The 69,598-nt window shown below is 44.3% G+C and overlaps 4 protein-coding genes across 4 annotated transcripts; all 4 read right to left on the bottom strand.

Moving 5' to 3' along the window:
- Window positions 1-19,954: 19,954 nt before the first annotated feature.
- LOC135885874 (putative methyltransferase DDB_G0268948) lies at window positions 19,955-24,348 on the bottom strand. The gene is made up of 6 exons (XM_065413785.1): window positions 24,238-24,348; window positions 23,828-23,988; window positions 23,132-23,345; window positions 21,740-21,840; window positions 21,193-21,330; window positions 19,955-20,111 (listed from the first exon to the last, which is right to left on the bottom strand). Exons 1-6 carry the CDS (start codon window positions 24,346-24,348, stop codon window positions 20,021-20,023), a joined length of 816 nt encoding a protein of 271 aa, XP_065269857.1. The 3' UTR covers window positions 19,955-20,020.
- Window positions 24,349-30,001: 5,653 nt separating this feature from the next.
- On the bottom strand, window positions 30,002-35,730 carry LOC135885910 (putative methyltransferase DDB_G0268948). Its single transcript, XM_065413839.1, has 6 exons — window positions 35,620-35,730; window positions 35,210-35,370; window positions 34,514-34,727; window positions 32,187-32,287; window positions 31,639-31,776; window positions 30,002-30,170 (listed from the first exon to the last, which is right to left on the bottom strand). The coding sequence occupies exons 1-6, from the start codon at window positions 35,728-35,730 to the stop codon at window positions 30,080-30,082; spliced, it is 816 nt and encodes a 271-aa protein (XP_065269911.1). The 3' UTR covers window positions 30,002-30,079.
- Window positions 35,731-41,494: 5,764 nt separating this feature from the next.
- LOC135885888 (putative methyltransferase DDB_G0268948) lies at window positions 41,495-50,225 on the bottom strand. Its single transcript, XM_065413811.1, has 7 exons — window positions 50,206-50,225; window positions 47,359-47,487; window positions 46,626-46,786; window positions 45,930-46,143; window positions 43,601-43,701; window positions 43,053-43,190; window positions 41,495-41,585 (listed from the first exon to the last, which is right to left on the bottom strand). The coding sequence occupies exons 2-7, from the start codon at window positions 47,467-47,469 to the stop codon at window positions 41,495-41,497; spliced, it is 816 nt and encodes a 271-aa protein (XP_065269883.1). The 5' UTR covers window positions 47,470-47,487; window positions 50,206-50,225.
- Window positions 50,226-53,225: 3,000 nt separating this feature from the next.
- Window positions 53,226-60,194, bottom strand: LOC135885639 (putative methyltransferase DDB_G0268948). The gene is made up of 7 exons (XM_065413470.1): window positions 60,073-60,194; window positions 57,505-57,633; window positions 57,095-57,255; window positions 56,399-56,612; window positions 55,007-55,107; window positions 54,459-54,596; window positions 53,226-53,666 (listed from the first exon to the last, which is right to left on the bottom strand). Exons 2-7 carry the CDS (start codon window positions 57,613-57,615, stop codon window positions 53,576-53,578), a joined length of 816 nt encoding a protein of 271 aa, XP_065269542.1. The 5' UTR covers window positions 57,616-57,633; window positions 60,073-60,194; the 3' UTR covers window positions 53,226-53,575.
- Between the last annotated feature and the right edge of the window lie 9,404 nt (window positions 60,195-69,598).

Below are 69,598 nucleotides of genomic sequence, written 5' to 3'. Positions count from 1 at the left end.
GCTGTCTCTCTGCACCCGGCCAATGTGGGCAACTGCACCCCCAAAGTCACACCCCTCTTGGCAGGGGGTTGGTGCAGCCCAAGACGGCCACTCCCGATGGCCGGGTTTATGGCAAGGGGGAAGGGGGGGACCCAGGCCCGCCCACTACTCTGGGTCCCAACCCAGGGACCCTCTAGTGGCAACCGTCCTGCCCTCCTTCTCTCCCTCCATCTGTCCACGTCCCTGGGTCGTTTCCCCTTCGGCCCCTCGCACCGGCTAGGCCCTTCCCCTCAGGGCCTACAGCCTGGCAGACACCGGGCTGGAGTGCCCTTCTGCTCCCCCAGGCCTGCCCAGCACTGCGCTGTCCCTGGTGCTAGTCTCTCCGCTCTGGAGACAGACCTTCCCTTCTCAAAGGCCTGGGACAGACTGACTCGCCTCTCCCTGAGCAGCCTTTTTATAGGGCTGAGCCTGGCCCTGATTGGCTGCCTCCAATCTGGGCCCTGATTGGCTGCCTCCAATCTGGGCCCTGATTGGCTCCCAATAAGTCCTTCTCTGATTGGCTGCCCGACTACGCAGGCGCACTGGCCTGTTTCAGCCTAAATTCTCCAGGAGGTGGAGGCCGCCTTGTCACCCGTTTCTCTCATCTTCCTGCAGCGGGCCCTGCGAGAGGGCGCTCCCCGCTCACCCCTCACCCTGGGCCCTCTGGACATTGTTATTCGGCCCCTGTTCCGCGAGGCCCCCCGGCCTCACCGTTCCCACACTCCGAGCCGGCTGCGTACCCTGCAGCCGGTCCGGTTCCGAACTGCGCCTAGAGACCAACTGTACACGCTCATGCTCCACACGCTGCATTTCCTCACCCTCGCGTCCTGCCCCGACACCAAATGGCGGGACTATCTTCTACCTAAAGAGGGTGAGGAGCCCCGGTGGGCCAGCCTCTATTCCACCTTGGTTCCACAGCCCACCGGGGACATCGGTTGGCAGCTCCTTCACGGAGCCGTGAGCACGGGTGTGTACCTGGCGCGGTTCACACCCATACCCAAGGCCTGCCCCTTTTGCGGCGTGAGGGAGAACCTGGCGCATGCCTATCTCGAATGCACCAGGTTGCAGCCCCTATTCCGGCTCCTCCAGATCCTCTTGTTGAGGTTCTGGCTGCACTTTTCCCCGCACCTGTTCCTTTTCGCACACCCTATCCGTGGCCCCACGGAGTCGTGAGACCTCCTCGTCAACCTCCTCCTGGCCCTGGCTAAGCTCTCCATCTACGCTACCAGGAGGAGGCTGCTGGAGAAGGGTGCTCTGCGACTGTGGGGCCTATTTCCGTTCCTCCCTAGTTTCACGTATCCGGGCAGAGTTTCACTGGGCAGCGTCCGCTGGCTCCCTGGACACCTTTGAGGAACAGTGGGCACTGTCCAGGGTTCTCTGCTCGGTGTCCCCATCCGGTACCCTCGTTTTAAACCTTCACCTCACTCCCTGGTTTTCTCATTTGTTGTCCCATGCGTTCATTTGGTCCCTGGGTCCAGTGGTCCCTCCTGCTAGGCTGGGGGAGGGGCCTTTAGAAGTGGGCGGTCTTGCGCCCGCCCACCTCCTGGCTTTCCAATAAGACTACAATCTGTCTCAGTGTGAGCTTCCTGTCATACCCCCGGACAAGAACTTTTATCTTCTGATCAAACAGATTGGCGAGCCTAAAACCCATACTATCCAAATTAATAGTATTAACACCCTAAATCAGGCAACAGTCATTTGGTCCAACTCCCTGCTCAAAGCAGGACCAATCCCCAACTAAATCATCCCAGTCAGGGCTTTGTCAAGCCTGACCTTAAAAACCTCTAAGGAAGGAGATTCCACCACCTCCCTAGGTAACCCATTCCAGTGCTTCACCACCCTCCTAGTGAAAAAGTTTTTCCTAATATCCAACCTAAACCTCCCCCACTGCAACTTGAGACCATTACTCCTTGTTCTGTCATCTGCCACCACTGAGAACAGTCTAGATCCATCCTCTTTGGAACCCCCCTTCAGGTATTTGAAAGCAGCTATCAAATCCCCCCTCATTCTTCTCTTCTGCAGATTAAATAATCCCAGTTCCCTCAGACTTGCCTCATAAATCATGTGCTCCAGCCCCCTAATAATTTTTGTTTCCCCCCGCTGGACTCTTTCCAATTTTTCCACATCCTTCTTGTAGTATGGGGCCCAAAACTGGACACAGTACTCCAGATGAGGCCTCACCAATGCCGAATAGAGGGGAATGATCACGTCCCTCGATCTGCTGGCAATGTTCCTACTTATACAGCCCAAAATGCTGTTAGCCTTCTTGGCAACAAGGGCACACTGTTGACTCATATCCAGCTTCTTGTCCACTGTAACCCCTAGGTCCTTTTCTGCAGAACTGCTGCCTAGCCACTCGGTCCCTAGTCTGTAGCTGTGCATAGGATTCTTCCTTCCTAAGTGCAGGACTCCACACTTGTCCTTTTTGAACCTCATCAGATTTATTTTTGCCGAATCCTTTAATTTATCTAGGTCCCTCTGTATCCTATCCCTACCCTCCAGCGTATCTACCACTCCTCCCAGTTTAGTGTCATCTGCAAATTTGTTGAGAGTGCAATCCACACCATCCTCCATTAATGACGATATTGAACAAAACTGGCCCCAGGACCGACCCTTGGGGCACCCCAATTGATATCGGCTGCCAACTAGACATGGAGCCATTGATCACTACCTGTTGAGCCAGATGATCTAGCCAGCTTTCTATCCACTTTATAGTCCAGTCATCTAGCCCATATTTCTTTAACTTGCTGGCAAGAATACTGTGGGAGACCGTATCAAAACTTTGCTAAAGTCAAGGAATAACACGTGCTTACATCAGCTCTGTTCCAACCAACACTGACATTTTGCTCTGGGAGCTGATTCTCAGTTCCATTCCAGCTGCTTTACCTACTTATGACAGCTTTGCAGCAAGCTTTGTGCTGCCAAACTGCTAACCTGGAATTTCCCAGCAGCTTTGGAGGGGGCGCAGATGTGGTAGTGGGTCTGTGCCTCCCTCCTACCCGTTTTGGCCCCTGGTGTAGGAGGTATGGCCAAGAGAGAAGAGGCTTTGGAACAGGACTCATGGGTCTTTGGGGTTTTTTTGGGGGAGTGGGGGGGCGGAAGGTGCTACTGACAAGGTTACATAGTGATGTCATTACTAGAAGAAATGTCTTCCAGCATAAAACAGTAAAAGCCCTTAATTATTTGCAATGATCTAACACATGGTGGGACAGATCCTGATTTTGGTTATGCCCATGTAAATGAGATCAGGATCCAGCCCAGTTACTGTGTTATCACAGATGCCTCCTCCTCTTCGAGGTGAAAAGTGAAAAGTGCAAGGTCATGCATTTAGGGATTAATAACAAGAATTTTGGTTATAAGCTGCGGATGCATCAGTTGGAAGTAACAGAGGAGGAAAAGGACCTCAGAGTATTGGTTGATCACAGGATTACTATGAGCCGCCAATGTGATATGGCTGTGAAAAAAGCTAATGCGGTCTTGGGATGCATCAGGCGAGGTATTTCCAGTAGAGATAAGGAGGTGTTAGTACCCTTATACAAGGCACTGGTGAGACCTCATCTGGAATATTGTGTGCAGTTCTGGTCTCCCATGTTTAAGAAGGATGAATTCAAACTGGAACAGGTACAGAGAAGGGCTACTAGGATGATCCGAGGAATGGAAAACCTGTCTTATGAAAGGAGACTCAAAGAGCTTGGCTTGTTTAGCCTAACCGAAAGAAGGCTGAGGGGAGATATGATTGCTCTCTATAAATATATCGGAGGGATAAATACCAGGGAGGGAGAGGAATTATTCAAGCTTAGTACCAATGTGGACACAAGAGCAAATGGATATAAACTGGCCATCAAGAAGTTTAGACTTGAAATTAGACGAAGGTTTCTAACCATCAGAGGAGTGAAGTTCTGGAACAGCCTTCCGAGGGGAGCAGTGGGGGCAAAAGACATATCTGGCTTCAAGACTAAGCTTGACAAGTTTGTGGAGGGGATGATATGATGGGATAGCCTAATTCTGGCAATTAATTGATCTTTGACTCTTAGCAGTAAATATGCCCAATGGCTTGTGATGGGATGTTAGATGGGGTGGGATCTGAGTTACTACAGAGAATTCTTTCCAGGGTGTCTGGCTGGTGAGTCTTGCCCACATGCTCAGGGTTTAGCTGATCGCCATATTTGGGGTTGGGAAGGAATTTTCCTCCAGGGCAGACTGGCAGAGGCCCTGGGTTTTTTTCGCCTTCCTCTGCAGCGTGGGGCATGGGTCACTTGCTGGAGGATTCTCTGCACCTTGAAGTCTTTAAACCACAATTTGAGGACTTCAATAGCGCAGACATAGGTTAGGGGTTTGATACAGGAGTGGGTTGGTGAGATTCTGTGGCCTGCATTGTGCAGGTTAGACTAGACAATCATAATGGTCCCTTCTGACCTTAAAGTCTACGAGTCTATGAGGAGCAGGGAAGAAGTGTGGGAATCTCAGATACTGCTGCTTCCACTGAGTCAGGGTGAGTTCACTGAGCCGTAATAATGGAGAGCATCTTTGGCTGGTTCTGGTGCAGTTAAAATCTTTGCTTAGTCTCTGAGCAGCCTGGGACTCAGAGAGCAGCAGGTTTGTCAGGCTTCTCTAAAGACTCTGGGCCAAATCTAGACCTGGGTCCAAATTCTGCTCCCGGTCATAGATATCCAACTCCATTGACTTCAGAAAGGCTGCCTGGGTGCAATGGAGCAGAATTTGGCTCTGAGGAGCTGTTGCATTGACTTACACCTTGTCTGCACGAGAAAGTTGCCCTGGCTTAATTTAGCCAGTGATTTTTAAACCCACGTAGTGCAGTCAGTGCAGAAGGCTGTGTAGACACACGTAGTTTGTTTAAACCAGGCCTAGTGCGGTTTAGTTTATGGCAATGGGCAAGGCCTTGGAGGAAACGGGCTTGCTCTGGGGAAGTCGGCAAGGTAAAGTGGTGGGGGGACCCGCAGCTGTGGAATGGCATCATTGCTGCTCTGACTACTGCCGCTGCAGCCAACCTCTGTGCCCCGGCCCTAGCACCCGTAGTCCAGCATCTTCCAAACGCTTGGGAGCTGAGCCCCTCTTCAGACAAATGAAACCTATTGATGCTCCTTTTAACCCCGTCACACGTTACTGAAGGGCCATCTTCACGTGTACACCTCCCAGGCCCCTCCACGTCGGGAAAGGCTGCACTAGTGGATCCCCCAGCCATTCCCCTGCTCTGCTCGGCCTCCAACCTTTCCGTGTGACCACCAGGCACAGCTGAGCAACCACCATTCCGATCCAAGAGGACTCTCTGAACCTGCGGAGGTGGGCAAAGTTATACCCCAAACCAGGCAATGAAGTTGTAAATTGGAGTCTGTATCTGTTTACTATCACCTGGCTTCAACATACAGCTGCTTCAGTCAGGCCCAAGCATCTAGAAGTGAACAGTCCTAGTAATACATCCAATACAATGCTGCAACATCATTTCCTTGCCAGCCGTAAAGAAATACACAAGCCCAATGAGCCATGTTTTATCTTTCACGAGTAGCCGGGTGTCAAAGTATTCACATAGCAGCGTCTGTACCAAAGAAGCATGGGAAAGCTACATAGATTGACAGAGTTTATCACATTGCATAAATCTGTCCTTTTCAAACACAAACTATTCAGTAGATCAGTAGGTCTGGCATCGTATTCTAAAAATCGATGGCCTGTGGCAATTTACAGGACAGATAAGCAATCAAACTGAATTGCCCTGGCCTTCCCACGCAATGGTGCTTTGCATCTCAAGGGGTTCAGAAGAGACACTTGGCTCACATCACTACTCCAGCTTATACACTCTATGCTATCCTGTCCACCAGCTCTGGGGAGCTGCACGTCTCCAGCAGTGGCAGAATTAGATCAAGCCGTGAGATAGTCCAATGATCATTTCTAATGCTGGCCTATGATGTTTTACATGCATATGTATTTAGCCAGTGACTATACAAAGGCAACAGAAAAAGCAGACATGTCAGACAGTGCTTTATTATCAGTGAGAAGCGGTTTCCTAGTCGTGTCTATTGAGCCCAGGAGCAATTCTGACACTGTCAGAGCTGTGCTGTTTGTCCTGATAAGTCCACCGGCTGTTCCAGCTCACACTTCCACCTTAAAGAGGCATCTCAAAGCCATGCATGGAGAGGGCTCTGAACCAGCCTGGCTAACACTGGCAGGGTGTGTGTGTGAAATTGCTCACACAGCCGGGGTGGGGGCTGAGCTGAGCTCGGGTAGCACTGGAGGAGCCAAGAAGTAAATAGCAACCAGGATCCTTTCAGCACTTCATATTTACCTGGAGAGTTCCCCCTGGGTCCCCACCTCTAACTTGCCCTGATGTCACCCAGGCCTGGCTCAGCATCTGAGGACAGGAAGAGGAGCTTCTGCAACCTGCAATGAGGCTCTCTCCTTCCCAGGTGCACCTGTGTGTGTGTAGCTGTCCTGAGCCATTCCAGACTGAATACGAACATGGCAGCCAAGCCTGGTACTTAAATTAATGGGAAAGAGTATGACTGACAGCACATCACCGAGTATTTCCAGTGACACGCTTTGTGTTGAAGTTGGTTCCTGGGGCTGCAGCCAGCCACATCTCCTCTCTCTAATGGATTCTACCTTCTAAGCTTACCATCCAGATTAGGGGCCATTGAAGTCAACAGAGCGAGCCTGCCTTGCACTCGCTGAGGATCTGACCCTACTTTCTTTAATTACATCCTCTTCCATAAGCTCACTAAGTGTCAAGAAAACATATCCTTTGTCCATTAGCCCACCTCCAAGACGGGATGCGTACTGCATGGCTCCGGGCCCAATTATGCTGACCAGGGTCAATGCTGGCACTTTTAAATTCAGGGCATGGCACATAAACGTGGCGTGTTTGACACTTACTTCCAATTAGTGTATTCAGTTCTAATTTATTATAGCGTAATCCAATCTATCCTTGTCAGATCAGTAAAGGGATAATTGAGCAATTTCCTCGGAACGGCAGACTCTTTCAAAGGAAACCAGCCAACTGTTCAAAAAACATTTTGATTTCGGCGCAGAGTGGTTTCTTCTTTGAAGAGTGGGAGGATTTAAAAATATAGTCTAATACGGGAGCCCGTGTGAGTGGGGGTGGGGAAGGCGTTGCAAAATCAGAAGTCTAGAGCTGTTCCAATAAGGATACCTCCCTCCCCAAGGGAGCGGGGATGGTCCCAAGCATTCAGTGGTGTAGGAACAGGGCATATGCATTCTCCCCATGTTCCTCCTTTAGCCAAACAGTAATTCCACGTGCTATATATGCTCTCTGGAGCAGGCACCGTATGTTAGTTCTGCGTTTGTACAACACGATGGGGTCCTGGTCCATGAATGAGGCTTATAGGTGCTCTGTAATACACATTTATAACCGTCAATGGAGCAAGTCCAGCCTGTTCCAGTTGAGCACCTGGCCCGTGATTTTCAGTCATAAACTTCATTAGATTCGATCATTTCCACGTGCTGCCATTGTGCAGCTGAGTAACTCGTCTAAAACCGGGGTCAGTGTGCTCAGAATCAAGCTCGGGGAGCTTGGCACCAAAGAATTCAAAGCTGAAATTCAAATTCAAAGCTGAAAATGTGATTTTCTTTTACAGATGTTTAGGCTCTTCTGCTTCCCATTCCAACGGAGCTCTTCCACTGTAATTATACAATGTTCTTGATATCTGATGGGGAGGCTAGGTTAATAGATAAATGCAGTAGAATATAGTGGAATATACCAGATCCTCAGAGGTATTTAAGCATCAGTATATTCAGGTGTATGTGAAAACAGTTCAGGGACAAACAAACTAATCTTAGCGCTATATAACTGAGTGATCCATAAGCTACTTTGTCTGTTATACACTAGACTTACCAGGGGAAAAAAAGAGAATTGTTGCTTTTTCCTTCATGTCTAGTGAAGCTTTCTAGACTCCAACAAAAAGAATACAGCTTTTCATCTTGGAAAAAAAAAAAGAGTCTCTGCATTAGTGCCTTTAAATCATAGAACATGAGTTGAACAGATCCATTTAGAGAAAAGCCTCTAAGGCTGAGAAAATGGAAGAATTAAAAGGGTCACTCCTGAAAACAGAACTCTCCCCCCTAGGGGACTGTCATGGTAAACGGGGCTTTGGCATCCTACCCCAGTTGTAAGTCTAACTATGGGGAAATAGATACAAGTTTTAAAGGTCACAATAATCTGAAACAATAAATATTGGTTGGAAACGGAGATAGAAAAGCTGCATTCATCCAAACAAAAAGGCTGACTGATAGGACTCAAGGCCTGTGTTAAGATCAGGCCTGGGAAACAAGAGAAGTGTAGGACTGGGAATCAGTGAACCAAAACTGGTGTCTCAGAAATTAGGCCTAATTGGTGGACACAATAATGAGAATACGGGCAATTCTACCCCGCACTCCCTTTTGGGGAGATGCTGGCTGAGTGAAAGATGGGAGAAAGGAAGGGGTAAGCTTCACCATCCTGGATGCCACCCCTACCATCTCCTGGGACCTCCAGGACCCACTGGGACACCGTTGTCCTTCACTGTCCTGATCCTGAGAGATGTCCTGACCAGACCAAAAGAGGGACCCAGCTGACATTGTCACCAATCCCAGCCCCACCTAAATCCCCCAAACCATCTGGGCTGTGAGACTTTGTCATCCCTACCCCGTTGGGTGTCCTTTTCTTCCCCATTTCTCTCTTTTTGTCGTCTGTTTAATAAGAGCCCGGCTTAGCCAGCCAAGACTGGCTATTTTACAACATACGTATAGCCTGATGCTGATACAGGGCTCAAAGTGGCTGATTAGATCATTGGCTGTGCTGGTGTTTCTCCAGCAGTAATCCTGCAAGTGAGAGTCAATACCAGAGACACCTTTTGTATGTTTGTTTTGTTTTGTCTTCAAGGCCGGCTCAACCTTAGTAGCTATAACAACGGCTCCAACTCATTTCAACTAAATTCTCTTCCCCCCCAAATTGGACAGTTGTTCCCATCTTTAATACTAGTGAAAAGACTGTCAAATTCAGGGGGGTGGAGGAGTCCTTCTAAAGACTCTCTCCAGGTAATGGGAAAAGGAACAAGGGATGTTGCAACAGTGAACGCCATATGTAATACTTTATATTTCAAATGCTTTCACTGTTTTTCCTTTTCTGTGTCTTTAATACAAGGTTAGCAAGGATGGTGTGTTTGCTAGGGTGCTAGGCAGGCTGAGGGCTCTGTATACACACCTTGAATGCTACACATGATTTTGGACAGTGACAGGGTCATGTTAACATCTTTGACTCTTTGGGCCCATTTGTTCTGTCGAAATTCATCCAACAGGCCTTGGCTTCCAATTGGTTCCAACAAGTGGAATGAGAACCCTTTCCCACCCCTGTTACTCACTATCACCAGCTGGGCACCACCACAAGGGGTTTGTTACATCAGATAGGGGTGCACTAAGAGCCCTGTGGGGTGGTAACGCTCCGAGGAGTGCCGCATGCCTGGCGGTATTGGGCCAAATTCCTCTCTGGTGTAACTCAGTTGGCTTGAATTGAACATACACTAGAGATGCATTTGGCCCAGAGAGTCTGCATAGAGCGGGGATCAGTGTAACACCTATTGGGACCCTGAGGACAGTGTGCTCACTGATGGCCATTACACCCTTTAGCGAGGTGTAGAATGCACTCCCCTCCACCGCAGCCAGTCCCCCCGGCCCAGAAACACCCCATCGCAGTGTAAATACCCTCTGGCTTCCCCTCCCTTTTGCACGCAGGCAGCACATGCCGCCCAATCACAGTCGCCAGCTGTGTGGAAGGGCTATGGGGAGGTGGGACATGGCTCCCGTCACCTAACTGGAGCAGCCACAATACAGCTGTGTGAATGAACATTAGAGTAATAAGGACCAGGTTCTCTTAGCCAGGCCTAAGACACTACCGGTGGGTGCCTGTGGATATCTTTATAGTTTCCAGCATCCTCCAATATAGTGTTAGACAGCCAGTAGGGGAGCATTTGCTACAATGAAGATAGAAACCCCTCCCCAGGATGGCATATAAGTGGTTGGACTCTCTGCCTCAGTGCCCCCTAGTGCCAAAGCTTCTCATTGCAAGGGTTCTTGCCCCATCACCCCTTGTGGAACGTCCAGTTCAGATCCCTTTCGGGGTAACAAAAGTTCAGACTAACATCCAAAGTTTCTCAACAACTCAGCTTCCTCTGTGCTCCATCTTCATTCCCCTTCACAGGTGCTGACTCCGTGGGTGCTCTAGCCCTGGAGCACCCATGGGAAAAAATTAGTGGGTGCTTCGCATCCACAGGCAGCCAGCTCCTCCGCTCTCCCCCAGCGCCTCCTGTCCGCTGGCAGCCCTGCTGATCAACTCCTCCCACCCGCTGCGATCAGCTGTTCTGCAGCGTGCAGGAGGCGCTGGGGGGAGGGAGGGAAGGAGGAGCGGGGACAGGGCACGCGCGGGGGAAGGAGGTGGAACTGAGCGGGAAGAGGTGGGGCAGGGGCAGGAAGAGGTGGGGCAGGGGTTTGGGGGAAGGGGTCAAGTGAGGGGTGGAACAGGGGGTTGAGCACGCCAGGGGCCCGGAGGAAGCCAGCACCCGTGTTTCCCTTTCTGGGCTACTCTCTCAGCCTTTTTTGAGGCCCAGCTGCAGGGCGAGCTTTAGGCCAATTTCCCCGAATCGGGCACCGCGCCTAAAGTTATCACCCGACACCTCAGTCTCACTCCTGCTGGCTGAGAAGCAACTAATTTCTTCCAGCACATCTGTGGTAACTGTGACTAATGTGCTTTTAACTCTTTTAGACCAGTTTCACCCCACCACACTGCATCCTTCCGTTCTTCCTCCCTGTGGCGTGACAGGCTGCAAACACACTCATGGTGAAGTCTGGAGACTCACTAATCCACACATCGTACAACTCACCATCTCTCCCTACTGCGCCGCAAAGAATTCACTGCAGAAGGCTGGCGCGAGCTCGCATCCTACGCTTACTAGCTACACAGCCGTGCATTTACTTGTAACTTGTGAAGCATTATAAATAATTCAAACGAAATGCCAGTGGTGGAAATAAATGAGCCAACTCCATTATGTGATGCATTAACCTGGCTTGTTAAAACTGGGTTTATTCATTTACAGTGAGATTCACCCCTGGACAGAAGAGTAGCACGTGGCCTGCGTATCACTTATATCCCACTAAATGCTAGTTTCCAGGTCACAAATGGTGCATAAGCCTTGAGCTGTCTATCTGTACAGGGCTGAATTTCACCCTTAATGAGCTGAAGTAGTTCTCTCTGCTCAGCCAAATTATGTTCAAGTAATTTTGGCACAAATAACCATATTAGCAACAGAATTCTCTTTGAGATGTTAGTTTTGTGCCCCTGGAATGTTGTCTGGAGACAATTTGTGGTTATCTCCCCACCTAAAGGCTTGTTTACACAGAAACTCAGGAAAACTAATCCAAATTAGTTGAAGGTGTGAATTTAAATTGGATTAATTAAATTGCATTAAAACACTGTATGGATGCTCTCATTAAGTGGCTTTAGTTTGGTTTAATTTAATTCATTCCCAAAATGCAGATTTAATGCAGTTTTGCTAATCCACTTCAAAAATTAATTCCAATTAATTTTCCGTGTAGACAAGAGCTAATGGTCAAATCCATCATCCTACTGGGCTACTATTAATAAAAGCAATTTGGATTTCAATTGTCAATGACTCTGTGCCATGTTCCTGTTGCACCAGACCCTGATTTTAATGTGAGTGCACCTTTCCAAGGAAGATGGGGTGGGGTTGATAACACAAGTTCTTTCTCTTGGCCTTGTCTTTTAATCTCTGATTTGCTTTTATGGACTTTTTACTTCAAGATGTTCAAGGAAAAGGGACTATGCAAAAGCAGGCTATGAACGATTTAGTAACTGTTTCAGAGTCCTGTGCACTCAATCCCCGGGGAGGGATCTGCTAGAACACACAGTTATTTGTATGTCACCTCGTTCGTTGAAAGAATGACACTGAATGGGAAAAGAGGTATTTGTAAGGGGTTCATTCACTGCAGGAGCACTTCCTCCTGGCCAGCTGTGGGGTAGTGGCTCTCTGCCCATATGACACCCCCTAACAACAGTTGCTCCATCACTGTGGTGGTCTCTCTTTCTGCAACTTGGCCCTCCGGCAGATCACGCTTTAGTCCATCCCTTTCGGGGTAACATAGTCCAATGACTTTACAGCAGGTCTTCCATTGGTTTCTGGAGTTTGTGGTCCTTGCACCCTTTACCTCAGGGGTTTTCATCCCTCCTTCCTTGGTGGCTGATAGGGGAATCCTGGGACTCCCTCTAGTCTGGGCTCCAGCTCAGGGACCCTGTAGGCAGAAGCCAAGGTCTAAACTCTCAGACTCCTTATGGCCTCCCTGTACTGTTTCCTACCTTTTCTGTTCCCCAGAGAATGACTACAGATGCTCTCCCTGCAGCCCCCTTTCTTCTTTTTCCTCTTCTTGGGTTTTGTGGCATAGCAGACTTGATTCCTGAGTCTATCTGACTGCCATGCACTGTACTTTACATCTCATTCAGGACTTAGAGTCTTGTACCTTTCCTGGTTTTCTTGACAAATTACAGAGAAGGTTTTTTCCCTGGGCCCCATCTTCCTTGTATTCTTGATAGATGTTGCAAGGAAAATAGATACTTTAAGGCCTCTGCGTTTTCTGTATAATCCCCTCCTTTCACTGGTAGTCTTTACAATCCCAAAGGATCAGATCTATTTTTTCCTGAACCTTACATGCTATGCATAATCCCTCTTTATGACTGTTAATTAGAAATAAATTACTTTTTAATCCAAAGTGTCCTAGTAGAATTCTAAATTGAGCCACTTTGCTCTTCCTCTCGGGGCCTTGGATTATATCAGCATTTTCAACTGCTGGGCATACTTCTCCGAATTTTTTCCCTTCATTTAATTTGCCCACAATTCTTGTCATTCCTTCCTTAGCTCATTTTTGATTAGGTGTTTAAATTCCTGTTTGCGTAAGGGGATCCCTAGGTAGTCTTGTTTGTGATTAACAGCACTTTTTGCCAGTTTATCCACCAGTTTGCTGGATGCTATCCCTACATGCACCGGGATCCATGCTATTTCTATTGTTATGTCCAGTTGCGCCAGTTCAGTTAGCAGTAATATTTCATTACGAATATCATTTATGCTGTTAGACTTACCATTGTAAATTGCCTACAGCTCTGATAAGAAGTCAGACAAGATGGCCACAGCAGCTGGCTGTACATCTAAAGCCTAATTTAGTGCTAACATAATCCCCGTTAGCTCCGTTGTAAAGATGGATACAAAGTTAGTTAGCCTCATGACTTTCTTGAGCCCGAGGGAGGGCAAGCAGAAAGCTATTCTCATTCTCTGTTCCTTCCTATTTGGAGCCATCTGCACATATTTGGCAATTATGTCCCTATTATCACACATGTATTGATTTGCGACATCCTGTATCAGTCTTCTCCTTTTATTTAATTCATTTTATAATTCCATGTCTATCTTGAGGGGGATGGTTTTCCAGTGATAGAGTTTTTTCCCATAGCTGTAGATTTTGGTCTTTTTCAATCCTTTCTTTTCATTAAGATCCTTTATCCACTTCTGTACCTTATTTACAGGGGGAATTTTGATTTTTTTGTCCTATCTGGCCTCCACGTAATTCCCAACAATCACTATATGTTAGCTTTGTGTTGTCATCTTCATTATTACCTAGTACTCTGGCCTAAAAAGTTAAGTCTAGGTGTTTCATCCTAAGAGTGAGAGGCATTTCGCTGGCTGCTATCTGTAGTACACACAGAGGTACAGGCATCACATCCGATATCCAATGCCTGTGCTTGGATATAGTCTAGTTTTCTCAGAGTGGTGTTCATTGCTGACCCAAAGGCTTGGCGTCCATACTCAACAATTGGTGTAATTGGCGCTCTATGTAGGATTGCCACAGTTTTCTTATCTGCTCCCTAGGATGTTCCTGAGGTACTTTTAAATAAATTAATTCTACCTTTGCACTTATCTTTAATATTTTCCCTCCAAATGAGTTGTGTCTGTGGAGAATTTGAAGTCCCACCTGTTCACCCTTCTGCGTTTCTTTTAAGTGCATCACTGATTCTCTTGGCGGTGCTTCCAAGGTTTCTGCGTTTGGTCCACATGACAGTCGTCAGCACATAATGTGATCCCTATTCCTTTATTCATCTCTTTAGGGAGGACATTTATCATGCTAATGAGAGCTGGGCTAATTACACTCCCCTGTGGAGTTCCATTTGCAATTGAATATACACTGGAACAAGCTTCCCCTAGTGGGACTTGTATCATTCTTTTCCTTAACAAGTCCCTTATCCATCTGTACATCTTTCCTGTAATACCCATGGAGGCCACTTCATGACATAGTCCCTCTCTCTCTAACACATCATAGGCTTTTCCTATGTCCTAGGTTACGATCACGAATTCTTTGCTTCTCATGTGTTTCTTTTTGTGCTTCTGTCTCTACCGACAATGTGGTCAATCGCACGTCTACCTCTGCTGACCCACTTTGCATTCCATCTAAGAACCTATTTCTTTCCAAGTGTGCTACTAATCTCTCCATTACTAGTCTTTCTGTTGTTCTTGTGACACTGGCACACCAAGTGCCAGTTCATGCCAAGGCCTCGGGCCTCACAGGAAATTGACAAATGCACGGCTGGAAGCCAATCTGGTTCACTTGGGTTAGTATTTTTAGAATAGATGTTAAGTTGATAAGATGTTTGATGAAATACTTGCAGGATGCTGCAGGTATTGATCTCCTTTACAACCTGTATAGCCCATACTATAACATTATATTGAGTGTTTGCATTATAAATCTCTCTAATTGTGAAACTCACCAAACAGGACAGAAGCATTAATTGACGCATGTGAGGCATCATTGGAAAAGTTATGATTTGCCAAATATGATTATCCGATTTGTGTGCATGTATCATTTTTTGAATCTGAAGTTATAAATATTGACGATGTACCTGTATTTCAAATGTGCTTACTCTGGGTTACACCCACAACCAGCCTTTCAGGAACAACCATGAAGAAACAAAGACAATGGACCATGAAAGAGTTTAGCTTTCCTGGGAACATTTCAGCCAGTCTATGAGTAATGGCTGCTAGGGCTCAGCAAGGGCATGTGACCAGACCACATGACACTGCACTCCATTTTGGTACCTGTATTTTTCCACAAACTGGGCTGGGAACTTTGGGGGGGAACCCTTGTTTCCAGCTATGAAGAGACTATACAAGGCAGGGAGTGACATCGTGATTGGTCTTCACTCCCCCACAACCCAACACGTGAAAGAAGCGCTGAAAGACAAAGGACTTGGGATGGGAGAGGTGAGGCCAAGCTGCAAAGCAAGTGCAGCTTGTGCCTTAAGAATCTGCAAGCCTGCTTGTAATATCAGTCAGGGTAAGAGGATTTGAATCAGTAATCTAGCTAGTACGTTAGGCTTAGTTTGCGGTTTTGTTTATTTATTAGGTAATCTGCTTTGATCTGTTTGCTATCACTTAAAATCTATCTTTCTGTAGATAATAAACTTGTTTTATGCTTTCTCTTAACCAGTGTGTTTTGAGTGAAGTGTCTGGGAAAATCTCAGCTCTGTGAACAGAGGCTGTTGCATCTCTTTCCCACATCGAGAGGGGAGCAAATATATTAATGAGCTGACATTATACAGATCCCTGGGAAGTGCAAGACAGTATAATTCTGGGTTTATACTCCAGCAAGAGAGCAAGGCTGGGAATTTGGCTGTTGTATTCTGTCTGCCCTTGAGTGGCTTAGGTAATGCACTCAGGTAACTCAGTTAGTGTGGCGTCACCTGCTGTAATGTTGGGTGATAACAGGCTCTGAAGACACTGGCTGAATCTCCCGCAAAGCGGTGTGAGAGAGGCCTGCCCAGCTAGAGGGTTAGAGGGACAGCGGTTCCCACGGCTCCAGACTGCACCCTGGGGGTCACAACCTGTCAATCACCTTGCCCACCTTGGGTCTCTAACATCCTGGGACCGAGACAGCTGCAACACTGCCCTGAATTTGGCACTCACGGTCGTGAGCCACTCCCGACAGCGTGATAGTTTTATCTAAACATGCTGGGAGGGCAATTAGTCTATATGCTTCGAGTCTTGGGCACGATTTACCCATTTTCCTCACTGGGACAATCATCAACTGTTTCCATTCTTAGGCATTTCACCTTGTCTCCTATTATATCATTTTAGTATCACCCTGTGATGGGGTCCACTCACTTCCTGTGAGCACCCTTACCGACTGGGTGTCCTGCACTTGCACTCCCTCTGCGTTGTGTTCTTTGCAGTGACCCCTGCTGGCCATTAAACATCTCTGGTGGGTTTCCAGTGACTCCGCCCTCCAGCCAAGTCACACACAGTCCACGCGTGAAACAAACACACAGACAGACCCTTTCCGGGGTAAACAGTCCAACAGGGCTTGTCACAGTACCCTGGTTATTGCCCCTCCTGTCTTGGCCCCTTCTGGCTCACTCAGGTATCATCCCCGGCTCTGTTATGGAGCAGTGCCCAGTGGTGTTGGAGCAATATTTATAGTGGGAGTGCTGAGAGCCATTGAACCAAACTACATCAAGCCAGGGGGTGGTGTGACACCCCCAGCACCACTGGCAGTGCCCCCAGGGCTTCCTCCCTGGTGTCCTATCTCTCCAGCTGGGTCACTGTTTATAGTTCAGCCCCCTTCCAGGGTGTGTGTGTGTAATTAATTTCCACAATTACTGACCCTCTTTCGGCTCGTCAGCCCCCTCTCTCGGCTACTCCCTTCCTCGGGGTTTTAGCCACTCCAGCTGTGGCTGGTAGGGGAAGACCCAAGCCACCCACTACTCCAGGTCCCAATCCAGGGATCCTACAAATAGCAGCTGCCTGCTACTTCCTTTTAACTATCTGCTACTGCATTTCCCTTATCCACTTCCATTCTTAGCCCCAGTACCTTCCTTGCAGCTTGACTCCAGCCAGCACTGATCTGCCCAGCCCTACAGCCAGCCATGAGCACCATCCTTGCTCCTCTGGCTCCACCAAGCAACTGAACTGCTCTCTCTAGCAGCTCCCTTTCATATGAGCCTGCTGGTCTCTGACTGGCTGCTCCCTGCAGCCTCTCTAGGCAGCTTGGAGGGCCCACCTCTACTGCTCCCTTTCCTGGGGTGGGGTGCAGTAGGACTGCAGGGCTTAGTACAGCTCATCACACACCTCAAGCTTCCTTCACTTATGTGTTTAAGTATTTCAAAGCTTATTTCATCCTTTCCTGGTGCAGTGCATTTTGCTCCTTATTCTCGCTTTTTGGAGTTCTCTCATACTAACGTTTTCATTTAAAATAATAGCCACGTCCTCCTCCCACCTCTTCATCATCTCATAATTTCCTCAATGCATGGTCTTTTCCTCTCCCTAATCTCTATCCTCTGAGTCTCATCATTACTGACTTTCTCAAGGCATGGTATTATATGGCTCTTATTCGTTATTCCATTCATTTCCCTAATTTGTTTCTATACCTCTGCTGTATTGGTATCTATCTTTACTTTACCACAGTATGGTCTCCAGCTTTCTCGTCTTGCCCTTTGTGCAACTGCCTTCTTTTTTTTTTACATTTCATTATTTTTTCATATTTCCTCATTTCACATGCCTTGTCCCACCAGGGTGCACTGTTCCTATCTTTACATAGCACTGGTGTCCTAGAAGAAGCTAGGCTGTCTGTCTTTAGGATTCCCCTAGTAACATTACAAGCGAATTCCTCAATAGCTTCATTTATACATGGCTCATTCACAGGTTCCTCACTTTTGTTTCTAAACAGTTTTCAATTTGCTTTGTTTAGATTTCAAGTGGGGATATTTTCCTCGTCTTCAGTATTTCCTTTTCCTTGCTATGTAATTGAAGTCGGGAAATGGTCACTACCCATTCCCTCCTCTCTGTACATTTCCCAGCTGCGTTTCCTAGCTATGGTGCCAGAAGCTGTTCCCAGATCAAGTATGAGAAGCTTCTGCCAGAAGTATTGGTCCTGGTAGGTGCTCCATCATTTAATATTGCTAAATTATTCTCTTCAAAGAATTGTTCTTAACATTTTCCCTTTTTATCATTTTCCTCACTTCCCCACCTTACTTCAGATCACCACAGATAATGAACGGGCATGTGACATTTGCAGTTAATTCTTTTAGGGCCATCGCCTTTAGTTTCCTGCCTGTGTTATAAACATTAAAAAATCTTAGAGAAGCAGTGTTGTTTTGTATCAATATCTCAATAGCTTTATATTTAACCTTTAATTCAATTGGTTCAGGTCCCCTTAATGAAGGTGCAGACACCCCCACCCTTTTCTATTTTGCAGTCATGTCTATATAAGCCATATCCCGGGAATGTATAGTCCAGTTTTTCTTGTCATGCCAAGTCATAGAATATCAGGGTTGGAAGGGACCTCAGGAGGTCATCTAGTCCAAGTCTTTTGTATGCATCTTATATCAGGCTGTGGTTTCATGTCATTGGGTATTTTTCTTTAATTCCTGCCTGTAGGGGGTTCGGCCAGGGCTCGCCCCCCTCTGGGGCGGCGGGGAACGAGACCGCCTCGCTATTTCGGTCAGGGGTGTCAGGGAACTAGCCTGGCTGTGCAGCAAACAGTCAGCATCTCAGGCCCTCAGGCAGGGGCTGAGCAAACAGTTCAATATTAGCACACCCAGGTCCTGGGTCAGGGCAGGCCAACAAACAGTCAGTAGCTCAGGCCCTCAGGCAGGGGCTGAGCAAACAGTTCAATATTAGCACACCCAGGTCCTGGGTCAGGGCAGGCCAACAAACAGTCAGTAGCTCAGGCCCTCAGGCGGGGCGGAGCAAACAGTCAATATTAGCACACCCAGGTCCTGGGTCAGGGCAGGGAAACAAATAGTCAGTAGCTCAGGCCCTCAGGCAGGGGCGGAGCAAACAGTCAATATTAGCAAGCGGGGCAGTAGAGAGTCAGTGACCCAGGCACTCAGGCAGGAGCTGCGCAGACAAATGAGTTCAGGAGGCCCAGGCCTTGGCTCTGAAGGACCTGGGAGAGGGGGAGACGGCCACCCACACGTTGGGTGGCAGGGGGGACGCAGGCCCACTCCCTCCACTGTGGCCCTAGCAGCGGCAGAAGACCCGCTGCTGAGTCAGTGGGGATCCTGACCACAACACACTGACATTGGCTCTGGGTGTGCTGCAGCCTATGTCCATCAGAGTAATGGTAAGTCACTCTCATTAATTCTATCTTAGAAACTTAGGGCCAGATTTTCAAGTGCTCAGCACCCACCAATGGAGTCAGATGTTCAAGAGACCTCATCCATGGCCAGATTTTCACACAGAGCTAGGCACCCAAGGTGCTGAGATTTCTAGAAAGTCCCATCAGTTATTTTGGTGCCTAAATGGAAGCCAAGTTCTTTTGAAAATCTGGCCTGTAATAAGAAGTTCTGTAATTGGCATGTTTTGGGCTGGTCTCTACTTCACTTAATGTGGAGTGCAGACAGTAATACTTATCTACCTGTTAAAGCTCTTTGAGGGCTCTGGATGAAAGATACCTGTGAAGTATTATTACTATAACCCTACAACATTATGACTGTTCCTATTTGCTTACCCTATTGACAGGGAATTACATATAGCAGTTGATCTTGCTGGAAGCTATTTTTACTCAGCAGGATTATAAAGCCTTCTAAAAATCTCTCAGCTGTTAGGTAACATGATGTTTTTTGCATATTCCATATATGATCCAATCTCTGCGGCCTTCTATGTGGGAAAGGGTCCTTGATTTCTTCCAGTGTCTATTGAATGATGGCCAGACAGAACATCGAGCTTTTCCTCTCTAAATAGGAAACAACAACCCCGCGAAAGCCCTTCTAATATTGATAGTATTTGGTTTCATGCTTCCTTTGTCTCCCATTGAATAGGATGGGAGTTTTGCCATTGACTTTATTGGGATCTTAATCAAATATTTTAAAGATGATAACATCAGTTATAAGTAGATACCAAAACCAGGATTTTTCTTCTGGCTATAGGGTCATTGCTGGATTTTTCATTCATGGCCCTTTGCAGCCCAGAACACAAGCACTCCTTATCCCAAACTCTACCTGGGTTTCATTAGAGCAAACTCCCATGGTCTCCAGGAACCTGAAACAAGAAATGGAGGAAGGGTCACTTACTTTGTCATTGTATAGATTGACTCATGTCCTACAAGAGGCAGAGGTGACAGTCAGTTCTTAGCATCGCAGCCTAAGACTTTGTCTTCACTACTGCACTAGATTGATGCAGCTGCGCCGATGTAGTGCATCTGGTGAAGACATGCTATGCCAACGGGAGAGCACTGTCTTGTCCACAAAATTACTCCACCTCAATGAGAGGTGGAAGCTGTATCAGTGGGAGATGGTCTCCTGTCAACATAGTGTGGTGTAGACAGCGCTTTAAGTCGATGTAACTGACGTCGCTCAGGGGGATGATTTTTCACAGCCCTGAGTGATGTAAATTACATTACATTGACTTAAGAGCTAGTGTAGACATACCTGTCCCACCAAAACCATTCTACTCTTACCAGAAAAATGGATACACAAAAGGTAATTCAAGAGAAACTTACAATGTTTAAAGCAGTTTTAGCACATTATCTGTGCCAGTCACTTACCATAATTACTAAAGACTGTATGGTAGGCTGCCCATATGTGAAACTCCTTTTGGTGTTACTGGGTTTGTATGAAGAGACTGAATCCACCATATAGCCCAAGAGATTGTGGTTTATTGGGTTTAAGCTGGAACTAGAAGCTCAAGCTCTCAATATTTTATTCCTTTGCTAATTAAATTAGAGGATGTCCGAGAAGTAAATACTCAGTATCAAGTACCAGGAGGAGGAAATTAGCTAAGCTGCCAATTTTATGAAGGATCAAGCTAAGTATCAAGCTTCACCAGTGACAGCAATGCACATAGGGGATTCTGGCAGAAATACTGGGCCATAACCCCAGCTGGCTAACGTTGGCATAGCTCTGTTCAAGTTAATGGGGCTTTGCTGATTTAAGCCAGCTGAAGATCTGGCCCATAAAAAGCCAATGGCTCACAATACTGACCCACAGCAAAGATGGCTGCACCACTGCAACGAGTCTCCGCCCTTCCCCCAGCGTTGGAGGAGTTGCTGTGACCTCACTCTTCACCTATGTCATACAAGAGAGCTGCCCACATTCTGCTTGTTTTCTTAAATTGTTTTTACCTTTGTTCAGTTTTTTGGAGGAGGGATTTTGCTGCTTCAGGGTCGCTCCTCAGAAAGGCTTGATACATGGAGAAGGACTGGAATAGCCCGATCACCTCAGAAACGGACATGGAAATTTTGTCTAAGATCTGGGTAACTCTGCAAGAGTGGGAAGAAACCAGAGCATTGGAGAAGTAAGCCTGGAGGGTAATGGTGCTATGCTGATTTATACAAGATGAGGATCTGGCTCATGTGGATTATTAAGATGTGGGGCATGATCTGTTATCCCTTCCTCCTTTTAGACATTTGGTTATGGGGAAACCTCTCCCATTTGATGAAGAGGCCACACAGATGAACCAGACAGACCAGAGACTGGAGATGTGTTTGAAGGACATTGGACCAAATGATCTCAGGGCTACCTGCTAACCGTAAACTCTATGAGTCTTCTTCAACCTGCAGTCTCAAAGTGAACACCAATGACTGCCACCAAGTGCCCAACATTCCAGAGCTCACACAGTCCACAATGCAAGAGATTACATACAATTCAGTTTAGTCCTTGTCTTCTCACCTCTTCGTGTCTGGAAAAGGCACGGACTCAAACACCTCTTTATACCCTGCAATCACAAGATTTAGTTTTTCATCTCCATATTTAAGAAGCAGGTCCTGGGTCTGTTAACAGAAACAGCAAAAATGTTACATAAGGCCTTGATCCTCCACTCCATTTGAGCTGCACTCTCTGATTCAGGGCTGGCTGGCCTGAGGGCAAGTTAGAGCTACACAGGAGAATAATAGAATAATGCAGACTCTTCAGACTTCCCCTATACATAATACTCACAGAAGTTGTGTGAATGGGCTACATTTGAACAATTTTAGTTTGGGTTTAACGGTCATTTCCCTCCCCCCCCAACTACCCACCCATTATTGTTTGTACTGGACAGAATCTCTTTCTGCTGGGTTGGTATAGTAATGTTCTTTTCCAGAGAATTCCATGAAAAACTGCCCTACTTCAAAATGGCGGACATAACCTCTTCCATTGTTCTTACTGGGACTTAGGCCACAAGACTGACCTCGGTTAAGATGCCCTCTATCAAAAAGATCACTGCCCACCCAGTAAGAATGAAGCCACCTCAGGGAAGATGGTGGCCACCTGTGCCATCATGAGGCAGATAGGAATATTGTGACGACCAAGTGAATGGAGACAGCAGCCATTTTTGTTCAGCCTTCCTGCAGCCTTGCTCTCATTGAGAGCAATGGGAGATAGATACCCTTCTCAAAATGGCCACCTAACAGAGTGACACTACGGAGGCGGGGGAAGACAGAAATATAACATGTCTTTACAATCAGTTTAATCTAAAGAGACCATAGTATTATAATGCCTTAGTCAGAAGTCTATGGGTATTACATGGTATCAATAGAGGACAGAATTAATAAGGAAGGTAAGTCTAACAATAACTCTGAATGTCCTGGGTTTGTAATACTTCGTTCGGGGATAATTACAACAGCCACTAATGTATTTTATCCCAAGTAATTCATATGTACCCTGAGCCATACCTCAATGTGAGGGCAGTTTTTGTCTGGGAATGGGTTTTATGTAATGGAAGCTGCCTCGCTCTGCAAATTCCAAGCTCTGCCCCAGAGCGGGGAGGAACTAGACCTTCTCAATACAATGGGTATAAGAATTAATATTTAAATGGGCAAAGGCACCAATTATTCTCTATTTCCGTTTTTGGGAATGGCTGACTGTTTTTGCGGAAACTTACAAAAAAATAATCCTGCCTGTGGCAAACAGGCAGAAAGGAAAATTTCAGCCCAAATGCTTAAGGTTTGGCAAAGTTATAAGCAGCTGAAAACAGGGTCTTATAGTGGAAAGTGTCTAGCAGCATTAAAATATATTATAAATATATTATAAACTTCATGCTTAAAAAAAAAAAAAAAAAAGAGGATTGTTTTCTTCTCCCACCTCAGTGAAGATTTCCGTAAGCCTCTCCGAGCAGTCTTTATAGTGCATACTGAAGTCTGTAGTGTAGGTGATAAGGGCCACAAAGCCATGTGGCTTGAGAACTCGATCCACTTCTTTCATGAACCTCGGCATATCAAACCAGTGGGCAGCTGTAAAAGCAGTAATGAGGTCCACAGAACCATCCTCAAATGGCAGCTCCTCTGCAGGGCACACACTATAAAGGGAAACAGGGAAGATATTTCAAATGGGAAGAAGGAGTCTCTACTGGGGCCTGACATGCATGCAACTTGTCACGTGTGGACTCTGCTGAGAGGAAATGTGGTGTTGTTGAAAATCTGACATTGAAAAGTCTAACTTTTTTGTTCTCTTGGAGCTGAAGAGTGATTTGGCCTAAGAATGTCAGCCCAAGTTTTCAAAATTGGAGCTCCAAAATCCATATTTAGGCATTTAATTAGGAGCAGCCTGATTTTCAGAAGCTGTGCACCTGCAGCTCCTGCTGACTTCAGATGGAGTTGTGAGTTCTGGGTACTTTGTGAAAAAGCAGGCCCAATATGCTTGAAATCAGGCACCTAAAAATGACTGGCCTCGTTTGAAAATGCTGGCCTGTATCTGTCCTGTTCACGAAGTGTGGCTTTGTGCAAAGGTCAGCCCTCAGGACACACCCAAAGGGAAAGCATCCTTTTACGGAACACTTACTGGTAAGAAACATTTGGGAAGGAAGCAGCTTGTTTGGCTGCCTCTATTTGAGCTTCACTGATGTCTGTTCCAACCACCTTCTCAAAACGAGCTGCGAGTACGCGAGTGCTTTGTCCCGACCCGCAGCCGACATCCACTGCCAGCCGAATGGGGTCTGCTTTCTGAGGAGAGAACAGCCACGTCTCAGCAAGCGGAGCACAAATTCTTATGAAGAGCCAAATCTTAGTCCTCTGTACACCCCTATACACATACCTAGTCCTAGTCACAGAGTAACGGCTTTGATACTCCAGGTAATTAGAGTAACCTTTGTAGTATCCTATTGGTTTCACTCCTACTGCATTCTACAGGTCTTCTCCACAGTAGAATTAATAACATGTATTCTCAGTCTAGGGCCTGCCTGTCTCACTTACCTTTTCTTCCAGGTAGGAGAAGATGACACTTTGGAGATTTTCAGGGGGAGAGAATCTGTATTTCAGATAGGAAACTGCATGATCTCGTGCCTCGAACAAACGCACAGCCATGTTCCAGCAAACTGGCACCTAAGGGGATTAGGCAAATTCACTTTGTTACATTAGCCATAAGATCAAACTCCCCTGACTATGTAATTAACTCCATTAAATATTACTCAAGTTAGGTACTGAAGTTCTAACCTTTGGAATCAGCTAATGGCAAAGATACTTCATGTTCAGTTTGGGTCAGTGAACTTTATTTTTCAAGTGTCTTGGGCTTGGGTATAGATGGTAAATGTAAAAAGCAGAATACAGGGGTTTGTGGGAGGAAATACGATATGGGCCAGATCATCTAGTGCTGGAAATCAAAAAGGAAGTGGACCATGCTGATTTGCACCAGCTGATTATCTGGGCCTATGTTTACAGCAGGGTTGGTCAAAATACGTCACATTATTTTTTGTCAAAAATACACTTTTTAACTGACTAATGTGGTATTTTCTTTTTTTGTTATTTTAAAATACCTTTTACTATTAATTTTTTTGGGTTTTTCTTATTTTCTTTTACCCCCTGTCCTCCCTGGTTTTACTCCTCACTCATTTTTGAAAATAGTCTTCCTCCCCCCTCTGAAATAACTGTGGGGGTGGGGAAGAAAGAGAAAAAAAAGGAAAGAAACCCCCACCCCCCCGAAAAAATGAAAGTGACAAAAATACCTGGAAAAATATTTTAAAACTACAACAACATTTTAGCAAAAACTAAAAAGGGGGCATTTCAGTAAAATGAGAACCATCTTTCAAATTTCATTCTGTCTTGTTGAAGCTCTTCCACTGTGTAGAAGCAATTAAACATTCATTGGGCCACACACAGAGAGCGTAAGAACTACTACTTTATATAGCCTGGTGGTTTGGGCACTAACATGGGAGACCTGTGTTCAAGTCTCCGCTCTGCCTGGTTTAACACCAGGGATGGGAACCTGGGTCCCCCAAATACCAGGTTAGTGCCAATCAAGCAGGAATTCTCTGTAGCAGCTGAGTTCTGCAATCTGACAGGATAGCCAGGTCTGAACAGTTTATAATCCCAAAGATATTCATATCTTATGAAATAACACTGCCTATTTGATCAACGGTATAACCACATAATGCAAAGTCACTGGGCATATCACAAGCTATTTAGAAAAAAATCTACTGAATAAAAAAACCTGTACATTATGCAAAATGATAAAACCTTGGATATAGAACAATCTCGATACCAGAAAGCAATATCACTTCATTTACTGATTTTTACATCGGTCTTGGATAGACTGCAGGATAAGATACAGAAATAGATACGGTGTATCCTCCTCTGTTATCTTAGTTATTAGGCTTTTCCCCCTATAACTAACAATGAAGAAATTTAGCCGGATTTTCCTTCTGGCCTGCCAAAAATGTCTTCTTGTGGAAGAGGCATTGTGATGGGTTTAATGCCCCTACCTAATGCCTACTTCCAAAAGGCTGCTAGCAATAGCTGCCAACCAAAGTACCTTGCCATCTCTGTGTACATCCATACACTATAAGACAACATTAATCAAAACATCTTTGCTTGTCTCTTCAGTGCATTCTGTCACATTTTTGCATAAGGGGACTTCTGGGTAGGTTATTTGCCTCCACATCAGATTTCTCTGGACAATATTTGACTTTGAAGTTAAAGTCAACTAATTCTGCAACCCACTGGTGTGCTATGGCATTCAGCCTTGCAGATGGAAAAGGGGCTGATATCATTATAATAAACCATGTCCAGGAAAGATTGTGTGTAGTAGAGGTTGTTGGGAAACTCGTCAGTTACAGCCCTTTACAAAGTTGGAAACTCCAGCTTCCAGAATCTGAATCTGTCATGAGGAGAGGGCGCACATGAATACATCAAGGAGGATGGGAGTTTAAGACCTCTAGGCACAGCTGATGGGACTGGTATCAGCACCTGTATATTATAGAATAGAAACTACCATTCTGTCTCTAAAGGATTTCAATTTATTTCAGTTCTTCATGCTTTTGTCATCAAAACCACAAGGACATTAAAAGAGAAATGCTTCAGGATGTAAAGGACAGAGCCAATGAATTATAACAATTTATAGGAGGTAAAAGTTAGGGCTGAGCCATCATCACTTGCCCTTGTGTAGCCCACTGGACAAGAACATTTTCAGTCCATTGTTTTCCAACCCCTAATTGTGCATTTCTTTCACAGAGATAAAAACTTCTCAACCTGAGAAGCCCTTTCAGGCACAAGTTAGCATATGATAAACACCAAAACAAACTGTGAAGCAATAAAAAGAAATGTACCTTGTATCTCTGTATGTCACTGAAACCTGAAACTGATCAATTCCCTGCCCAGGAAGTAAGAACTCCTGCCGTAGTTGATGAATTAGCTCTATTCTTTCCGCAGCTTGTGGGAAGCCAACCTGTGAAGCCAGAAGCTTCAATTTAAGTGCCCAGGTCAACTGAATGCAATCCATTGTTTTAGAAACTTGAGAACAGAAGATTCCATTGGCTGCTGGTTTTCAGCTGAATAAATATAACCAATCAAATACATTTTAAGACTGGCCTTTATAATGTTTCTTCTCTTTCTTGGAAAACCTGTGTCAGTTAGACCGAGACATCTCTTTATCGAGATGTGTGTCCGGGAAACAAACTTTAACTCTACTGAGTATTTTAGAGTAAATATATTTTATAGGGTGATTTTGACTACTTCTGAATTTTACAATGAGATTTGCATTTGGAACCTTACATAGAATTAAGTTTGATGAATGCAAAAGGATACTGTCGATACTTGTAGGGTTTAATTGTTATTCCTTTCCTCTCTCTTGGCTGTAACAGTCCCGTAGAGATGTGGAACTGAAAAGCTTTCCCAACTAGTTACCACACTTTCTATACGGAAAAGTTCTTGTTTCTTTTGGAACACCTGGCAACATGCCTCTGCTTCATGTGAATTGCTGTGTGTGTAGTGACAGCCTTCGTGATTTCTGTGAAGCTCTGTTATCTCCAGTAAGACTAACGCCCAGGAATGATGGATGGGGTATTTTTTAATTCTGCTCTTTGGGAGACTAAACGTATCTAGGGAAGCATGTTACTTTCTGGGAGCTGATAAGTTACCTTTGAAATCTGGATGTATTTTACTACATACAAAAAAGAAATTCATTGAAATGAAAGGGAGATTTTCCTGACTATGGGAAAGATTTGGGAACATAAAACATGAGAGAAATATCAATTATCTAGTCCTCCTCCACCCGTTCTAATAGTAGTGTACTCAAATTGCAGCTAGTTTAAGGAAATTTAGATTTCCCACAAGGTTACTTCAGTGAGATCACTTTACATTGTTGCAGCAAATACTGAGTTTAGTTGGTCATTTGGTGGGACAGAGAAACCACTTCAAACAAAATGGGAAAATCTTGGCCCAGAACTCATACTGAACTTTTAGGGGTAGAAAAAGTCTGGATCACTTTTAAAAAATCCCCTCCTCACATCTTTGTGCTTTCTGGTTTAAGCCAAGAGTGGAAGTGAAAACAAATAATGACAAAAGGCTGTTCTTGCATCCTGGTCTGGGCATCACCAGGACCTGCTGGAACTCTGGCAATTAAAAGGCTGCACTAGTGACAAACAGCTAACAAATGAGTGGTTAAAAAAAGAAAAGTCCGTCAGTCTCTTCTTCTCCTTCACACCCCTCCTTAGGATCTACCTCTGCCAAATCCACCAGTGATTGCTGGCTGGAGGTCAGATGGCACTTCCTTTAGCTTTTTGTTTTTAAATCACACCTACTTAATTTTAAGCACCTAAATAATCCCACTGAAGCCATGTTAGTGAAGATAATCATGTCGGTAAGTTTCAGAGTAGCAGCCGTGTTAGTCTGTATCCGCAAAAAGAACAGGAGTACTTGTGGCACCTTAGAGACTAACAAATGCATATGCATCCGAAGAAGTGGGCTGTAGCCGACGAAAGCTTATGCTCTAATAAATTTGTTAGTCTCTAAGGTGCCACAAGTACTCCTGTTCTTTATGTCGGTAAGTGTTTGCAGGATCAGGGCCCTAGACTGTCAGGTCTCTGGGGCAGGACCAGGCCTTCGTATGTGTGTGTTCAATGCCTGGCACAACAGGATGCTACAGGAATATTAAATACAGTCATAATAAATTGTCTGAGAATGTAGTGACTATTGTTCTGTGTTTGTACAGCACCTAGCACAATGGACTTCTGGTCTAAGAGCAGGGCTCTTAGGCACTATGATAATACAAATAATTAATAATACTAACCACTAAGTTTAAGGATGATCTTCACTGTACTGGGGTGAGTTTCACCCTTAGGTTATGTCTACCAATTCGAGCTGGAGGGGTAATGCCCAGCTTGGAGACATACCCCCGTTAATTCTGATCGAGGCAGTGCGCAAATAATAAAGTAACGGCAGCGGCACGAGGAGTGGGAGGGACTAGCTGCCCCGAGATCCCACCTGAGACTCTAGGGATGCACTTGGGGCTGCTCGCTTCCCCCGCTGCTTGTGCTGCCACGGCTACACTATTTTCAGTGAGGTAGCTCAATCGGAGTCAGCCTGGATATGTCTCCTCAAGCTGGGCATCGCCCCCTCCCCCAGCTCAAAGTGTAGACATACCAATAGTGGTGAAGGCAGAATCCTGCATGCCTTATAATTTATGCATGTCTCGTTGGCAATCCTTCCATATGGCTGTCTATCCCCTCTTGGTAGGTGCTTTTTAACTATTTAGTGTCCTTTTGATCTCTAAGCTCCCAGCCTGGCAAAACAACTTTTGAGCTGGAGCCTGGAAGTTGGTTATTATCCTGTAATTGGCCCCTAGTGTTTGTCGGGAGGTTTGCTTGTACGTAGCTATCGTGTTGCTTTCTTGGTTGTTTTTCTGGCAGTCCCCTATTAAGCTAGATCTATACATTCTACAGGAAGATTTTATAATTCACAATACAATAACTGCCCCTCACTGACCAGCTCACATACAGTGTTCATAAAATCACTACATCTCAATATTAGATTATTACATAGCTCTATGCCCGTCTATCTTAGAAACTTAGGGCCAGATTTTCAAGTGCTCAGCACCCACCAGTGGAGTCAGATGTTCAAGAGAGCTCATTCATGGCGAGATTTTCACGCAGAGCTAGGCACCCAAGGTGCTGAGATTTCTAGAAAATCCCGTCAGTTATTTTGGTGCTTAAAGGTGAGTTCTTCTGAAAATCTGTCCTGTAATAACAAGTTCTGTAATTGGCATGTTTTGGGCTGGTCTCTACTTCACTTAATGTGGAGTGTGGACAGTAATACTTATCTACCTGTTAAAGCTCTTTGAGGGCTCTGGATGAAAGATGCCTACAACATTATTGCTGTTCCTGTTTGCTTACCCCATTGACAGGGAATTACATATAGCAGTTGATCTTGCTTGATTTTTACTCAGTAGGATTATAAAGCCTTCTAAAAATCTCTCAGCTGTTAGGTAACATGTTTATTGCATATTCCATATATGATCCAATCTCTGCAGCCTTCTATGTGGGAAAGGGTCCTTAATTTCTTCCAATATTTATTGAATGATGGCCAGACAGAACACCAAGCTTTTCCTCTCTAAACAGGAAACAACAACCCCGCGAAAGCCCTTCTAATATTGATAGTGTTTGATTTCATGCTTCCTTTGTCTCCCATTGAATAGAATGGGAGTTTTGCCATTGACTTTATTGGGATCTTAATCAAATATTTTAAAGATGATAACATCAGTTATAAGTAGATACCAAAACCAGGATTTTTCTTCTGGCTATAGGGTCATTGCTGGATTTTTCATTCATGGCCCTTTGCAGCCCAGAACACAAACACTCCTTATCCCGTTCTCTACCTGGGTTCCATTAGAGCAAACTCCCATGGTCTCCAGGAACCTGAAACAAGAAATAGAGGAAGGGTCACTTACTTTGTCATTGTATAGATTGACTCATGTCCTACAAGAGGCAGAGGTGACAGCCAGTTCTTAGCATCACAGCCTAAGACATACCTGTCCCACCCAAAACATTCTACTCTTATCAGAAAAATGGATACACAAAAGGTAATTCAAGAGAAACTTACTATGTCTAAAGCAGTTTTAGCACATTATCTGTGCCAGTCACTCACCATAATTACTAAAGACTGTATGGTAGGCTGCCCGTATGTGAAACTCCTTTTGGTGTTACTGGGTTTGTATGAAGAGACTGAAGCCACCATATAGCCCAAGAGATTGTGGTTTATTGGGTTTAAGCTGGAACTAGGAGCTCAAGCTCTCAATATTTTATTCCTTTGCTAATTAAACTTGAGGATGTCCCAGAAGTAAATACTCAGTATCAAGTACCAGAAGGAGGAAATTAGCTAAGTTGCCTATTTTATGATGGATCAAGCTAGACTTCACCTTTGACAGCAATGCACATAGGGGATTCTGGCAGAAATACTGGGCCATAACCCCAGCTGGTTTAAGTTGGCATAGCACTATTGAAGTTAATGGGGCTTTGCTGATTTAAGCCACTTGAGGATCTGGCCCATAAAAAGCCAATGGCTCACAATACTCATCCAGAGCAATGACTCCCCCGCCCTTCCCGTCGTGAGACAGGTTAGTTTTACCCTACTGACGATGTGCTGTTGCAATAGTAATCCTGCTCAGTGCGAGAGGAACCGCAGATTCAGACATTTGGTGTATGTATAAGTAGGGGCATTGCCAGCAGATCGAGGGACGTGATCATTCCCCTCTATTCGACATTGGTGAGGCCTCATCTGGAGTACTGTGTCCAGTTTTGGGCCCCACACTTGAAGAACGATGTGGAAAAATTGGAGGGCAGAGGGCAACAAAAATGATTAGGGGGATGAAGCACATGACTTCCGAGGAGAGGCTGAGGGAACTGGGATTGTTTAGTCTGTAGAAGAGAAGAATGAGGGGGGATTTGATAGCTGCTTTCAACTACCTGAAAGGGGGTTCCAAAGAGGATGGATCTAGACTGTTCTCAGTGGTACCAGATGACAGAACAAGGAGTAATGGTCTCAAGTTGCAGTGGGGGAGGTTTAGGTTGGATATTAGGAAAAACTTTTTCACTTGGAGGCTGGTGAAGCATTGGAATGGGTTACCTAGGGAGGTGGTGGAATCTCCTTCCTTAGAGGTTTTTAAGGTCAGGCTTGACAAAGCCCTGACTGGGATGATTTAGTTGGGGATTGGTCCCGCTTTGAGTAGGGGGTTTGATTAGATGACCTCCGGAAGTCCCTTCCAACCCTGATATTCTATGATTCTATGATTCCCCCAGCGCTGAAGGAGTTATTGTGACCTCACTCTTCACCTATGTCGTACAAGCAAGCTGCCCACATTCTGTTTGTTTTCTTAATTGTTTTTACCTTTGTTCAGTTTTTTGGAGGAGGGATTTTGCTGCTTCAGGGTCGCTCCTCAGAAAGGCTTGATACATGGAGAAGGACTGGAATAGCCCGATCACCCCAGAGACGGATAAGGGAATTTTGTCTAAGATCTGGGTAACTCTGCAAAAGTGGGAAGAAACCAGAGCATTGGAGAAGTAAGTCTGGAGGGTAATGGAGCTATGCTGATTTATACAAGATGAGGATCTGGCTCATGTGGATTATTAAGATGTGGGGCATGATCTGTTATCCCTTCCCCTTTTTGGACATTTGGTTATGGGGAAACCTCTCCCATTTGATGAAGAGGCCACACAGATGAACCAGACAGACCAGGGACTGGAGAGGTGTTTGAAGGAGGTCGGAACAAATTATCTCAGTGCTACCTGCTAGCCTTAAACTCTATGAATCTTCTGCAACCTGCAGTCTCAAAGTGAACACCAATGACTGCCACCAAGTGCCCAACATTCCAGGGCTCACACAGCCCACAATGCAAAAAGATTACATAAAATTCAGTTTTGTTCTTGTCTTCTCACCTCTTCTTGTCTGGAAAAGGCAAGGACTGAAACACCTCTTTATACTCTGCAATCACAAGATTTACTTTTTCATCTGCATATTTAAGAAGCAGGTCCTGGGTCTGTGAACAGAAACAGCAAAAATGTTACGTAAGGCCTTGATCCTCCACTCCATCTGAGCTGCACTCCCTGACCCCCCCCCAACTACCCACCCATTATTGTTTGTACTGGATAGAATCTCTTTCTGCTGGGTTGGTATAGTAATGTTCTTTTCCAGAGAATTCCATGAAAAACTGCCCTACTTCAAAATGGTGGACAGAACTTCTTCCATTGTTCTTACTGGGACTTAGGCCATAAGGCTGACCTCGGTTAAGATGCCCTCCATCAAAATGATCACTGCCCACCCAGTAAGAATGAAGCCACCTCAGGGAAGATGATGGCCACCTGTGCCATCAGGAAGCAGATAGGAATATTGTGACAACCAAGTGAATGGAGACAGCAGCCATCTTTGTTGAGGCATCCTGTAGCCTTACCCATAGATAGCCATCTCAAAATGGCCCCCTAACTGAGTGACACTATGGAGGTGGGGGAAGACAGAAAGCTAACATGTCTTTACAATCAGTTCAATCTAAAGAGACCATAGCATTATAATGCCTTAGTCAGAAATCTATGGGTATTACATGGTATCTATAGAGGACAGAATTAATGTTTTTTTGGGTACCTTGCCTGAGTCATTTCCTTTCTTTAAGGAAGGTAAGTCTAACAATAACTCTGAATGTCCTGGTTTGTAATACTTTGTTAGGGGAAAATTACAACAGCCACTAATATATTTTATCCCAAGTTATTCATATGTACCCTGAGCCATACCTCAATGTGAAGGTAGTTTTGGTCTGGGATTAGGTTTTATGTGATGGACACTGCCTGAACACAAGCCAGCCTTCCCAAATGTACCACTTCACCCTGCACCGTTCCATTAGGGCTGGATCCAAATCTCAGTGGAGTGAAACGACTCTTGCTTACTTCCTTGGACTTTGGCTCAGGCCTTACATACAACCCCAAGGCTACATTAAAAGAACATTATTCAGGATACAAAGTCAAGTACTCAAAGTTAGAAAATGCCAGAATTAAGGTTGATTGTGTAACCGTAATTTGCCCCCTTTGTACATCTGCTCTATGACACAGTCTTTAAATTACATGATTGAATACTATTTTTTCCACAGGACCTCTGCCTCACGCAGTGCACAAGATGGACAATGCTCACATAATGAGCAGCTATTCAATATTTTGCCTTATCCTCATTGTTCAACGTGTGGCCTCACGCTTTATTTCCTGCATACTATTCAAACCCTGCCATGCACAGTTATTAATTTCTGAGTGGGCTTGTCTGTGGCGCTCACCACCATAGTGTTTGAGTGCTTCACAAACTTTAACCATCCCAGCCTCCATCCCCAAGCTCCTCATCCACCTCAGACTTCCCCCTCATCTCCCTCTCAGGCACCTTGTCTCACTCTCCTTGCCCAAGCAGGTCTAGCCGCCAGCCTGGAGCCCACTGTATGCCAAATTACCCTGTTCTCACTGGGTCCCAGTCGCAGACTCCCCGCCCTCCCAAAGCTCCTTGTCCCAATCTACTTCCTCTAACTCCACCACCATGACTCATGTCCTCTCTGAACTGAGCCAGGCATGCTGCCTGGGCATAAGCAGGGCACCACTGAAGACAGTGTCCCTGCTGTGAGGACTGGTGCCCAGCACCATAGTGACCTGCAGCAGGGAACGTCCAGCTCAGCCCCAACAGCTTCAGGATGGAGCATACTCAATTGCTGCGTGGGGACGGTGCACTCACAGTCGGTGGGCGAGCAGCAGGAGCTGTGAGGAGCTGGAGCATGCTCACTGCAGATGGAAGCTTTGGAAAATTTAGCGGCCAAACCCTCTACTGAAAATGTTCAAGCTGAAATTTTTCAAAGACTTATAACTTGGCCAAGTTCGGGTGGTTTTCCCATGGGGAAAAAATCAGAAGGCACATGCCTCACACAACCCCTCTGCAAATTTCAAACCGCAAGGAGGAGCTAGAGATTCTCAACACCACGGGTATAAGAATTTGTTTTGAAATGGGCAAAGGCACCTATTATTCTCTATTTCTGTTTTTTGGAAATGGCTGACTGTTTTTGCTGTGTCAGACAGGCAGAAAGGAACATTTCAACCCAAATGGTTAAGGTCCGGCAAAGTTATAAACAGCTGAAAACAGGGTCTTATACAGGAAAGTGTCTGGCAACCTTAAAATATACACTATACACTTCCCACCATATGGCGTGGTTTTTTTTTTTTTTTTAAGGATTGTTTTCTTCTCCCACCTCAGTGAAGATTTCCGTAAGCCTCTCCGAGCAGTCTTTATAGTGCATACTGAAGTCTGTAGTGTAGGTGATAAGGGCCACACAGCCACGTGGCTTGAGAACTCGATCCACTTCTTTCATGAACCTCGGCAGATCAAACCAGTGGGCAGCTGTAAAAGCAGTAATGAGGTCCACAGAACCATCCTCAAATGGCAGCTCCTCTGCAGGGCACACACTATAAAGGGAAACAGGGAAGATATTTCAAATGGGAAGAAGGAGTCTCTACTGGGGCCTGACGTGCATGCAACTTGTCACGTGTGGACTCTGCTGAGAGGAAATGTGGTGTTGTTGAAAATCTGACATTGAAAAGTCTAACTTTTTTGTTCTCTTGGAACTGAAGAGTGATTTGGCCTAAGAATGTCAGCCCAAGTTTTCAAAATTGGAGCTCCAAAATCCATATTTAGGCATTTAATTAGGAGCGGCCTGATTTTCAGAAGCTGAGCACCTGCAGCTCCTGCCGACTTCAGATGGAGTTGTGAGTTCTGGGTACTTTGTGAAAAAGCAGGCCCAATATACTTGAAATCAGGCACCTAAAAATGACTGGCCTCGTTTGAAAATGCTGGCCTGTATCTGTCCTGTTCACGAAGTGTGGCTTTGTGCAAAGGTCAGCGCTCAGGACACACCCAAAGGGGAAGCATCCTTTTACAGAACACTTACTGGTAAGAAACATTTGGGAAGGAAGCAGCTTGTTTGGCTGCCTCTATTTGAGCTTCACTGATGTCTGTTCCAACCACCTTCTCAAAACGAGCTGCGAGTACGCGAGTGCTTTGTCCCGACCTGCAGCCGACATCCACTGCCAGCCGAATGGGGTCTGCTTTCTGAGGAGAGAACAGCCACGTCTCAGCAAGCGGAGCACAAATTCTTATGAAGAGCCAAATCTTAGTCCTCTGTACACCCCTATACACATACCTAGTCCTAGTCACAGAGTAACGGCTTTGATACTCCAGGTAATTAGAGTAACCTTTGTAGTATCCTATTGGTTTCACTCCTACTGCATTCTATAGGTCTTCTCCACAGTAGAAATAATAACATGTATTCTCAGTCTAGGGCCTGCCTGTCTCACTTACCTTTTCTTCCAGGTAGGAGAAGATGACACTTTGGAGATTTTCAGGGGGAGAGAATCTGTATTTCAGATAGGAAACTGCATGATCTCGTGCCTCGAACAAACGCACAGCCATGTTCCAGCAAACTGGCACCTAAGGGGATTAGGCAAATTCACTTTGTTACATTAGCCATAAGATCAAACTCCACTGACTATGTAATTATCTCTATTAAATATTACTCAAGTTAGGTACTGAAGTTCTAACCTTTGGAATCAGCTAATGGCAAAGATACTTCATGTTCAGTTTGGGTCAGTGAACTTTATTTTTCAAGTGTCTTGGGCTTGGGTATAGGTGGTAAATGTAAAAAGCAGAATACAGGGGTTTGTGGGAGGAAATACGATATGGGCCAGATCATCTAGTGCTGGAAATCAAAAGGGAAGTGGACCATGCTGATTTGCACCAGCTGATTATCTGGGCCTATGTTTACAGCAGGGTTGGTCAAAATACGTCACATTATTTTTTGTCAAAAATACACTTTTTAACTGACTAATGTGGTATTTTCTTTTTTTGTTATTTTAAAATACCTTTTACTATTAATTTTTTTTGGTTTTTCTTATTTTCTTTTACCCCCTGTCCTCCCTGGTTTTACTCCTCACTCATTTTTGAAAATAGTCTTCCTCCCCCCTCTGAAATAACTGTGGGGGTGGGGAAGAAAGAGAAAAAAAAGGAAAGAACCCCCCCACCCCCCGAAAAAATGAAAGTGACAAAAATACCTGGAAAAATATTTTAAAACTACAACAACATTTTAGCAAAAACTAAAAAGGGGGCATTTCAGTAAAATGAGAACCATCTTTCAAATTTCATTCTGTCTTGTTGAAGCTCTTCCACTGTGTAGAAGCAATTAAACATTCATTGGGCCACACACAGAGAGCGTAAGAACTACTACTTTATATAGCCTGGTGGTTTGGGCACTAACATGGGAGACCTGTGTTCAAGTCTCCGCTCTGCCTGGTTTAACACCAGGGATGGGAACCTGGGTCCCCCAAATACCAGGTTAGTGCCAATCAAGCAGGAATTCTCTGTAGCAGCTGAGTTCTGCAATCTGACAGGATAGCCAGGTCTGAACAGTTTATAATCCCAAAGATATTCATATCTTATGAAATAACACTGCCTATTTGATCAACGGTATAACCACATAATGCAAAGTCACTGGGCATATCACAAGCTATTTAGAAAAAAATCTACTGAATAAAAAAACCTGTACATTATGCAAAATGATAAAACCTTGGATATAGAACAATCTCGATACCAGAAAGCAATATCACTTCATTTACTGATTTTTACATCGGTCTTGGATAGACTGCAGGATAAGATACAGAAATAGATACGGTGTATCCTCCTCTGTTATCTTAGTTATTAGGCTTTTCCCCCTATAACTAACAATGAAGAAATTTAGCCGGATTTTCCTTCTGGCCTGCCAAAAATGTCTTCTTGTGGAAGAGGCATTGTGATGGGTTTAATGCCCCTACCTAATGCCTACTTCCAAAAGGCTGCTAGCAATAGCTGCCAACCAAAGTACCTTGCCATCTCTGTGTACATCCATACACTATAAGACAACATTAATCAAAACATCTTTGCTTGTCTCTTCAGTGCATTCTGTCACATTTTTGCATAAGGGGACTTCTGGGTAGGTTATTTGCCTCCACATCAGATTTCTCTGGACAATATTTGACTTTGAAGTTAAAGTCAACTAATTCTGCAACCCACTGGTGTGCTATGGCATTCAGCCTTGCAGATGGAAAAGGGGCTGATATCATTATAATAAACCATGTCCAGGAAAGATTGTGTGTAGTAGAGGTTGTTGGGAAACTCGTCAGTTACAGCCCTTTACAAAGTTGGAAACTCCAGCTTCCAGAATCTGAATCTGTCATGAGGAGAGGGCGCACATGAATACATCAAGGAGGATGGGAGTTTAAGACCTCTAGGCACAGCTGATGGGACTGGTATCAGCACCTGTATATTATAGAATAGAAACTACCATTCTGTCTCTAAAGGATTTCAATTTATTTCAGTTCTTCATGCTTTTGTCATCAAAACCACAAGGACATTAAAAGAGAAATGCTTCAGGATGTAAAGGACAGAGAACCAATGAATTATAACAATTTATAGGAGGTAAAAGTTAGGGCTGAGCCATCATCACTTGCCCTTGTGTAGCCCACTGGACAAGAACATTTTCAGTCCATTGTTTTCCAACCCCTAATTGTGCATTTCTTTCACAGAGATAAAAACTTCTCAACCTGAGAAGCCCTTTCAGGCACAAGTTAGCATATGATAAACACCAAAACAAACTGTGAAGCAATAAAAAGAAATGTACCTTGTATCTCTGTATGTCACTGAAACCTGAAACTGATCAATTCCCTGCCCAGGAAGTAAGAACTCCTGCCGTAGTTGATGAATTAGCTCTATTCTTTCCGCAGCTTGTGGGAAGCCAACCTGTGAAGCCAGAAGCTTCAATTTAAGTGCCCAGGTCAACTGAATGCAATCCATTGTTTTAGAAACTTGAGAACAGAAGATTCCATTGGCTGCTGGTTTTCAGCTGAATAAATATAACCAATCAAATGCATTTTAAGACTGGCCTTTATAATGTTTCTTCTCTTTCTTGGAAAACCTGTGTCAGTTAGACCGAGACATCTCTTTATCGAGATGTGTGTCCGGGAAACAAACTTTAACTCTACTGAGTATTTTAGAGTAAATATATTTTATAGGGTGATTTTGACTACTTCTGAATTTTACAATGAGATTTGCATTTGGAACCTTACATAGAATTAAGTTTGATGAATGCAAAAGGATACTGTCGATACTTGTAGGGTTTAATTGTTATTCCTTTCCTCTCTCTTGGCTGTAACAGTCCCGTAGAGATGTGGAACTGAAAAGCTTTCCCAACTAGTTACCACACTTTCTATACGGAAAAGTTCTTGTTTCTTTTGGAACACCTGGCAACATGCCTCTGCTTCATGTGAATTGCTGTGTGTGTAGTGACAGCCTTCGTGATTTCTGTGAAGCTCTGTTATCTCCAGTAAGACTAACGCCCAGGAATGATGGATGGGGCATTTTTTAATTCTGCTCTTTGGGAGACTAAACGTATCTAGGGAAGCATGTTACTTTCTGGGAGCTGATAAGTTACCTTTGAAATCTGGATGTATTTTACTACATACAAAAAAGAAATTCATTGAAATGAAAGGGAGATTTTCCTGACTATGGGAAAGATTTGGGAACATAAAACATGAGAGAAATATCAATTATCTAGTCCTCCTCCACCCGTTCTAATAGTAGTGTACTCAAATTGCAGCTAGTTTAAGGAAATTTAGATTTCCCACAAGGTTACTTCAGTGAGATCACTTTACATTGTTGCAGCAAATACTGAGTTTAGTTGGTCATTTGGTGGGACAGAGAAACCACTTCAAACAAAATGGGAAAATCTTGGCCCAGAACTCATACTGAACTTTTAAGGGTAGAAAAAGTCTGGATCACTTTTAAAAAATCCCCTCCTCACATCTTTGTGCTTTCTGGTTTAAGCCAAGAGTGGAAGTGAAAACAAATATTGACAAAAGGCTGTTCTTGCATCCTGGTCTGGGCATCACCAGGACCTGCTGGAACTCTGGCAATTAAAAGGCTGCACTAGTGACAAACAGCTAACAAATGAGTGGTTAAAAAAAGAAAAGTCCGTCAGTCTCTTCTTCTCCTTCACACCCCTCCTTAGTATCTACCCCTGCCAAATCCACCAGTGATTGCTGGCTGGAGGTCAGATGGCACTTCCTTTAGCTTTTTGTTTTTAAATCACACCTACTTAATTTTAAGCACCTAAATAATCCCACTGAAGCCATGTTAGTGAAGATAATCATGTCGGTAAGTTTCAGAGTAGCAGCCGTGTTAGTCTGTATCCGCAAAAAGAACAGGAGTACTTGTGGCACCTTAGAGACTAACAAATGCATATGCATCCGAAGAAGTGGGCTGTAGCCGACGAAAGCTTATGCTCTAATAAATTTGTTAGTCTCTAAGGTGCCACAAGTACTCCTGTTCTTTATGTCGGTAAGTGTTTGCAGGATCAGGGCCCTAGACTGTCAGGTCTCTGGGGCAGGACCAGGCCTTCGTATGTGTGTGTTCAATGCCTGGCACAACAGGATGCTACAGGAATATTAAATACAGTCATAATAAATTGTCTGAGAATGTAGTGACTATTGTTCTGTGTTTGTACAGCACCTAGCACAATGGACTTCTGGTCTAGGAGCAGGGCTCTTAGGCACTATGATAATACAAATAATTAATAATACTAACCACTAAGTTTAAGGATGATCTTCACTGTACTGGGGTGAGTTTCACCCTTAGGTTATGTCTACCAATTCGAGCTGGAGGGGTAATGCCCAGCTTAGAGACATACCCCCGCTAATTCTGATTGAGGCAGTGTGCAAATAATAAAGTAACGGCAGCGGCACGAGGAGTGGGAGGGACTAGCTGCCCCGAGATCCCACCTGAGACTCTAGGGATGCACTTGGGGCTGCTCGCTTCCCCCGCTGCTTGTGCTGCCACGGCTACACTATTTTCAGTGAGGTAGCTCAATCGGAGTCAGCCTGGATATGTCTCCTCAAGCTGGGCATCGCCCCCCCCCCCCCCCCAGCTCAAAGTGTAGACATACCAATAGTGGTGAAGGCAGAATCCTGCATGCCTTATAATTTATGCATGTCTCGTTGGCAATCCTTCCATATGGCTGTCTATCCCCTCTTGGTAGGTGCTTTTTAACTATTTAGTGTCCTTTTGATCTCTAAGCTCCCAGCCTGGCAAAACAACTTTTGAGCTGGAGCCTGGAAGTTGGTTATTGTCCTGTAATTGACCCCCAGTGTTTGTCGGGAGGTTTGCTTGTACGTAGCTATCGTGTTGCTTTCTTGGTTGTTTTTCTGGCAGTCCCCTATTAAGCTAGATCTATACATTCTACAGATTTTATAATCCAGAATACAATAACTACCCCTCACTGACCAGCTCACATACAGTGTTCATAAAATCACTACATCTCAATATTAGATTATTACATAGCTCTATGTCTGTCAGAGTAATTGTAAGTCACTCTAATTAATTCTAGCTTAGAAACTTAGGGCCAGATTTTCAAGTGCTCAGCACCCACCAATGGAGTCAGATTTTCAAGAGAGCTCATTCATGGCGAGATTTTCACACAGAGCTAGGCACCCAAGGTGCTGAGATTTCTAGAAAATCCCATCAGTTATTTTGGTGCTTAAAGGTGAGTTCTTCTGAAAATCTGTCCTGTAATAAGAAGTTCTGTAATTGGCATGTTTTGGGCTGGTCTCTACTTCACTTAATGTGGAGTGTGGACAGTAATACTTATCTACCTGTTAAAGCTCTTTGAGGGCTCTGGATGAAAGATGCCTACAACATTATTGCTGTTCCTGTTTGCTTACCCCATTGACAGGGAATTACATATAGCAGTAGATCTTGCTTGATTTTTACTCAGTAGGATTATAAAGCCTTCTAAAAATCTCTCAGCTGTTAGGTAACATGTTTATTGCATATTCCATATATGATCCAATCTCTGCAGCCTTCTATGTGGGAAAGGGTCCTTAATTTCTTCCAATATTTATTGAATGATGGCCAGACAGAACACCAAGCTTTTCCTCTCTAAACAGGAAACAACAACCCCGCGAAAGCCCTTCTAATATTGATAGTGTTTGATTTCATGCTTCCTTTGTCTCCCATTGAATAGAATGGGAGTTTTGCCATTGACTTTATTGGGATCTTAATCAAATATTTTAAAGATGATAACATCAGTTATAAGTAGATACCAAAACCAGGATTTTTCTTCTGGCTATAGGGTCATTGCTGGATTTTTCATTCATGGCCCTTTGCAGCCCAGAACACAAACACTCCTTATCCCATTCTCTACCTGGGTTTCATTAGAGCAAACTCCCATGGTCTCCAGGAACCTGAAACAAGAAATAGAGGAAGGGTCACTTACTTTGTCATTGTATAGATTGACTCATGTCCTACAAGAGGCAGAGGTGACAGTCAGTTCTTAGCATCACAGCCTAAGACATACCTGTCCCACCCAAAACATTCTACTCTTATCAGAAAAATGGATACACAAAAGGTAATTCAAGAGAAACTTACTATGTCTAAAGCAGTTTTAGCACATTATCTGTGCCAGTCACTAACAGTAATTACTGAGGACCGTATGGTAGGCTGCCCGTATGTGAAACTCCTTTTGGTGTTACTGGGTTTGTATGAAGAGACTGAAGCCACCATATAGCCCAAGAGATTGTGGTTTATTGGGTTTAAGCTGGAAGTAGAAGCTCAAGCTCTCAATATTTTATTCCTTTGCTAATTAAACTTGAGGATGTCCCAGAAGTAAATACCCAGTATCAAGTACCAGAAGGAGGAAATTAGCTAAGTTGCCTATTTTATGATGTATCAAGCTAGACTTCACCTTTGACAGCAATGCACATAGGGGATTCTGGCAGAAATACTGGGCCATAACCCCAGCTGGTTTAAGTTGGCATAGCTCTGTTGAAGTTAATGGGGCTTTGCTGATTTAAGACACCTGAGGATCTGGCCCATAAAAAGCCAATGGCTCACAATACTCATCCAGAGCAATGACTCCCCCGCCCTTCCCGTCGTGAGACAGGTTAGTTTTACCCTACTGACGATGTGCTGTTGCAATAGTAATCCTGCTCAGTGCGAGAGGAACCGCAGATTCAGACATTTGGTGTATGTATAAGTAGGGGCATTGCCAGCAGATCGAGGGACGTGATCATTCCCCTCTATTCGACACTGGTGAGGCCTCATCTGGAGTACTGTGTCCAGTTTTGGGCCCCACACTTGAAGAACAATGTGGAAAAATTGGAGGGCAGAGGGCAACAAAAATGATTAGGGGGATGAAGCACATGACTTCCGAGGAGAGGCTGAGGGAACTGGGATTGTTTAGTCGTAGAAGAGAAGAATGACGGGGGATTTGATAGCTGCTTTCAACTACCTGAAGGGGGGTTCCAAAGAGGATGGATCTAGACTGTTCTCAGTGGTACCAGATGACAGAACAAGGAGTAATGGTCTCAAGTTGCAGTGGGGGAGGTTTAGGTTGGATATTAGGAAAAACTTTTTCACTTGGAGGCTGGTGAAGCATTGGAATGGGTTACCTAGGGAGGTGGTGGAATCTCCTTCCTTAGAGGTTTTTAAGGTCAGGCTTGACAAAGCCCTGACTGGGATGATTTAGTTGGGGATTGGTCCCGTTTTGAGCAGGGGGTTTGATTAGATGACCTCCGGAGGTCCCTTCCAACCCTGATATTCTATGATTCTATGATTCCCCCAGCTCTGAAGGAGTTATTGTGACCTCACTCTTCACCTATGTCATACAAGCAAGCTGCCCACATTCTGTTTGTTTTCTTAATTGTTTTTACCTTTGTTCAGTTTTTTGGAGGAGGGATTTTGCTGCTTCAGGGTCGCTCCTCAGAAAGGCTTGATACATGGAGAAGGACTGGAATAGCCCGATCACCCCAGAGACGGATAAGGGAATTTTGTCTAAGATCTGGGTAACTCTGCAAAAGTGGGAAGAAACCAGAGCATTGGAGAAGTAAGCCTGGAGGGTAATGGAGCTATGCTGATTTATACAAGATGACGATCTGGCTCATATGGATTATTAAGATGTGGGGCATGATCTGTTATCCCTTCCCCTTTTTGGACATTTGGTTATGGGGAAACCTCTCCCATTTGATGAAGAGGCCACACAGATGAACCAGACAGACCAGGGACTGGAGATGTGTTTGAAGGAGGTCGGAACAAATTATCTCAGTGCTACCTGCTAGCCTTAAACTCTATGAATCTTCTGCAACCTGCAGTCTCAAAGTGAACACCAATGACTGCCACCAAGTGCCCAACATTCCAGGGCTCACTCAGCCCACAATGCAAAAAGATTACATAAAATTCAGTTTTGTTCTTGTCTTCTCACCTCTTCTTGTCTGGAAAAGGCACGGACTGAAACACCTCTTTATACTCTGCAATCACAAGATTTACTTTTTCATCTGCATATTTAAGAAGCAGGTCCTGGGTCTGTGAGCAGAAACAGCAAAAATGTTACGTAAGGCCTTGATCCTCCACTCCATCTGAGCTGTACTCCCTGATCCCCCCCCAACTACCCACCCATTATTGTTTGTACTGGATAGAATCTCTTTCTGCTGGGTTGGTATAGTAATGTTCTTTTCCAGAGAATTCCATGAAAAACTGCCCTACTTCAAAATGGTGGACAGAACCTCTTCCATTGTTCTTACTGGGACTTAGGCCATAAGGCTGACCTCGGTTAAGATGCCCTCCATCAAAATGATCACTGCCCACCCAGTAAGAATGAAGCCACCTCAGGGAAGATGATGGCCACCTGTGCCATCAGGAAGCAGATAGGAATATTGTGACAACCAAGTGAATGGAGACAGCAGCCATCTTTGTTGAGGCATCCTGTAGCCTTACCCATAGATAGCCATCTCAAAATGGCCCCCTAACTGAGTGACACTATGGAGGTGGGGGAAGACAGAAAGCTAACATGTCTTTACAATCAGTTCAATCTAAAGAGACCATAGCACTATAATGCCTTAGTCAGAAATCTATGGGTATTACATGGTATCTATAGAGGACAGAATTAATGTTTTTTTTGGTACCTTGCCTGAGTCATTTCCTTTCTTTAAGGAAGGTAAGTCTAACAATAACTCTGAATGTCCTGGTTTGTAATACTTTGTTAGGGGATAATTACAACAGCCACTAATATATTTTATCCCAAGTTATTCATATGTACCCTGAGCCATACCTCAATGTGAAGGTAGTTTTGGTCTGGGATTAGGTTTTATGTGATGGACACTGCCTGAACACAAGCCAGCCTTCCCAAATGTACCACTTCACCCTGCACCGTTCCATTAGGGCTGGATCCAAATCTCAGTGGAGTGAAACGACTCTTGCTTACTTCCTTGGACTTTGGCTCAGGCCTTACATACAACCCCAAGGCTACATTAAAAGAACATTATTCAGGATACAAAGTCAAGTACTCAAAGTTAGAAAATGCCAGAATTAAGGTCGATTGTGTAACCGTAATTTGCCCCCTTTGTACATCTGCTCTATGACACAGTCTTTAAATTACATGATTGAATACTATTTTTTCCACAGGACCTCTGCCTCACGCAGTGCACAAGATGGACAATGCTCACATAATGAGCAGCTATTCAATATTTTGCCTTATCCTCATTGTTCAACATGTGGCCTCATGCTTTATTTCCTGCATACTATTCAAACCCTGCCATGCACAGTTATTAATTTCTGAGTGGGCTTGTCTGTGGCGCTCACCACCATAGTGTTTGAGTGCTTCACAAACTTTAACCATCCCAGCCTCCATCCCCAAGCTCCTCATCCACCTCAGACTTCCCCCTCATCTCCCTCTCAGGCACCTTGTCTCACTCTCCTTGCCCAAGCAGGTCTAGCCGCCAGCCTGGAGCCCACTGTATGCCAAATTACCCTGTTCTCACTGGGTCCCAGTCGCAGACTCCCCGCCCTCCCAAAGCTCCTTGTCCCAATCTACTTCCTCTAACTCCACCACCATGACTCATGTCCTCTCTGAACTGAGCCAGGCATGCTGCCTGGGCATAAGCAGGGCACCACTGAAGACAGTGTCCCTGCTGTGAGGACTGGTGCCCAGCACCATAGTGACCTGCAGCAGGGAACGTCCAGCTCAGCCCCAACAGCTTCAGGATGGAGCATACTCAATTGCTGCGTGGGGACGGTGCACTCACAGTCGGTGGGCGAGCAGCAGGAGCTGTGAGGAGCTGGAGCATGCTCACTGCAGATGGAAGCTTTGGAAAATTTAGCGGCCAAACCCTCTACTGAAAATGTTCAAGCTGAAATTTTTCAAAGACTTATAACTTGGCCAAGTTCGGGTGGTTTTCCCATGGGGAAAAAATCAGAAGGCACATGCCTCACACAACCCCTCTGCAAATTTCAAACCGCAAGGAGGAGCTAGAGATTCTCAACACAACGGGTATAAGAATTTGTTTTGAAATGGGCAAAGGCACCTATTATTCTCTATTTCTGTTTTTTGGAAATGGCTGACTGTTTTTGCTGTGTCAGACAGGCAGAAAGGAACATTTCAACCCAAATGGTTAAGGTCCGGCAAAGTTATAAACAGCTGAAAACAGGGTCTTATACAGGAAAGTGTCTGGCAACCTTAAAATATACACTATACACTTCCCACCATATGGAGTGTTTTTTTTTTTTTTTTTTTAAGGATTGTTTTCTTCTCCCACCTCAGTGAAGATTTCCGTAAGCCTCTCCGAGCAGTCTTTATAGTGCATACTGAAGTCTGTAGTGTAGGTGCTTAGGGCCACACAGCCACGTGGCTTGAGAACTCGATCCACTTCTTTCATGAACCTCGGCAGATCAAACCAGTGGGCAGCTGTAAAAGCAGTAATGAGGTCCACAGAACCATCCTCAAATGGCAGCTCCTCTGCAGGGCACACACTATAAAGGGAAACAGGGAAGATATTTCAAATGGGAAGGAGGAGTCTCTACTGGGGCCTGACGTGCATGCAACTTGTCACGTGTGGACTCTGCTGAGAGGAAATGTGGTGTTGTTGAAAATCTGACATTGAAAAGTCTAACTTTTTTGTTCTCTTGGAACTGAAGAGTGATTTGGCCTAAGAATGTCAGCCCAAGTTTTCAAAATTGGAGCTCCAAAATCCATCTTTAGGCATTTAATTAGGAGCGGCCTGATTTTCAGAAGCTGAGCACCTGCAGCTCCTGCTGACTTCAGATGGAGTTGTGAGTTCTGGGTACTTTGTGAAAAAGCAGGCCCAATATGCTTGAAATCAGGCACCTAAAAACGACTGGCCTCGTTTGAAAATGCTGGCCTGTGTCTGTCCTGTTCACGAAGTGTGGCTTTGTGCAAAGGTCAGCCCTCAGGACACACCCAAAGGGAAAGCATCCTTTTACGGAACACTTACTGGTAAGAAACATTTGGGAAGGAAGCAGCTTGTTTGGCTGCCTCTATTTGAGCTTCACTGATGTCTGTTCCAACCACCTTCTCAAAACGAGCTGCGAGTACGCGAGTGCTTTGTCCCGACCCGCAGCCGACATCCACTGCCAGCCGAATGGGGTCTACTTTCTGAGGAGAGAACAGCCACGTCTCAGCAAGCGGAGCACAAATTCTTATGAAGAGCCAAATCTTAGTCCTCTTTACACCCCTATACACATACCAAGTCCTAGTCACAGAGTAAAGGCTCTGATTCTCCAGGTAATTAGAGTAACCTTTGTAGTATCCTATTGGTTTCACTCCTACTGCATTCTACAGGTCTTCTCCACAGTAGAATTCATAACATGTATTCTCAGCCTAGGGTAGGGTTACCATATTTCAACACTGAAAAAAGAGGACACTCCACGGGGGCCCCACCTTAACTCTGCCCCTTCCCCACCCCCGGCCCCGCCCCAACTCCGCCCCTTCCCCGCCACCATTCCAACCCCTTCCCCAAAGTCCCCGCCCCAACTCTGTCCCCTCCTCTGAGCACTTTGCATTCCCCCTCCTCTCTCCCACTCTGATCTTGGTTGGGGGTTGCTAAGTGCTTCATGAACTGTAAAACGTTTGTAAAACCTACAAAGTGAGGGTGAAACAGAGAAAAGCCAGACATGTCCGGGAAAATCTGGACGTATGGTAACGTAGGGCCTTACAGTGTCACTTACCTTTTCTTCCAGGTAAGAGAAGATGACACTTTGGAGGTTTTCAGGGGGAGAGAATCTGTATTTCTGATAGGAAACTGCATGATCTCGTGCCTCAAACAAACGCACAGCCATGTTCCAGCAAACTGGCACCTAAGGGGATTAGGCAAATTCACTTTGTTACATTAGGCATTGGATCAAACTCCGCTGACTATCTAATTAACTCCATTAAATATTACTCAAGTTAGGTACTGAAGCTCTAACCTTTGGAATCAGCTAAGGGCAAAGATACTTCATGTTCAGTTTGGGTCAGTGAACTTCGCTTTTCAAGCGTCTTGGTCTTGTGTCTAGGTGGTAAATGTAAAAAGCAGAATACAGGGGTTTGTGGGAGACAATACGATGTGGGCTAGATCATCTAGTGCTGGAAATCAGAAGGGAACTGGGCTATGCTGATTTGCACCAGCTGATTATCTGGGCCTATGTTTACAGCAGGGCTGGTCAAAATATGTCACATTATTTTTTGTCAAAAATACCTTTTTTTAACTATTTGTCAAAAAACAGTCACTTAAATATTGCGGCATTTTCTTTTTTTGTTATTTTAAAATAGCTTTTACTATTAATTTTTTGGTTTTTCTTATTTTCTGTGTCAGAGTTAGACTCAGGACTCATAGTTTGTCAGACCACTCTGTTTTATTAGCACAGCGCTCTGCTAATACATTCAGATAATGTGAGCCCCCATGCAAGATTCAAACAGTTTTATTTATACGGATAAAAGGGTGCAAACTAAACAAAGGGACAGAGAGAGCAAGATTGTAAAATTTGCATGGGGCACAATATGCATATCCTGCTTCCTTATTAACTCTTATGGATCTAAGGCTAATGCTTTACCAATTGCCCTTAAGTGGAACAATTCATTAAGCAGTTAATGTCTGCTTTCCTGCCCCCGGCTTGCAGCATTTCTTATTTCTACTTAAAGGTACATACAGCATTCTTTAATTCATTCTATTTTTTTAATATAATTCATTTCACTTTCACATCTGTTACCCTCTGTCCTCCCTTGTTTTTCTCCACACTCATTTTTGAAAATTTTCTCTCTCCCCTCTGCAATAATTGTGGGGGTGGGGTAGAAAGAGAAAAAAGGGGGACCCCCCCCAAAACGCAAGTGACAAAAATACCTGGAAAACTATTTTAAAACTTCAAAAACAAACTAAAAAGGGGGCACTTAAGACCCTGTAAAATGAGAACCACCTTTCAAATTTCATTCTGTCTTGTTGAAGCTGTTCCAGTGTGTAGAAGCAATTAAACATTCATTGGGCCACGCAGAGAGTGTAAGAACTACTGTGTAGCCTAGTGGTTTGGGCACACACGTGGGAGACCCAAGTTCAAGTCTCTGTTCTGCCTCGTTTAAGACCAGGGATGGGAACCTGGGTCCCCCAAATACCAGGTGAGTCCCAATCAAGCAGGAATTCTCTGTGGCAGCTGAGTTCCTCAATCTGACAGGATAGCCAGGTCTGAACAGTTTATAGTCTCAAAGATATTCATATCTTATGAAATAACACTGCTTATATGATGTATGGTAAAATCACATAATGCAATGTCACTGGGCATATCACAAGCTATTTAGAAAAAAATCTGCTGAATAAAAAAACCTGTACATTATGCAAAATGATAAAACCTTGGATACAGAACAATCTCGATACCAAAAAGCAATATAACTTCATTAACTGATATTTACATTAGTCTTGGATAGAATTCAGGACAAGATACAGAAATACATACTGTGTATCCTCCTCTGTTATCTTGGTTATTAGGCTTTTCCCCCTATAACTAACAATGAAGAAATTTAGCAAGAACCAGATCTTCCTTCTGAGCTGCCAAAAATGTCTTCTTGTGGAAGAGGCATTGTGATGGGTTTAATGCCCCTGGAGAAGTCTCCTGCTGCCAAAAGGCTGCTAGCAATAGCTGCCAACCAAAGTACCTTGCCATCTCTGTGTACCTCCATGCACTATAAGACAGCATTAATCAAAACATCTTTGCTTGTCTCTTCAGTGCATTCTGTCACATTTTTGCATAAGGGGACTTCTGGGTAGGTTATTTGCCTCCACATCAGATTTCTCTGGACAATATTTGACTTTGAAGTTAAAGTCAGCTAATTCTGCAACCCACTGGTGTGCTATGGCATTCAGCCTTGCAGAGAGAATAGGGGTTGATAGCATTATAAACCATGTCCATGAAGGATTGTGTGTAGTAGAGGTTGTCGGGAAACTCCAGCTTCCAGTATCTGAATCTATCATGGGGACAGGGCGCAGATGAATACATAAAGGACGATGGGAGTTTAAGACCAGCTATGATGGGACTGGTATCAGTACCTGAATATTATAGAATAGAAACTACCATTCCATCTCTAAAGGATTTCAATTTATTTCACATGCATCTGACAAAGTCAGTATTCACCCACGAAAGCTTATGCTCCAATACGTCTGTTAGTTTATAACACGCCACAGGACTCTTTGTCACTTTTTATAGATCCAGACTAACACGGCTACCCCTCTGATACAATTTATTTTAGTTCTTCATGCTTTTATTATCAAACCCACAAGGACATTGAAAAAAAAAATGCTTCGGGAACTAAAGGACAGAGAGCCAATGAATTATAACAATTTATAGGAGGTAAAAGTTAGGGCTGAGCCATCATCATTTGCCCTTGTGTAGCCCACTGCCCAAAAACATTTTCAGTCAATTGTTTTCCAATCCCTAATTGTGCATTTCTTTCACAGAGATAATAACTTCTCAACGTGACAAACCATGCCAGGCACAAGTTAGCATATGATAAAACCAAAACAAACTGTGAAGCAATAAAAAGAAATGTACCTTGTATCTCTGTATGTCACTGAAACCTGAAACAGATAGATTCGCTGCCCAGGAAGCAAGAACTCCTGCTGTAGTTGATGAATTAGCTCTATTCTTTCCGCAGCTTGTGGGAAGCCAACCTGTGAAGCCAGAAGCTTTGATTTGTTAGTGCCCAGGTCCACTGAGCGCAATCCATTGTTTTAGAAACTTGAGAACAGAAGATTCCATTGGCTGCTGGTTTTCAGCTGAATAAATATAACCAATCAAATGCATTTTAAGAACTGGCCAGTAGAATTCTCCTTTATGACGTTTCTTCTCTTTCTTGGAAAACCTGTGTCAGTTAGACCGAGACATCTCTTTATCGAGATGTGTGTCCGGGAAACAAACTTTAACTCTGCTGAATATTTTATAGCGTGATTTTGACTACTTCTGAATTTTACAGTGAGATTTGGAACTTTAAATAGAATTAAGTTTGATGAATGCAAAATGATACTGTCAGGTACTTGTAGGGTTTAGTTGTTATTCCTTTCCTCTCTCTTGGCTGTAACAGTCCCCTAGAGATGTGGAACTGAAAAGCTTTCCCAACTAGTTACCACACTTTCTATACGGAAAAGTTCTTGTTTCTTTTGGAGCACCTGGCAACATGCCTCTGCTTCATGTGAATTGGTGTGTGTGTAGCGCCCGCCTCAGTGATTTCTGTGAAGCTCTGTTATCTCCAGTAAGACTAACGCCCAGGAATGATGGATGGGGCATTTTTTAATTCTGCTCTTTGGGTGACTAAACGTATCTAGGGAAGCATGTTACTTTCTGGGAGCTGATAAGTTACCTTTGAAATCTGGATGTATTTTACTACATACAAAAAAGAAATTCATTGAAATGAAAGGGAGATTTTCCTGACTATGGGAAAGATTTGGGAACATAAAACATAAGAGAAATATCAATTATCTAGTCCTCCTCCACTCGTTCTAATGGTAGTGTATTCAAATTCCAGCTATTTTAAGGAAATTTAGATTTCCCACAAGGTTACTTCAGTGAGATCACTTTACATTGTTGCAGCAAATACTGAGTTTGGTTGGTCATTTGATGGGACAGAGAAACCACTTCAAACAAAATGGGAAAATCTTGGCCCAGAACTCATACTGAACTTTTAGGAATAGAAAAATCTGGTTCACTTTAAAAAAAATCAACTCCCCCCCATCCCCTACATTTCTGTGCTTTCTGGTTTAAGCCAAGAGTGGAAGTGAAAACAAATATTGACAAAAGGCTGTTCTTGCATTCCTGGTCTGGGCATAACCAGGGCCTGCTGGAACTCTGGTAATTAAATTGCTGCACTAGTGACAAACAGCTAACAAATGAGTGGTTAAAAAAAGAAAAGTCCGTCAGTCTCTTCTTCTCCTTCACACCCCTCCTTAGGATCTACCCCTGCCAAATCCACCAGTGATTGCTGGCTGGAGGTCAGATGGCACTTCCTTAAGCTTTTTTGTTTTCAAATCACACCTACTTAATTTTAAGCACCTAAATAATCCCACTGAAGTCATGTTAGTAAAGTTAATCATGTTCGTAAGTGTTTGCAGGATCAGGTCTCTGGGGCAGGACCTAGCCTTCGTATGTGTGTGTTCAATGCCTCACACAACAGGATGCTACTGGAATATTAAATACAGTCATAATAAACTGTCCGAGAATGTAGTGACTATTGTTCTGTGTTTGTACAGCACCTGGCACAATGGATTTCTGGTCTAAGAGCAGGGCTCCTAGGCACTACGATAATACAAATAATTAATAATACTAATAACCACTAGCTTTAAGGATGATCTTCACTGTACTGGGGTGAGTTTCACCCTTAGGTTATGTCTACCACTTCGAGCTGGAGGGGTAATGCCCAGCTTGGAGACATACCCCCGCTAGCTCTGATCGAGGCAGTGCGCGAATAATAAAGTAACGGCAGCGGCACGAGGAGTGGGAGGGACTAGCTGCCCTGAGATCCCACCTGAGACTCTAGGGACGCACTTGGGGCAGCTAGCTTCCCCCCGCTGCTTGTACTGCCACGGCTGCACTATTTTTAGTGAGCTAGCTCAATCAGAGCTAGCGTGGGTATGTCTCCTCAAGCTGGGAATCACCCCCCCCCCAGCTCAAAGTGTAGACATACCAATAGTGGTGAAGGCAGAATCCTGCATGCCTTATAATTTATGCATGTCTCGTTGGCAATCCCTCCATATGGCTGTCTATCCCCTCTTGGTAGGTGCTTTTTAACTATTTAGTGTCCTTTTGATCTCTAAGCTCCCAGCCTGGCAAAACAACTTTTGAGCTGGAGCCTGGAAGTTGGTTATTGTCCTGTAATTGACCCCCAGTGTTTGTCGGGAGGTTTGCTTGTACGTAGCTATCGTGTTGCTTTCTTGGTTGTTTTTTCTGGCAGTCCCCTATTAAGCTAGATCTATACATTCTACAGATTTTATAATCCAGAATACAATAACTACCCCTCACTGACCAGCTCACATACAGTGTTCATAAAATCACTACATCTCAATATTAGATTATTACATAGCTCTATGTCTGTCAGAGTAATTGTAAGTCACTCTAATTAATTCTAGCTTAGAAACTTAGGGCCAGATTTTCAAGTGCTCAGCACCCACCAATGGAGTCAGATTTTCAAGAGAGGTTATTCATGGCCAGATTTTCACACAGAGCTAGGTACCCAAGGTGCTGAGATTTCTAGAAAATCCCGTAGTTATTTTGGTGCCGAAATGGAAGGTGAGTTCTTCTGAAAATCTGGCCTGTAATAAGAAGTTCTGTAATGGGCATGTTTTGGGCTGGTCTCTTCTTCACTTAATGTGGAGTGCGGACAGTAATACTTATCTACCTGGTACAGCTCTTTGAGGGGTTTGGATGAAAGATGCCTGTGAAGTATTATTACTATAACCCTACGACATAATTGCTGTTCCTATTTGCTTACCCCATTGACAGGGAATTACATATAGCAGTTGATCTTGCTGGAAGCTATTTTTACGCAGAAGGATTATAAAGCCTTCTAAAAATCTATCAGCTGTTAGGTAACATGTTTATTGAATATTCCATATATGATCCAATCTCTGCAGCCTTCTATGTGCCAAAGGGTCCTTGATTTCTTCCAATGCCTGTTGAACGACGGCCAGACAGACAGAACACTGAGCTTTTCCTCTCTAAATAGGAAACAACAACCCTGTGAAAGCCCTTCTTATATTGACACTATTTGATTTCATGTCTCCTTTGTCTCCCATTGAAGAAGATGGGAGTTTTGCCATTGACTTTATTGGGATCTTAATCAAATATTTTAAAGGTGATAACATCAGTTATAAGTAGATACTAAAAATCGGGATTTTTCTTCTGGCTCTTGGGTCATCGCTGGATTTTCCATTCACGGCCCCTTGCAGGCTAGAACAGAAACACTCCTTATCCCGATCTCTACCTGGGTTTCATTAGAGCAAACTCCCATGGTCTCCAGGAACCTGAAAGAAGAAATGGAATAATGGTCACTTATTTTCTCACTGTCTAGATTGACTCCTGTCCAACCAGAGGCAGAGGTGACAGTCAGTTCTTGGCATCACAGCCTAAGACATACCTGTCCCACCCAAAACATTCTACTCTTATCAGAAAAATGGATACACAAAAGGTAATTCAAGAGAAACTTACTATATCTAAAGCAGTTTTAGAACATTATCTGTGCCAGTCACTAACAGTAATTACTGAGGACCGTATGGTAGGCTGCCCGTATGTGAAACTCCTTTTGGTGTTACTGGGTTTGTATGAAGAGACTGAAGCCACCATATAGCCCAAGAGATTGTGGTTTATTAGGTTTAAGCTGGAACTAGAAGGTCAAGCTCTCAATATTTTATTTCTTTGCTAATTAAATTAGAGGATGTCCGAGAAGTAAATACCCAGTATCAAGTACCAGAAGGATTAGCTAAGCTGCCTATTTTATGATGTATCAAGCTAGACTTCACCAGTGACAGCAATGCACATAGGGGATTCTGGCAGAAATACTGGGCCATAACCCCAGCTGGCTAACGTTGGCATAGCTCTGTTGAAGTTAATGGGGCTTTGCTGATTTAAGCCAGCTGAAGATCTGGCCTATAAAAAGCCAATGGCTCACAATACTGACCCAGAGCAAAGATGGCTGCACCACTGCAATGACTCCCCGCCTTCCCCCAGCGTTGGAGGGGTTGTTGTGGCCTCACTCTTCACCTATGTCATACAAGAGAACCACCCACATTCTGCTTGTTTTCTTAAATTGTTTTTACCTTTGTTCAGTTTTTTGGAGGAGGGATTTTGCTGCTTCAGGGTCACTCCTCAGAAAGGCTTGATACATGGAGAAGGACTGGAATAGCCCGATCACCTCAGAAACGGACATGGGAATTTTGTCTAAGATCTGGGTAACTCTGCAAGAGTGGGAAGAAACCAGAGCATTGGAGAAGTAAGGCTGGAGGGTAATGGAGCTATGCTGATTTATACAAGCTGGGGACCTGGCTCATGTGGATTATTTAGACGTTGAGAATTATCTGTTATCCCTTCCCCTTTTTGGACATTTGGTTATGAGGAAACCTCTGTCATTTGATGAAGAGGCCACACAGATGAACCAGACAGACCAGGGACTGGAGATGTGTTTGAAGGACATTGGACCAAATGATCTCAGGGCTACCTGCTAACCGTAAACTCTATGAAACTTCTGCAATGTGCAGTTTCAAAGTGAACACCTATGAATGCCAACCAAGTACTCAACATTCCAGGGCTCACACAGCCCACAATGCAAGAAATTACTTAAAATTCAGTTTTGTCCTTGTCTTCTCACCTCTTCTTGTCTGGAAAAGGCACGGACTCAAACACCTCTTTATACTCTGCATTGACAAGATTTACTTTTTCATCTGCATATTTAAGAAGCAGGTCCCGGGTCTGTGAACTCAGAACAGAAACAGCAAAAATGTTATGTAAGGCCTTGATCCTCCACTCCATCTGAGCTGCACTCCCTGATTCAGGGCTGGCTGGCCTGAGGGCAAGTTAGAGCTACACAGGAGAATAATAGAATAATGCAGACTCTTCAGACTTCCCCTATACATAATACTCGCAGAAGTTGTGTGAATGGGCTACATTTGAACAATTTTAGTTTGGGTTTACTGGTCATTTCCTTCCCTCCCCCCGATCACCCACCCATTATTGTTTGTACTAGACAGAATCTCTTTCTGCTGGGTTGGTATAGTAATGTTCTTTTCCAGAGAATTCCATGAAAAACTGCCCTACTTCAAAATGGCGGACATAACCTCTTCCATTGTTCTTACTGGGACTTAGGCCATAAGGCTGACCTCGGTTAAGATGCCCTCTATCAAAATGATCACTGCCCACACATATAGGAATATTGTGACGACCAAGTGAATGGAGACAGCAGCCATTTTTGTTCAGCCTTCCTGCAGCCTTGCTCTCATTGAGAGCAATGGGAGATAGATACCCTTCTCAAAATGGCCACCTAACAGAGTGACACTACGGAGGCGGGGGAAGACCGAAATATAACATGTCTTTACAATCAGTTTAATCTAGAGAGACCATAGTATTATAATGCCTTAGTCAGAATTCTATGGGTATTACATGGTATCAATAGAGGACAGAATTAATATTTTTTGGGTACCTTACCTGAGTCATTTCCTTACCTTAAGGAAGGTAAGTCTAACAATAACTCTGAATGTCCTGGGTTTGTAATACTTCGTTAGGGGATAATTACAACAGCCACTAATGTATTTTATCCCAAGTTATTCATATGTACCCTGAGCCATACCTCACTGTGAGGGCAGTTTTTGTCTGGGAATGGGTTTCATGTGATGGAAACTGCCTCGCACAACCGCTGTGCAAATTCCAAGCTCTGCCCCAGAGCGGGGAGGAACTAGACCTTCTCAATACAATGGGTATAAGAATTAATATTTAAATGGGCAAAGGCACCTATTATTCTCTATTTCCGTTTTTGGGAATGGCTGACTGTTTTTGCCAAAACTTACAAAAAAAATAATCCTGCCTGTGGCAAACAGGCAGAAAGGAAAATTTCAGCCCAAATGCTTAAGGTTTGGCAAAGTTATAAGCAGCTGAAAACAGGGTCTTATAGTGAAAAGTGTCTAGCAGCATTAAAATATTTTATAAATATAGTATAAACTTCATGCTTTAAAAAAAAAAAAAAGAGAGGATTGTTTTCTTCTCCCACCTCAGTGAAGATTTCCGTAAGCCTCTCCGAGCAGTCTTTATAGTGCATACTGAAGTCTGTAGTGTAGGTGCTTAGGGCCACACAGCCATGTGGCTTGAGAACTCGATCCACTTCTTTCATGAACCTCGGCAGATCAAACCAGTGGGCAGCTGTAAAAGCAGTAATGAGGTCCACAGAACCATCCTCAAATGGCAGCTCCTCTGCAGGGCACACACTATAAAGGGAAACAGGGAAGATATTTCAAATGGGAAGGAGGAGTCTCTACTGGGGCCTGACGTGCATGCAACTTGTCACGTGTGGACTCTGCTGAGAGGAAATGTGGTGTTGTTGAAAATCTGACATTGAAAAGTCTAACTTTTTTGTTCTCTTGGAACTGAAGAGTGATTTGGCCTAAGAATGTCAGCCCAAGTTTTCAAAATTGGAGCTCCAAAATCCATATTTAGGCATTTAATTAGGAGCGGCCTGATTTTCAGAAGCTGAGCACCTGCAGCTCCTGCCGACTTCAGATGGAGTTGTGAGTTCTGGGTACTTTGTGAAAAAGCAGGCCCAATATGCTTGAAATCAGGCACCTAAAAATGACTGGCCTCGTTTGAAAATGCTGGCCTGTATCTGTCCTGTTCACAAAGTGTGGCTTTGTGCAAAGGTCAGCCCTCAGGACACACCCAAAGGGGAAGCATCCTTTTACGGAACACTTACTGGTAAGAAACATTTGGGAAGGAAGCAGCTTGTTTGGCTGCCTCTATTTGAGCTTCACTGATGTCTGTTCCAACCACCTTCTCAAAACGAGCTGCGAGTACGCGAGTGCTTTGTCCCGACCCGCAGCCGACATCCACTGCCAGCCGAATGGGGTCTACTTTCTGAGGAGAGAACAGCCACGTCTCAGCAAGCGGAGCACAAATTCTTTTGAAGAGCCAAATCTTAGTCCTCTGTACACCCCTATACACATACCTAGTCCTAGTCACAGAGTAACGGCTTTGATACTCCAGGTAATTAGAGTAACCTTTGTAGTATCCTATTGGTTTCACTCCTACTGCATTCTATAGGTCTTCTCCACAGTAGAATTAATAACACGTATTCTCAGCCTAGGGCCTGACTGTCTCACTTACCTTTTCTTCCAGGTAGGAGAAGATGACACTTTGGAGATTTTCAGAGGGAGAGAATCTGTATTTCTGATAGGAATCTGCATCATACTGTGTATCTAACAAACGCACAGCCATGTTCCAGCAAACTGGCACCTAGGGGGATTAAGCAAATTCACTTTGTTACATTAGCCATAAGATCAAACTCCACTGACTATGTAATTATAATACTTCTTGTAGGATCAATGCTATAACCAATTAAATATTAGTCACATTAGGTACTGAAGTTCTAACCTTTGAAATCAGCTAAGGGCAAAGATACTTCATGTTTAGCATCGGGTCAGTGATCTTTGCTTTTCAAGTGTCTTCGTCTTGGGTATAGGTGTCAAATGTAAAAAGCAGAGTAACAGGGGTTTGTGGGAGGAAATACGACGTGGGCCAAATCATCTAATGCTGGAAATCAGAAGGTAACTGACCTATGCTGATTTGCACAAGCTGATTATCGGGGCCTATGTTTACAGCAGGTCAAGATTTTTCAAAAAATTTTTAGTAAAAAATAACCTTTTTTAAATTGACTATTTGTCCAAAAACAGTCACTTAAACATTGCAAAATGTGACACTTCCTTTTTTTTTGCTATTTTAAAATACCGTTTACAATTTATTTGTTCTTTTTTTTTCTCCTCACTCATTTTTTGAAAATTGTCTCTTTCCCCTCTGAAATAACTGTGGGGTGGGGAAGAAAGAGGAAAAAAAGGGGGGAAAACCCCCAAAAATGAAAGTGACAAAAATACCAGGAAAAATATATTAAAACTTCAAAAACATTTTAGTAAAAACTAAAAATGGGGGCACTTAAGACCCTGTAAAATGAGAACCACCTTTCAAATTTCATTCGGTCTTGTTGAAGCTGTTCCACTGTGTATAAGCAATTTAACATTCATTGGGCCACACAGAGAGCGTAAGAACTACTGTGTAGCCTGGCCGTTTGGGCACACACGTGGGAGACCCCAGTTCAGGTCTCTGTTCTGCCTAGTTTAAGACCAGGGATGGGAACCTGGGTCCCCCAAATACTAGGTGAGTGCCAGTCAAGCAGGAATTCTCTGTGGCAGCTGAGTTCTGCAATCTGACAGGATAGCCAAGTCTGAACCGTTTATAGTCCCAAAGATATTCATATCTTATGAAATAACACTGCCTATATGATCAATTGTATAACCACATAGTGCAACGTCACTGGACATATCACAAGCTATTTAGAAAAAAAATCTGCTGAATAAAAAAACTTGTACATTATGCAAAATGATAAAACCTTGGATATAGAACAATCTCGATACCAGAAAGCAATATCACTTCATTTACTGATTTTTACATCCGTCTTGGATAGAATTCAGGATAAGATACAGAAATAGATATTGTGTATCCTCCCCTGTTATCTTGGTTATTAGGCTTTTCCCCCTATAACTAACAATGAAGAAATTTAGCAATAGCTGGATTTTCCATCTGGGCTGCCCAAAATGTCTTCTTGTGGAAGAGGCATTGTGATGGGTTTAATGCCCCTGGAGAAGTCTCCTGCTGCCAAAAGGCTGCTAGCAATAGCTGTCAACCAAAGTACCTTGCCGTCTCTGTGTACATCCATACACTGTAAGACAGCATTAATCAAAACATCTTTGCTTGTCTCTTCAATACATTCTGTCACATTTTTGCATAAGGGGACTTCTGGGTAGGTTATTTGCCTCCACATCAGATTTCTCTGGAAAATATGCCTCTACCCCGATATAATGCGAATTTGGATATAACGCGGTAAAGGAGTGCTCCGGGCGGGTGGGGCTGCACACTCTGGCGGATCAAAGCAAGTTCGATATAACGTGGTTTCACCTATAACGTGGTAAGATTTTTTGGCTCCCGAGGACAGCGTTATATCGGGGTAGAGGTGTATTTGACTTTAAAGTTAAAGTCAGCTAATTCTGCAACCCACTGGTGTGCTATGGCATTCAGCCTGGCAGAGAGAAAAGGATTGATATCATTATAAACAATGTCCACAAAAGATTGTGTGTAGTAGAGGTTGTCAGGAAACTTGTCAGTTACACCCTTTTACAAAGTTTGAAAGTCCAGCTTCTAGATTCCAGCATCTGAATCTGTCATTATATCGGCAGATATAATACATTATATCAGGGCGCAGCTGAATACATTAAAGAGGATGGGAGTTTAAGATCTCTAGGCGCAGCTACGATGGGATTGGTATCAGCACCCGAATATTATAGAATAGAAACTACCAGGATTTCAATTTATTTCAGTTCTTCATGCTTTTATAATCAAACCCACAAGGGCATTGACAGCAAAACACTTCAGGACGCAGAGTAAAGGACAGAGAGCCAATGAATTATAACAATTTATAGGAGGTAAAAGTTAGGGCTGAGCCATCATCACTTGCCCTTGTGTAGCCCACTGGACAAAAACATTTTCAGTCCATTGTTTTCCAACCCCAGATCGTGCATTTCTTTCACAGAGATAAAAACTTCTCAACCTGACAAGCTCTGCCAGGCACAAGTTAGCCTATGATAAACACCAAAACAAAGAGTGTAGCAATACAAAGACATGTACCTTGTATCTGTGTATGTCCCTGAAACGGAGGGACTCCCTGCCCAGGAAGCAAGAACTCCTGCCGTAGTCGAGGAATGAGCTGTATGCTGTCCGCAGCTTGGGGGAAGCCAGCCTGTGAACCCGGAAGCTTCGACTTGCCAGTGCCCAGATCAACCGAGCGCAATCCATTGCTTCAGAAACGTGAGAACAGAAGAGTCCATTGGCTGCTGGTTTTCAGCTGAATAAATAGAACCAATCAAATGCATTTTAAGAACTGGCCAGTAGAATTCTCCTTTACAATGTTTCTTCTCTTTCTTGGAAAACCTGTGCCACTTACCAAGATGTGTGTCCAGGACACAAGAAGTTTAACCCTGCCGAGGATTTTAGAGTAAATATATTTTATAGCGTCATTTTGACTACTTCTGAATTTTACCATGAGATTTGCATTTGGAACCTTAAATCGAATTAAGTTTGATGAATGCAAAAGGATACTGTCGGCAGGTATTTGTGGGGTTTAATTGCTTTTCCTTTCCTCTCTCTTGGCTGTAAGGGTCCCCTAGAGATGTGGAACTGAAAAGCTTTCCCAACTAGTTACCACACTTTCTATACGGAAAAGTTCTTGTTTCTTTTGGAGCATCTGGCAACATGCCTCTGCTTCATGTGAATTGGTGTGTGTGTAGCGCCCGCCTCAGTGATTTCTGTGATCTCCAGTTCGACTAACGCCCAGGAATGATGGATGGGGCATTTTTTATTCTGCTCTTTAGGAGATTAAACCTATCTAGGGAAGCATGTTACTTTCTGGGAGCGGGTAGATTACCTTTGAAATCTGGATGTATTTTACTATACACAAAAAAGAAATTCATTGAAATGAAAGGGAGATTTTCCTGACTATGGGAAAGATTTGAGAACATAAATCACAAGAGAAATGTCAGTTATCTAGTCCTCCACCACCCGTTCTAATGGTAGTGTATTCAAATTGCAGCTTGTTTAAGGAAATTTAGATTTCCCACAAGCTTACTTCAGGGAGATCACTTTACATTGTTGCAGCAAATACTGAGGTTGGTTGATCATTTGGTGGGACAGGCAAACCACTTCAAACAAAATGAGAACCAGCTCTTAGCCGAGAACTCATACTGAATTTGAACTTTTAGGGGTAGAAAAAGTCTGGTTCACTTTAACCTCCTCCCCCCGCCCCATCTCTGTGCTTTCTGGTTTAAGCCAAGAGTGGAAGTAGGGTGACCAGATGTCCCGATTTTATAGGGACAGTCCTGATTTTTGGGTCTTTTTCTTATATAGGCTCCTATTACCCCCCACCCCCGTCCCAATTTTTCACACATGCTGTCTGGTCACCCTAAGTGGAAGTGAAAACAAATATTGACAAAAGGCTGTTCTTGCATCCTGGTCTGGACATCACCAGGACCTGCTGGAACTCTGGCAATTAAAAGGCTGCACTGGTGACAAACAGCTAACAAATGAGTGGTTAAAAAATAGAAAAGGCCGTCAGTCTCTTCTTCTCCTTCACACCCCTCCTTAGGATCAACCTCTGCCAAATCCACCAGTGATTGCTGGCTGAAGGGCAGATGGCACTTCCTTAAGCTTTTTTGTTTTCAAATCACACCTACTTAATTTTAAGCACCTAAATAATCCCACTGAAGTCATGTTAGTAAAGTTAATCATGTTGGTAAGTGTTTGCAGGATCAGGGCCCTAGACTGCCAGCCTTCGTATGTGTGTGTTCAATGCCTGACACAACAGGATGCTACAGGAATATTAAATACAGTCATAATAAACTGTCTGAGAATGTAGTGACTATTGTTCTGTGTTTGTACAGCACCTGGCACAATGGATTTCTGGTCTAAGAGCAGGGCTCCTAGGCACTATGATAATACAAATAATTAATAATACTAATAACCACTAGCTTTAAGGATGATTTTTACTGTATGGGGGTGAGTTTCACCCTTAGGTTATGTCTACACTTCGAGCTGGAGGGGTAATGCCCAGCTTGGAGACATACTCCCGCTAGCTCTGATCGAGGTAGTGCACTAATAATAAAGTAACGGCAGCGGCACGAGGAGTGAGAGGGACTAGCTGCCCCACGTGCGTCCCTAGAGTCTCAGGGGGGATCTTGGGGCAGCTAGTCCCTCCCACTCCTCGTGCCGCTGCCAAGATTCCACCTGAGACTCTAGGGACGCACTTGGGGCAGCTAGTCCCTCTCACTGCTTGTACTGCCACGGCTGCACTATTTTTAGTGAGGTAGCTCAATCGGAGTCAGCCTGGATATGTCTCTTCAAGCTGGGCATGGCTCCCTCCCCCAGCTCAAAGTGTAGACATACCAATAGTGGTGAAGGCAGAATCCTGCATGTCTGATCATTTAACACCCATTTGACACAAGGAAGAACAAAATCATTGTAATCCAAGACTTCTCTGTAAAATGCAGTTAGTAACTGACTCTGTTTTCAAATGTGCCCCAAACTACATTGAGTGGGAGGTCAAATAAATAGAAAGCCCTCTTGAAGCAACAGAAGTTGGTCCAATAAAAGATATTGCCTCACCCACCTTGTCTGTCTAACATCCTGGGAGTCGCCCTGCTACAACAAGACTACATACTCTTGAAGCTCTGTTCGTATATACCAGTTCCTTCTCTGATTTATAGGAAAGTTGCTCCCTCTACTGCCCAATGAAGTAGGAGCAATATCTATTCATCTATTCAGAAGGGCTTGTCAACACATTGAAATTGTATCACTTTAACTTTACAGATACAGTTACTGCAGTACAACTGGCCTAGGGGTTGTCATAACAGATCAGCTCATTGGTTAGCCTGGTGCAGTCTGCTGCCTTCAGAAATGGACAGTACCCAATGCTTCAGAGCAGACATCCTCAGTAGTGATCCCACCAGGCAGCATTGTGCTGTACTGCACGGCGCAATGTGGGGAATCTCTTTCTGGCCCCTGCAGGTGATTGTTCCTGAAATGTGAGATAAATTATCCATCACTTTCAGAAATCCAGATCCGGGGGCCTGGTCCTCCTTGGGCAGTCACTGACTCCTGTGGAAGATGGATGCAAAGCACAGTCAGGCTGAGTTTGGAGCATTGTGCAGGCACTTTAAACAGGTGTAAACAGCTACAGAAGGTGCCCAGCAATGGAAAATCAGGCCCCCATAATTTGTCTCAATGCACTGCTGCAGCAGTGAATCCCAGGGACTATATGCTGTGTAGTTGGTTCCAAATGTCCCACCCTTTAGTTTCGTTGAGTGTCCCCTTTGTATTGTACGATAGGCTGGCGGAGGAATGGAAGGGACAGATTTTCATTCCCCCTTCAGAATTTCTAACACCTAAATTAAAAGCAAAATCACTGATATCTGACCATGTTAGAGACAGATCCTCAGTCAGTAAAAACCACCGTAGCTTGGCCAGAGTCAGAGTTATAACAGTTTACATGTGAAGTCATGAAGGTACATTGATTTATATCTGAAGTCAGAGCTCTAACTTACAGCAGCTGTCAATTCCAATTCAGCAAAGCATTAGCCAGTGTTCTTAGGTCCATCTTATCCAGCAAAGCACTTAAGCCCCTGTTTAATTTTAAGGATACACTTAAGTCTCATTGAAGCTGATGGGACTTCAGCATGCGTCTGAAGATAAGCATGGTCTTAAAGTGCTTTGCTAGTAAGATAGGACTGCTGAATCAAAACCTTATTGCTCAGGTTTCCAGAAAAATAACAGACAGCTGAGTACATTTTCTCTTTGTTAATTTTATTTGCTGTCACCCTTCTCCCCCTACTAGACAGAAGCTCTAATCAGCAAAGGGCATTAGGTGCCCTGCAGAATCTCTCCAAACTTTGACTTTGAAGTTGGGAGCACAAGGAACTGTCCATCTTGAGTGTACATCACTCAGTGTAAGGAAGTGCAGTCCTCTCACAACTACCTGCTATTGGGAATTCTCTTTCTTTTGGGTGTAACCCATCTGCCAGGGCGTTGTCACCAGCAACAAGCATTGGGTTCAAAAAGCTAGGAGTCCCTCTTCAAACTGGCAAGAACCATTGGCTCAAGGCCCCACCCGGAGTTTCTGGGATCACTAAATACCTTCCCTAGGTATCTTCAATAGGCAACCATTCTCCACTGCGGGCAGTGGGCCTGGATATGAAACAAGGAAAACGTTAGGGGAAAACAGTGTGAATGATTTCACCCTCATCTCCAAGCACCCCTTGTGGCTGGGCAACTTAACTCGAGACTTAAGGTCTCATTTCCTTTGTTGGGTCTCTAAGGACTCCACCACAGGCTCCCCAGTCTCAATAATACCCATCCTTGGGGGCGGTTTATAATGAAAATAAGCTGCAAATAATCCATAACAAGTGTCCCAAAACATAGTCCATTTATCACACCCAGTGCACAGTCTTTAAAATCCCATGGCCTATAATCCACCAAGATAGCACATACCGTGCTCTGGTGTCTTCTACTGGACCCAAGCCCTTCTTCGGTCCTCTCCCATCCTTTTGCCAGGACAGCCACCTCAGCCCTTCCAGCCAGAGTGCAGCCCTGCTCTCCCCCGTGGGAACCCTGCAGCCTCTCTGCTAGGAGGTGCTCACCCTCACTAGAAGAGCATCCATCACTCGCCTGCAATGTTAGCCTTTCCCCGCTTGCCAGTGTGCAGATGTCGGCACATAAGCCCTTCCACTGCTCCCCTGCCTTCAGCTCTCTGGCCCTTGGCCCCAGCTCTTTGGCATTGAGATGTCAGCGGGAAAGCTCCTCCCCTGCCTTCAGACCTCTGGCCCTGGCTCTCAGCTTAGGGAGACCATCTGGCAAATGCTTCTGCTGCTCTCCAGCCTTCCTCCAGGAACCTGTTCCCTGGCTGATTCTCCCTGATCCTTTATAACCCCAGGTGCTGCCCTGCCCTCTTAATGGGTAACCTGGGAGCCCCTGTGCTGACACAAGGGAGCAGGACATACCTCATGTAAAAGGGCCAGTCACCCAATGATACACAGCAACAATATATTTACATGAATGATAAATAAAAACCCTCCCCCCCAGTAACCCTGCCAGTAGCCCAATACCAGCTCCCCAGCCACCAGTAATGAATAACCAGTAGGTAAACATCCTTTACTACATCACTTCCTCCTTCTCTATCCACTAATCCCTATTTGTGGGTTTGTGTCAGTGGGTAGTGTGACCTCAGAGGCCTCAGGGGCACTCAGACAAGCCTGTCTCCGGTCTCTTGGGAAGTGCTGTCTGGTCCTAACCTGAGGCATCACCACCTATCCCAGCCAATTCTGAGTTTGTAGGGATGCTGACTTCCCAAAGTGTCACTGGAGGAGTTCTTGGTGGAAAGCTTAGGCAAATGTAGCTGTACTTCTCTCATTTCACCAACAGATGGGGGCAGAGAGCTCCTTCCACTCTGGAGCCTCTGTTCACTTGCAATTCTGAGTAAAGAGCTTATGCCAGGGGTGGCCAAACTTACTGACCTTCTGAGCTACATACAACAATCTTCAGAAATTACAGAGCCAGGGCGCACCTGCCGGGGCTTGGGGCTTGAGTCCTGAGGGAGGGGCCTGCCGGCCGGGGCTCAGGACTTCAGGCCCGCTCCTGCTTAAGCCCCAAGCCCCAGCAGGTGCACCCCACTGGGCTAAAGCCTCAAGATCCCCCACCCTGCTGGGCAGAAGCCCCTACCCCACCACGCTGCAAAGCAGAGGTCTTGAGATCCCCCGCCCCCAGTCTGGTAGGTGGAGAATGGGGGGGGGAGCACATGGGTGGGCTCCGCGAGCTGCACTTCAATGGTAAAAGAGCCGCATGTGACTTGTGAGCCACAGTTTGGCCACCCCCGGCTTATACAGACAAAGCAGCTCTGTGGTCATTCTTCCCTTTGTTCACCAAGAGATGGGAGAAGAGAGTGCCTTCCCCTCTAGAGCTACAGGCGGCTGGGCTTACATATGCTTAATAGTTTACTGTCTAAGACAAATGGGGCCCTATCCAACGCCCATCGCAGCCAATGAAACGACTCCCATTGACTTCAACAGACTTTGGCTTGAGCCCAGGGCCGGATTAACCCAGAGGCTAATAAGGCTATAGCCTTAGGCCCTACTGTAGGCCCTCCATTCCATATTGAAGCTGAGCTACTGTAGTGGGGCCATCGGAATCTTTCTGTCTCATTAGATATTGCTTTGTACAAATGAATTCATCAAGAATCTGAATTCAATTAATGGTGGTTGTGATTTTGTCTTTGTGGGCTAAGTAAGTGTTTGTGGGGCCATGTTGAAGAAAGGAGGATGGCAGAAATTGAAGGAGGCCAAAGAAAGACGGCAAAGACAAGAAGTAGCGCTGAAAGGAACTCCTTCTCGCCTGACGTTTTCTCCTCTGACCAAGTCTGGTGGTGAGGAAGTCCAGGCGAATACCAGCCCAAGTGAACCTGCTGCACCTGCGCCTGATGAAAAGGAGCAGCCTTCTGTGACTTCTCTAGTTGCAGTCTCAGCCCACCCCTCTGAAGACTTTCCCAGTGATAATAATAGAAAAATATCCTTCTCCAACCATCCAGGTGAATGGGACATGACTTCTCAAGATCTTATTGCATATTGGACTGAGACGGGCCAACAGAAATGCCAGAATCTGGATGCTGACTTTTCATTGACAAAGTGAGAGTACACCAATCAGAATCGTTATCTGACCAAATCAATGTTTGAATATGTGAAGCCTAACAAAGAGATTGTCAAGCGAGAATGGCTCATCCATTCGCCTTCTAAGAAGAAAGTGAACTGTTTTTATTGCCACCTGTTTTCTGATACCAAAAAATGGGGAATGTTCTGTGAAGGCTTCATTGATTGGAAGAATACTGCATACATTACCAATCATGCAATGAGTGAGCAGTATGCATTGTCAGATAGCAGCTACCATGCCCGAAAGAAAGTTAGTGGCAGAATTGATACCCAAATGGAAAACCAGTTTTTCTCATTCTCAGACGCGCAGTTGAAATCATAGTTTTTCTTGCTCAGTGTAGTCTGCCATTCCATGGCTCAAGTGAGACCGTTGGATCAAAACACAATGGCAATTATCTTGGAGTTCTAGAGCTAATCACTATGTTCGACCCTTTCTTAGCTCAGCACATCAATGAACAAGCAAATCATGGAAAAGGCCATACATCATATCTATCAAAGACAATTTGTGATGAATTCAATGCGCTGCTGGCAAAGAAGATGCTATCAGCCATTGTAGATGAGATCAAAGCTGTGGGATATTTTTCAGTGTCCGTTGACTCAGCACTGGATGTCACATGTAGATCAGCTGACTCATCTTGCATTATGTGCTACCCAGTGGACCAGGTGAGCGTTTTGTGACCTTCATAAACATCACCAGTCCACAGGGGAGTAACTTGCCTCATACCTACTCTATTTCCTCACCGAAAATGGGATTGACATCAGCCTTTGTCATGGCCAAAGCTATGAAAATGCAAGTAATATAAGTGGCAAATATTCAGGGATGCAGGCAAAGATAAAAGAGCGCAATGCTTTGGTTGATTACATACCATGTGCTGCAAACTCACTCAACCTTGTTGGCCAGTCTGCCATGGATGGTTGTGTTGAAGCAGTTTCTTTTTTTGGATTTGTCCAAGAATTGTACAGTTTTTTCTCTGCATCAACCAGTTGCTGGATGATTCTTAGAGATTCACTACCAAAGGGATGCCCAGTGCTCAAATCACTCTCAGGGACACAGTGGAGTGCCAATGCTGAAGCTGTGAATGCAGTTGTTCTGGGATACCCCAAAATCCTTGAAGCGCTAGAGAGTATCAAGGATGATGAATCTCAAAAATCAGCAAGAAGAAAAGATGCGAAGATCCTGAGTGATGCAATGCACACTTTGGAAACTCGTATTTTGTGTGAGGTCTGGAATGATATACTTCAGCCATTCAGCAGGTGCAGTGTAAGCTTGCAAAGTGCTCAAATTGACCTTTCCACTGCTGTAAACCTAATGAGGAGTCTTGGAACTGTTCTTCAACAAATGCGGGATAGTTTTGATGAGTATGAAATTCAGGGGGCTGCAAGGACTGCTAACCATGAGTATAAGTGAGCCAAACACCGCAAAAGACAGAAGACATGCGACGATGCAACTGCCCACTCATTCAGTGACAAGGAGGCCTTCACAGTTAATACCTTCATCACAATCATCAACAAACTGAAGAGTTCATTAGAACATCGGGTCGTGGCTTACGAAAATATTGACAAAACCTTTAGTGTACTGACAAATTTTTCGCCTAGCATTTCAAGTTCCGAAGTCAGTGAAGATATCAAACATCTGTGTCAGAAGTACCCAGACGATCTCCCAGTAGATTTTACTAAAGAATTTCTTCAATTTGTTGAATTCACATCACTCAGCTATAGAGAGAAAAGATGACAAAAGCAAATCTATTTGGATGTACCGAGTTATCACTGAATCCAGTGTGATAGAATGTTTCTGGAATGTTGAAAGTGCATTACGGCTGTATGTGTCACTAATGATCACTAACTATAGTGGAGAACGTTCCTTCTGTCTTCTAACAAGGGTAAAAAATGTTCTCCGATCCACCATGACTCAAGAGCATCTCGGTGCTTTGTCCCTCTTGAGCACTGAGAATGAAATCGTCTGATCTTTGAATTACGATGACATCATTCATAACTTTGCCACAACTAAAGGGAGGGGAAAAAATTGTTGGTGTGAAGAATTGAGTGTAGTGAGAGTAGAATAAACTTGTTAATGTTACATAATTAATAATATGTAAATATGTATGTAGGTAATAAATATTTGATGACTTCATAATATTTTTTGCATACTTAGGCCCTTCTCTCCCATTAGCCTTAGGTCCCTCATAACCATAATCCGGCCCTGCTTGGGCTCACAGAAAATAAATGGAAAAACATAGGAAAACAGGGGAAAAAAACCTGATGGGAAAACTTAAGCAATATATATAGGGCCATATTTTCACAGCGACTCCATCCCTGCCTCTAAATTCATGCACTCAAAAACTAGTGTGTGCGCATGAAAACTGGGTAACTTGCACATGCACAATGTGGTCGTTTTGGCTATGCAATCGTGGCAACACAAGCTTAAAAGGGTGTCTCTGCAAAGTGACTTCACAATATCCCGGAAGAGAGGTGTGAAATGGATGGCTGTCATGGCAAGTCAGTCTCATAGATGTGTGGTGTGGTTACAACACTACTCACATACAACTATTGGGAGAAATGAAACTTGCAAAACCAAGAGACAGTTTATATAATTTTTTTTGACTGGCATGCTCATCCAGGCCCTGCTACAAGGCCCACTGAAGTCAATGGGAATCCTTCCAGTGACTGTCATGGGCTTTGGATCAACCCCAAAGGGACACCGCAGTGAACACAAGTATAGCCCCAACTCAAAGCACTGGCACATACTAGTAAGGTTTATTTATGCATTTAAGGGAATGGAAGACAGGCAACCCACAAACTCATCTGCAGCTGCTATGGACTTTGACTTTCTCTTGTGTTTACATCAGCTCCTGGATGTTAGATTCTTAAGGACTATGAACCTTTGGCAAAAATAGTAAACCAATGGCATC

The sequence above is a fragment of the Emys orbicularis genome, chromosome 11, assembly GCF_028017835.1.
Source record: "Emys orbicularis isolate rEmyOrb1 chromosome 11, rEmyOrb1.hap1, whole genome shotgun sequence".
NCBI lineage: Eukaryota > Metazoa > Chordata > Testudines > Emydidae > Emys > Emys orbicularis.
This window is presented reverse-complemented; position numbering and strand designations above follow the sequence as displayed.

Coding starts and splice junctions, on each gene's coding strand:
- LOC135885874 (XM_065413785.1), bottom strand. CDS start 24,348: ATGGCTGTGCGTTTGTTCGAGGCACGAGATCATGCAGTTTCCTATCTG. Junction 23,989..24,237: donor TCTCCTACCTGGAAGAAAAG/GTAAGTGAGACA, acceptor TTCTCTCCTCAG/AAAGCAGACCCCATTCGGCT. Junction 21,331..21,739: donor CCTTTTCCAGACACGAAGAG/GTGAGAAGACAA, acceptor CCACTCTTGCAG/AGTTACCCAGATCTTAGACA.
- LOC135885910 (XM_065413839.1), bottom strand. CDS start 35,730: ATGGCTGTGCGTTTGTTCGAGGCACGAGATCATGCAGTTTCCTATCTG. Junction 31,777..32,186: donor CCTTTTCCAGACAAGAAGAG/GTGAGAAGACAA, acceptor CCACTTTTGCAG/AGTTACCCAGATCTTAGACA. Junction 30,171..31,638: donor CTCCAAAAAACTGAACAAAG/GTAAAAACAATT, acceptor TTCTTGTTTCAG/GTTCCTGGAGACCATGGGAG.
- LOC135885888 (XM_065413811.1), bottom strand. CDS start 47,469: ATGGCTGTGCGTTTGTTTGAGGCACGAGATCATGCAGTTTCCTATCAG. Junction 46,144..46,625: donor TTCCCAAATGTTTCTTACCA/GTAAGTGTTCCG, acceptor TTCCCTTTATAG/TGTGTGCCCTGCAGAGGAGC. Junction 41,586..43,052: donor CTCCAAAAAACTGAACAAAG/GTAAAAACAATT, acceptor TTCTTGTTTCAG/GTTCCTGGAGACCATGGGAG.
- LOC135885639 (XM_065413470.1), bottom strand. CDS start 57,615: ATGGCTGTGCGTTTGTTAGATACACAGTATGATGCAGATTCCTATCAG. Junction 56,613..57,094: donor TTCCCAAATGTTTCTTACCA/GTAAGTGTTCCG, acceptor TTCCCTTTATAG/TGTGTGCCCTGCAGAGGAGC. Junction 53,667..54,458: donor CTCCAAAAAACTGAACAAAG/GTAAAAACAATT, acceptor TTCTTCTTTCAG/GTTCCTGGAGACCATGGGAG.